Source organism: Crassostrea angulata, chromosome 8 (genome assembly GCF_025612915.1).
Source record: "Crassostrea angulata isolate pt1a10 chromosome 8, ASM2561291v2, whole genome shotgun sequence".
NCBI classification, from domain to species: Eukaryota; Metazoa; Mollusca; class Bivalvia; order Ostreida; family Ostreidae; genus Magallana; species Magallana angulata.
In genome coordinates this window covers 13,443,565-13,515,653 of record NC_069118.1, presented here as the reverse complement: position 1 = coordinate 13,515,653, position 72,089 = coordinate 13,443,565, and the positions used below count along the sequence as shown (strand labels likewise).

General features: G+C 32.8%; 4 protein-coding genes across 6 annotated transcripts; 1 reads left to right on the top strand and 3 right to left on the bottom strand.

Moving 5' to 3' along the window:
* Nucleotides 1–3,528: 3,528 nt before the first annotated feature.
* Nucleotides 3,529–7,133, top strand: LOC128159945 (transmembrane protein 115-like). The gene is made up of 3 exons (XM_052823182.1): nt 3,529–4,247; nt 4,740–4,919; nt 5,310–7,133. The coding sequence occupies exons 1-3, from the start codon at nt 3,556–3,558 to the stop codon at nt 5,524–5,526; spliced, it is 1,089 nt and encodes a 362-aa protein (XP_052679142.1). The 5' UTR covers nt 3,529–3,555; the 3' UTR covers nt 5,527–7,133.
* Nucleotides 7,134–8,972: 1,839 nt separating this feature from the next.
* LOC128159946 (NPC intracellular cholesterol transporter 2-like) lies at nt 8,973–13,008 on the bottom strand. Of its 2 annotated transcripts, none has more exons than XM_052823183.1 (4): nt 12,858–13,008; nt 10,085–10,198; nt 9,611–9,768; nt 8,973–9,150 (listed from the first exon to the last, which is right to left on the bottom strand). In XM_052823183.1, the coding sequence occupies exons 1-4, from the start codon at nt 12,931–12,933 to the stop codon at nt 9,064–9,066; spliced, it is 435 nt and encodes a 144-aa protein (XP_052679143.1). In that variant the 5' UTR covers nt 12,934–13,008; the 3' UTR covers nt 8,973–9,063. The 2 variants fall into 2 exon arrangements, with proteins under 2 accessions (XP_052679143.1, XP_052679144.1); XM_052823184.1 differs by lacking the exon at nt 12,858–13,008 and adding an exon at nt 10,449–10,605.
* A 7,831-nt stretch (nt 13,009–20,839) lies between these two features.
* LOC128161492 (probable G-protein coupled receptor 139) lies at nt 20,840–32,599 on the bottom strand. Of its 2 annotated transcripts, none has more exons than XM_052824778.1 (2): nt 32,265–32,599; nt 20,840–22,409 (listed from the first exon to the last, which is right to left on the bottom strand). In XM_052824778.1, the coding sequence occupies exon 2, from the start codon at nt 22,331–22,333 to the stop codon at nt 21,119–21,121; it is 1,215 nt and encodes a 404-aa protein (XP_052680738.1). In that variant the 5' UTR covers nt 22,334–22,409; nt 32,265–32,599; the 3' UTR covers nt 20,840–21,118. The 2 variants fall into 2 exon arrangements, with proteins under 2 accessions (XP_052680738.1, XP_052680739.1); XM_052824779.1 differs by lacking the exon at nt 32,265–32,599 and adding an exon at nt 28,937–29,028.
* Nucleotides 32,600–49,924: 17,325 nt separating this feature from the next.
* LOC128160308 (N-fatty-acyl-amino acid synthase/hydrolase PM20D1-like) lies at nt 49,925–67,124 on the bottom strand. Its single transcript, XM_052823606.1, has 11 exons — nt 66,769–67,124; nt 65,202–65,434; nt 57,563–57,649; nt 54,548–54,684; nt 54,047–54,166; nt 53,859–53,934; nt 53,685–53,746; nt 53,078–53,156; nt 52,878–52,949; nt 52,522–52,687; nt 49,925–51,332 (listed from the first exon to the last, which is right to left on the bottom strand). Exons 1-11 carry the CDS (start codon nt 67,022–67,024, stop codon nt 51,103–51,105), a joined length of 1,518 nt encoding a protein of 505 aa, XP_052679566.1. The 5' UTR covers nt 67,025–67,124; the 3' UTR covers nt 49,925–51,102.
* Nucleotides 67,125–72,089: the final 4,965 nt, after the last annotated feature.

Sequence of the window (72,089 nt, the reverse complement as noted above, 5' to 3'; positions counted from 1 at the left end):
ATATATATATATATATATATATATATATATATATATATATATATATATATATATATATATAACACTTTCCAAAATCATGAAAATCCTAATCATTGTGTATTGTGTGTGTGTGTGTGTGTGTGATGGGGGGGGGGGGGGTTGCAAGTACTATATCTGATATACCTATAAGTTCCATTCCACTGTTCATATCCTTATCTTCACGTCAATTTTTAAATGGTACAAAAGGGGGGGGGGCAACTCATCAAAAATTCACTTTTTTAATATCTAAATTAATTAAAACTTTTCGCCTCGCCGAAAAGCGGGGGGGGGGGGGGGCTCCCTTTCGATCCTTCGTGCCTGGTAATGAAGTTATTCGTCGTCTTAATTTAGTCTTCCGTGTGCTCCCGGTGTGGGTTGTTGAAAACGACACTATTTTTGAATTATTGATAGAGGTTTCATTAACAATTCATAAAACATTTTTTAGATAGTCAGTAACTATCTCAAGAATTAATTTATTATGCATATAAATGAGAGTTGTTTAAAGACAAAATTAATAACTTCCATAATATCTCTCTCTCTCTCTCTCTCTCTCTCTCTCTCTTTCTCTCTCTCTCTCTCTCTCTCTCTCTAGTTCTCTGAATAAATGAACCACTTCTTGGATTATGTATATATACTTTATTTGAATGGTGGTAAAATGGTGTGTGTCTACAGAACTTCAGCCACTTTTCACCACTGGCAGAAGCAGAAGTGACAAAATATTCGTGCAACCGAGAAAATAAGACATGGTTCGTAAATTGTTGCCAAAATGATCGCATATGAAAAAGTACTCGCACGAAACTCGCACCATTCAGAGCGACCGTAGTGCGATGCAAACGCATTATATCTTGCGATATATCTTGCGTCTTTATGCGACTGTTGTACAATATAAAGCGATAGGCCTAGGATTCCACGAAAGACCATGCAGGTGTTCGGACTATGGAACGTGCGCCAATGCAATAATTGGATGAGCGGTGCTCGTCTGATCATGCGTTTCATCATACGAATGTTCGTACGAGTCAGAGAGGATATATATATATATATATATATATATATATATATATATATATATATATATATATATATATATATATATATATATATATATATATACACCGCCCGTTTCCGACGCTCTTCAGAAGAAATACATGTAGTTGAATGAGAGAAAAGATACCGCCCAAGAAGATGACAAAAGCATCCTTATGCAGTGTATACTGTATAAGGGGCCTATTCGTCCCCGTTTTATTTTCGCTCATTTCGCTCTTTTTGGCAGCGGATTAAGACTTGACGAATTCCGGTGTCTCATATTATTTTTCTTTCATCACAACATTGTTAGTGCGAATCCAAGACGAGGCAAATAAGTAGAAGCGAAAATAACACCGGGCAAAAAAAACCATTATCTAGTATATTATACTAGTGGCAAAGCATGGAAACTGAAACCGATCAATTTTGCAATGATAGTAAAACGTTGCAAGATTACATGAGACACGGAGAGCAACAGTCGCATAACACACGCAAAATACTGCCGCGGTTTATGTTACGATCTTAAAATCCATGCATTGCTCTTGTGAGTACACAAAACTTTGTAAAACGTTGTTCGTACAAATGTTTGTGCGTTGCATTGCTATAATTTGGATTGCATCGGTATATATTCGGTCGCGTCTGAATCACGGGCGTGCATAATTTTGAGGAGACTTGATGCAACCAAAAAACGCATGTGCTTGCACAACAAATGCGAGAGCTCGTGCCAAGCCAAAAAAAAAAATCCGATCGCAAACTGTTGTAAGGCGCTTGTGCGCCAATTGTGAAAGGGGCGCTTTACCAATGTGTAAAAGATAGAAGACTATCAGAATGGTGAACTATGATTTGGATGAGACGCAGATAGCGCCGAACTCAATATAATGTCTGACACCAGACCACCTGAGTCTTACACATAATTATTTATATACATGTATATCATGTTCACAACATTTTTCAGTTTCTTGAACAATCAATGGATGTGGGTTTTAGCATCGGATTTATTGCTTGTGTGACTGAGACATTCTATCCTTTAAAAAAAAGAAAGCTAAATATATATTGGTTTTAACTGTACGTTGTTGGTGTTGTTCCTGTGGGTTTTTGGTTTTGGTTTTTTTTTTCGAGATTCGTCTCCGTGGTTATAATTAATGTTGACCAACTGATGATCAAGCCATGCCATTTCAATAAAATACATATTATATATTAAACATTCACATTTTCGTCGGTAAACACGTTTGAAAACTACATGTATGTTTCTTTTAAAACAAATCAGACGAATGTAAAGGGACCTAGACACAATTTACGCTCAACATTTTAAAAATTTATTCTTTTTGATGTCTAGAATGGCTAATATTGGTACAGTGTACGTATTATTAATGCTTCGTCAAATTTTGAAAAATCAAAAGAGTAATAAGCAATACATGGAGTTCGTAATTCTTTGTTTTGTAGACAAAGCTCTCAAGTCTTTAATCGTTTACATTTGTGTTGTATTGGTACATAAGTTTCAATCAAATGCTGCTTCCTCTGTTAAGGCATTTCACTACACCGAGAGTTATACTTTTTAAGACACTACGTTACAAGATGGCGATTTAAATGTTTTGTTAAACTGTTTGTATCAATCGATTCAGATGTTAATCGTAATAGCTCAGTGGTTAAAGTATCAGGCTTGTGAACTGCAGGTCATAAGTTCGAATCCGCCTGGAGTTTTTGTTCATGTTTACTGAATGAAATTTTTGAAAATATCATTTTTTATATAAAATTGCACATTTTTTCGCCTATTTGACACACATACTTCTTATCTATCATGCTATCTATCAAAATCAAGTAATTTTCTGCTGATTTGAGAAACCGTTTCAAGGTGTAGCGAGGCACCTTAATAACATGAACGAACACATTGAATCAGTTTATCTTGTTTACTACGAGTCATTTTGTCAAAAAAATCGCATTTACCTTACTTTATATATTAGGCTATTTGTTAATAAATATACGAGACTCGATCGACCTTTGTTTACATACATACATGTAACAAAAATAAAATTTTGATCCAAGTCTGTCTAGATTTATTTAAATTTTACTCAACACAATAAAAAAAATATCATTCATTCACTGAAATAATCAATATAACCCGCTTTATGTAGTTTTTTTTTTCTTTTTATCGCAGTTACGTCTTTATTTCTGCAATGTCGCACCTTCATCGGCGCCCACCTTATATATCACCGCTGAATCACCAAAGAAAGTATTTAAGGCAAACTTACCCTCCACCCCCCCCCCCCCCCGCGCAAACATTTCTGGATCCGCGCAGGTAGGAGGTTTTTTTTGGGGGGGGGTATTTTTGCGGTTTTTGTCTTAGCATGTAAAGGATGGAATATTTTTTATACAGGACATGTACGAAGTTATAAGTTTACTTTGTATACAGAAATAAGGCTCTAGACGGATTATTGACGTATTGCGCAGTAGACAGGTACAGTAGACGGGGGACAACTCTTGCATGCCACGACACGTGAATACGTCACTTCCGTCAACATGGCGATACCCATGATCAAGAATCTGCAGCAAGAAGTTTATTTATCATTTGGAAAAAGTTCTATTGTTGTAAAAGTAGTGGCAGTGGCTGTGACGATAGGATATTTTCTCTCGTATGCTAAATCGGTCGTACCGTTTCTAGCCGTCACACCGGGCTACGTGTTACCACCCAATTTCTGGGTCTGGACTTTCGTCACCCATAGCTTCATTGAGTTTCATTTCTGGGAAGTTCTGGCAGACATTGCTGTGTTGATTTTGTGTGGGAAACTCCTAGAACCGCTATGGGGAGCCCTGGACATGCTGATATTTTTAGCAGTGGTGAACACTGGCGTGGCACTAGCATCTTCCTTCCTGTACATTGGTATTTACCTAGTTACCAAAAATGAAGAGTATCTGTTTGAGACTTACATCCACGGACTGGTGGGATATGTAGCTGGGTTTTCAGTCGCTGTGAAGCAGGTTATGCCTGACCACAAGTTGCTGAGTTCACCATTTGGAACACTAAGAAACACTCACATTCCACTATTGCTGATGTTTGTTACCATCACATTGCGACTTATTAATGTTGTTGACGGGCCCTACCCCTTTATGTTTGGATTTGGTATTCTGATCAGTTGGACGTATTTACGATTCTATCAGAAGCACAGCAATGGTAATCGAGGAGACATGGCTGACCAATTTTCCTTTGCTAGGTATTTTCATATGTCAACACTTGAACATGTTGAAGTGTCTTGTTTTTTTTTTGTTGTTGTTTTTTTTAGATCCATACTCATCATGCATGTTGAAACAAATGCAATCAATCACATTGAAATAACTTAAATGTCCCTGCTACCATGATATGCTTGTGATGTCACATTTATTTATTATAACAATTAAAGGCAATAAATATCATGATAAAATTTTAATTCATATATAACATGTATGAAAACTGAATACAGTGATTGTGGTGATAATATATTTTAATTCTTATTAATATAACCTTTGTATTTTTGCTCTTGAATCTTTTGATAAACATATGAATATAGGGCAACTCTTATTTGAGAAGTTTATTCAAATAAAGAAGGGTTGACATATTATTGCTCTCTTACTTCAGTTTATGTGTTTTACATAGACTGAAGATAAAGCATGTTTGTTTTTGTTTTAACAGAAAGACTATGTTTAATATGGTTTAAATTTTATTTTAGCTTTTTCCCAAGCCGATTGCAGCCCATCGTAGCGATTCTATCCAACACAGTGTTCCTGGCCCTAGTTAAAATAAAAGTTTGTAAGAAGCCGCAGAGAAAGTATGATATTAGTTCCTCCGCGGGAAATACCATCACCATTACCCTGCCCGGCACTGACCCCACAGATGCTGAGAGAAGAAAGTAGGTCACATTTGGGTTTTATTGATTCAGTTTCATTAGCTTTGACTTTTTTTATCATTATAAAAGGACACAATTTTTTAAACCTGCATGGCTTCTTTTAATTTTCTTGTCATTGATAATATATCATTTTAAATAGGTGAGAGTTACAATTTAATTTTTTACAGTATTTTTTATGAAAATGAAAAAAATTATTAAAAATTGTGACGGTTAATAATGCTGAATTTTGTGGCATTGCCCCACCAAAAATGAACATCCTAAATAGTATGAACTACCAATACTTACATGTATAAACATCTGTTTTTATTTATAACTTGTAGGCATATAAAAAACATCTCAGTATATCAATTCCATAAAAAAAAAAGGAAACAATTTTTATTATGTTCATTTCAGAAATGTAGCACTGAAACTTTTGAATGAAAGATTAAGCAAGTCGGACCAGCCCTCCAAGTGGCCTTCTATGGATGATGATGACCAGACCTCCCCCGTGTCCCCAGACTCCGCAGATAGTGCCCCACCCCCAGACACCAAATCTCCCAGTGTCAGGCTTCCTATTCCAGACTTCAAGGAGAACCAAATGGAGACGGAAGCAAACTCACAGACTTCGTGATGAGTTAACTTGATATGAGAGAGAGAGAGAGAGAGAGAGAGAGAGAGAGAGAATTGTCATTAGCTGTACGGTCAGTTCTATCTTTAATTTATCTTCATATGTTTATGGAGCCAATGTGTATGCATTTTTCCGTTATGTCTTTTTTATGCGATTGATAATTATGTTAATATATGTATGGAATGTAGTGGTGATAGTCAAAAGATATGTTTACATACAATAATATATTTCTGTACCATAAGTTATGAATAGATTGTAAATTTGTACTGTTGATTTGATGCAATGTTAAGTTACAGTGTCATTCATTTGATTTTGTATCCCAATTTAGTTGTTATAAACTTATGTTTATGAATGTAAATTAATAATTAAAGATACTATGTATTTTGTTTCTTGTCTTTATTAACAAGCTTTTTCTAAGGGTTTAGTTGCATCATGAACACACTTGTAGATATATCACAGATAAGATCTAATTAGTAAGATAAAAAATTGTGAGTGAAATTGTTTTCGTTGCCATGTTTGATTTTTGTTTTAGTTTGAATTAATCCAAATGTATATATTCAATTTGACTATATGCATGTCATGTTTAGCTCTGAATTTTCTGTTTGTTTTCCTTGCAAATTGAATACAAGGTTGACTAATTGTTGTAAATGTTATTACTATGTTTTAGTATAGGATAACGTTTTCCACTTAAGAATAGAGAAGAGAAACATAAAATGAATCAATTTGTTTCGGATAAACAAATAAACTTAAAGTTATGTTGAAAAGAACATTATTCACCTGGACATTGATTTAAGACGGTGTTTTACTTTAAAATTAATCAGAGTTATCTCTCTTATTTTTGGTCATTGTGATTAAATTGATTTAAAAAATGTTGTTTGTCTTGGAAGAAAGTAAAGATTGACTTTCCGTGTGTTTAATTGATCTCAGTTTTATTCCTTTTAAGAAATAAGAAAAGTTTGTGTGTGGATTTTCCCCTGGAACATTTCTCCATATAGTTTGTCATAATATGAATTTCGGTATTAATGCTCATTGGTTTTTACTTAATTTAACTGACATACAGTTGAGAAAATTATTACTATATATTTATGTATGATCCATAAAAGACAAATTTTATGAATAATTAGAATATTTTTGTTTTTGAAGAAACTGATGCAGTTTAGCCATAGTATAAGAAAATGATACACATTTAAAGAATGATTATCTTGTATATGTGTACACACTAATGTTAAAAGGGCTTTTAAATTTTAAAGTGTGTTTTTAGTAAACAAGAAAACAATCAAGCAGGGACACATAACTTTGATAAGACTTTCGAATCAAATGTATTTATTTTATTTACTTGCAATACCAAGTATTTTTCTTACTATTAAATAGAACTATATCGGATGGGAAAAAATGACTGTACAACAATCCAAGCTAGGTATTTTTCATTAGTAATCATGTAAAAGTAGTATCCATAACTAATGATTGAATGAGTTCAATCTGGAGTATGGTTATAGAGACCATGTATAAACTGCATTTTATATTATAACGCTGTATTTTCTCTATGTTCTACTCTGAAGATTATTTGTACAAGGCATCTGCTTTAACAAGTAAAATTTTAAAATGGTTAAGGAGGCTTTTTTCTGTATACATGATTACGTGTAACTACATGCATCTGATTGCCTAACAATTTATTTATTACATACATTAAGAGGACAGAGTGGGTGTTGTTTCTTGTGCAAAATATGAAGAGTTTTGTTTGGATTTACCGCCAGCATTTGTAATCATTTTATTGGTACTTTTTAGGAAGTAGCCTAAAGAAGACAAGGAATGTAGATCTGTTACTGCTCTTTGATTATCATCTAAAAGATGGGTAGTTTTGAATTTAGGTATTGGAGCTTTACAACTCGTTTACGTACAACAAAGTCATTCGAACCCACAGCATTGGAACAGAGAGAAATATCCACCGGGCCAGCATGTTTTTGTTTTTTTTTTTCAAGCCGTGTATACACACCTTTTTCAGTTGAATTAGCTTTGTGATACATATATATTAATGACAAAAGTGAGATGTGTTTTCATATTACTTATGGAATATGAAATCATTCTTTGATTATTATGAGGTGATCAAATACGGTCCGGACTGATCAGATCCAATTATATTCGAAGGACTTTATGATTGATTTGATCACCCCGATCGTATTTGATCACCTCATGATATTCAAATAATGGTTCCTTATTACTTACATATGCATATAATATCCAGTATAGTTGTACGATTTATTATTAAAATAGTCAGTCACTGCTGAAATGTTTTGGACTATACATTACAAAATCGATTGTTAGTGTTAACAGAGACGATGGAAAATGTGTATACTGAAAATGTATATGTAACCGCCGAGATTGACACGTTCACGTTGCATTTAACCCTGTGAATGATTTATATTTTCGGCCAAAAAATAAGATACGGCTCTGTGCGCTCCTATTTCATGTTTAATCATTGATCATACACTGTGACAGTTATCACAGATGTGCAAATTTTTAAAGGAGACAAGAATACTAGTCATGTACTGATGGAATCTGAAGTCATACAGCCTTACGGTATATGTGGTATATCGGTCTGCAAAGTTCCCACAATAACGACGCAGAGCGTTTTTTTATGCCTTCAAATACTTCACAAATAACCATAACCATATAAAAAATTAATATTCCCTACTGACATATGATTTACAATGATAAGAGTCAATTTGTATGGACATATTTTCATAATTATGAATAATGACCATACATTACACTACACTTATCTACTCTTACTGCAATACAACAGTATTTTATTGAAACTTAGCTGATCTATGTACATTGTACAAAACATGCCTATGTAAACACATAAATTAATATGAATTTGATAGTTTATTACATGTACTCATAATAAAGTGTTAAAGCAAAAAATGATTGTAGAATTAGAAGACTTTGCCTCCTTATCTGTTAATCATACGAAACAATTTATTTCTATCACATGCCTAATATATCATATACATTTCACATAATAATGACCACGAGATTGCATGCTACATATTATAATGGACTTTGAACGGGAAAGTAAGTCACGTGTCCTAGAGTATGATAAGACAGTCAGTATGTCACGACCAAAACGAAGGCATGGGATACGTCAGATACATACCATAATTATTATCTAACGATCTAAGTTACACGTCTTTTGAATAATCCATCAAATTCTGAAACACTTTTTTTCTTAAAATTATAATTCATTTGGTTAGGAGATTCCAATTTAATGAATTTCTGGGTAAGGTACAATATTTTTTTTTTTTCATAATCTATGGTATTTTCATGGGGTTTAGATTTTATATTTTTAAACACGTGTTCATGTATTTGAGCAATATTTGACGTAAAGTGGTTTATAAAACATTCATTGTCTTCCGCAATATTTTAATAATAAAACAACCATGCACAGATTTAAGAGACTAGATGATTTATTACACAAAGAACAGTTTTAAACATGAAATACGATTTTACACATACATGTATTAATTACATAACCGGTCATTAACTTGTGATATGCACAGGGATGATAAAACAGAACAAGTCTCTATGGTGATCGTCCAATACCTCCCATTCTACATTAAGCCGAATCTGGAAGGTAAAAAACAATAGAATTAAAACTGTTTTCTATCAATTAAAAAACAAAAAATATTTGTCAGTCATCAAGTAAATAAATAAGAACCGATAAATCTACGGACAGTTTAAGTTGGTAAAACCCCACCCCACCTTTCCTAATAGTAGGGGTAACTTTTCCTGAGAAAATTAAACATTATTCTTTAGTTTAAAAGCAATATTCTGTCAGGTTTGGTTGAGTATGTAGAAATTATGTTCATTTCAATCATACGATTTTGACATACTTTTTATAATAACGATAACTTCACTTTAATTTTACCCATGTACTGATATTCTGAACAAGAGAATCAAACTAAATATTTTAAATTTTTAAAGATAAGATTTTGGGTTTCAAGACAAAAGTATAGTTAGATATAGATAGACAGAGAAACAACATGTATGTGTAATAAAACATGCAATAATACATGTAATATTTTACCTTGGGATAAGCAGGAGATACGTAGAGAGTGTTTGTGTAGGTTACTTCCTGTCCAGATACAATGGGTCCGGACAGTGATCCGTGAGGAACTCCATAGGGAACCGGAAGTCCAAGAATGATGCCATGAACAGAGGATTTGAATGTGTTAGAGTCAACAGCTAAAGCGAAATACTCGATATTATATATCACATAAGACCTTCGAAATTATATATGTATCATACATGGATGACAAAAAAAAAGACAAAGAGTCTGAAATCGTTATAAATAAAACCACAACTGGGATTATTTCTTAAAAAACTGAAAATCATTTAAATGTGTCCTTACAAGCTTAACTAAATTCTGTGGAATTTTTTTTTTGTTTTTTTTTTTAAATGAACAAACAAAACTTTACGTAAAGTACAGATCATATTTTGCACAAGAAATAACAATTTTGCATATTGAACATGTACGTGTTTATATAAAACATATACCTACATGGAGTGAAGGTTGCCCTCAGTGTTATGTTCTTGCCGTGGGGGAGAGCGCATGGCTCTGCGGGGCATGGCTCGACATCCACAGTTGTGAGAGTGCCATGGACGCCATGTGATCCTGCAAAATAACAGAAAATGAGAACTCTCACAGGTTCGCTCTAGTGTTTTTTGTTTTAGCTTTTTGTAATACATGTATCTTGATAAAAATGAAAAACAGTGTCTCGTATAAACCATAAACATCACAAATAGACACTGTTTATTGTAACAAACACGCACGCGCGATGCACGTCCAAAATGCTCTGTGTTTGAGTTTATTTTTCAATTGCTAGTCAGTAGAATATACTAGGATCAATGATTTGGTCACTTACTGCATGTGGAATATTTCACAGAAACAGCATTGACAGAAGCCAATGCGATCACAGATAAAATGGCAGTTCTGATCATTGTCCCCTACAGCTAACCGCGCGATGTATAAAGTGATCCTTCAATGCTAAGTCGGATAATTTATGCTTATCAGATATAGAATGACCAGTCCATTCCAAAAAGTGGACCAGTGTTTATCAATAATTGCCACAGCCCTTAGAACTACTAATGTAGGTTTATTGCAATATTAGGTTCATATGGTACATTGAGTTACAAAAAGGTTTTCATAGGAACCAAAGTTGTGTGGTTTGTGGTCTTTCTTTGCATAAATGGCAACCCTTAACTAGTATCACCTTGTTTTGTCTTAGAATGTTGGAATAAACTGCAATGTTTCACACCTAACACTAACCTAGACAATGGATCCATCACTAACGTTGTCTCAACATTCTTTGCAAAGAAACACAATTCAAAAACTTGGCAATCATAAGTGTGCATTGCATGTATTTTTCTGTATATCATTGACATGTTCTTACTTTATTGTCCAACTAAAGCCCCTTCACAACTAGCGCGAGAGCAGAAGCGACAAAATATTCGCGCGAAAAAAAATCAGATATGGTTCGTAAACTGTTGCCAAAATATTCGCATATGAAAAAGTACTCTTACGAAATTTGCACGATTCAGAGCGACCGTTATGCGATGTAAACGGTTTGAATTTTGCGAGCTTGCGTCTTTATGCCACTTTTGTACAATGAAACCGAGTGTTTTAAAATAATGCGATAGAAATGCACAAAGGACCAGATGATCGGAAAATTGAACGAGCGTCAATACAATTGAACGAGACAATCGTTCGATCATGCGTTTCACCGTACAAATGAAAATGGGTTTATATACCGCCCGTTTCCGACGCTCTTCCGTAGACATACATGTAGCTGAACGCAAGAGAAGATATCGCCCAAAAGATGATAAAATCAACAGCCAAAATTAAGGTCAAATGGGGCCTGAAACAAATATGCTTATACAGTGTACACTGTATGAAGGAACTATTCGCCCCGTTTTATTTTCGCTCAATTCGCGAATTCAAATGTCTCACATCATCTCCCTTTTACCACAACAATGCTGGGGCGGATTCAAGACGAGGAAAAACTGTATGTAGAAGCGAAAATATCACGGGGCGAAAATAACCCTGTATCCAGTATATACTAGGGGCAAAGCATGGAAACTGAAACCAATAAATCTTGCAATGATAGTAAAACGTTGTAAATGATACTAGTTAACACGTTGTAAGATTACATGAGACGCGTTGAGCAACCCTCTCATGGTCGCACAACACACGAAAAAACAGCTGAGATTTGTTCGATCTTCGTTGATGCATTGGTCCTGCAAGTACACAAAACGTTCTAAAACGGTTGTACTAATGTTCGTGCGTTGCTTTGCTACAATTTAGGTCGAATTCAGTCGCGTCTGAATAGTGTGCATGTTCACTATTTTGAGGAGATATGATGCGACCACAATAACGCATGCAACGGATGCAAATGCTCGTGCGAAGCCAAACAAATCAGATCACAAAGTCTTGTAAAGTGCTCGTGCGCCATTTGTGAAAGGGGCTTAAAGTAGCTTCCAAAATGTACAATCTTTGAGACTGTTGTATCAATGACCAATATAATTTAATATATTGTATTGGGGGTCTGAAAAGCAATTGTGCAAACTATTCAAATTAGTAATAGTATATACATGTATTTTAATCTTCATAGTTAACATATCCATATTTTCTTTATGTCTATGTCTAGAATGTCCAAGAATCTTTTGAGCATTACTTTATTTTTTTGTTTTGATTTTGAATATTGTCCATTGCATGGAACAAATTATACAAGTATATCATCAAACAGTTGCATTCATTTCAAGTAAGTGAGACGCCTTAAAAATCCTGAAATTGTCAACATTTTGAAAATGTTCATGGAATTAATTCAATATCTAAAAGCTGAATCTCTGTTGAAAGTAAGAATTCCATTTATTACAAAAAATTTCCACACCAATACAGGATCAATTCTTTAGCGATTTGTACTTTGTTAATATTATTTTATATCTTATTTAATACTGACATATAATTATTTTGTGCTTTAAAGTATCTATTCCTTTTCTAATAATTTCCGGGATGTATCTGTTTTTACACCGTGGATGATGCAAAGAACATTGACTGATGATAATCAAGAACTCTTTGACACCATGTTTGTCTGTATCCATTCTTTTTGTCCTTTTCTCTCGCTTACACTTAAATGTTGTGCAACACCCTCAGATAGCAAAAGTTTCAGTTCTAATATTAACTGCCCTATACCAGATTCAGAAAGGCATCGTCACATTTAAAGCAGTGAAAAGATGGTACAGAAAATAATAATAAGATTGTAAAATGAACTTACTGCATCCGGAGAATTTGACTGACACAGCAGAAATGCTAGAGACAGCAATCACCAAAATCGTCAGATACTTGATCATGGTTAATTATTAGATTCGTCACAAAATGTTCAGTGTCCACCTTCTGTTTTTCTTGACTATATATGTAAAACGGTAGAATTTCGGTCGATCCATGTCCAAGGGAGAGAATACAATTCTGTTTGGTTTAAAATCAAAATTTTCCATGATAACTTATTCAATTATTCAGAGAAGAGAACATGATTGACTCATATTTACTACATTTTTGAAATATTTGACAAAAAATCTTTAATAAGGATAAACTTTTTTAATTAAGTAGAGATTTATTACCCTTTTCCCCAAAAATGGAATCATCCAGACCGATCGGACCACTATTACTGAGATCAGTCGATGCCTTTGAGACTTTTTACCTTTGATCACCTGATTGTTCCTTAGAACCATGATAACTTTGAAAACGTTTGACCTTGTGCGTCCCAAATACCATAGTACCTTAGCATATGAATAACGAGGACAGATAGAGATAAATACAGGCACATTCAAAATGCTGATGAATAGATGATTACGTATTATATATTTAAATAATAATTTTTCGTTCAGTTTATAAATGGAGACCAATAGTTCAATTTATTGTTCATGTAGGGAAGTTTGCTCGGATTTAAAGTGATGACAAGAACACTTTTTAAATTTTTAAAAAAATTAAATAAACTCATTATGATTGAGATTTGTCGATTTTTCATATTTTATTGTTAAACTTTCCAAATCAGAAAAAGATGGTTCGTGTTAAATAAAACGGTTAATAGCATATCTTACTTTGAAATAAGCACCTTTTGTTTTTATTGAGGCAGTTGATTTTCATTGAATACAGAATAATCAAAATATTTCTGTCGCCCTACTCATTAATTTTTTCATACGGGTTACATCAATGACGGATTATTAATACTTTAAATGAAAATTTGGTTAAACTATATAAAATATCACTTGTTGATCAGTATTTCACATACATGTAAATGTAAGAGCAAGAAGACATATGACCATTGGTATTCTCCATGATTGGTCATGTCATAAAGTTGGTCATTCTTTAGTGATCCTTCACCTAATATACACCCTATATGTTGCCGTCAGGGTTCAAAAAGAAAGAAACAAGTATCTATCGGAATGTTGAAAATTCAAAGAACAAAAATTTATGATTTTAGTATTTGTAGCTTCTTAAAATGCAACTGTTTTATAAATCTGATTTTATGCGCGAAGTCAGCATGTGAAAAATAAGGATATACCACTGTTAAGTGATTCTAGATCGAAACCATCAATTTAGAATAGACAACAATCACATATTAAAACATTTTCTTAAACATGATTCATTATTTTAAAATGACATTCCTTTGTTTGAAATTGAGTCATACAGACAATATGGAACGAATATTTTAAATAAGGAATTATTTTAAAGTCATAAAGGAATTGCTGACATAAGAAAACCCAACGTGTTTTAATATACAACCAAAGAAATCACAAGATAAAAATTGCATTCATATTGTTTCAGCATATTTTTAACTGACTTTGTTGAATAACACAAAAGACAACACTCATATATACTTCTAAATATTTCATTTACACTTGTAAGAAAAATAACTAAAAATTCAGAAGCATCGCTTTTAATACAATGACCAAAGAAAAATGTATTAGAAAATGCCAACAAACAAATAAACCTACATATAACAACATACATCACGCCATAGCAATGTGTCATTTTCACAAATTTAAATTCCATTTCATATTAAATAGTTTGCCTTTATATTTTTCATCAAAACGCTACTTTCTTGTTGCTATAAAATCTTTAAAAAACATATAAACTTTTTGGTACAAGTTTCATCTATGACAACTGTCTGTTAAACGTGTCCTTTATGTTATAGGGCTACATATACAATTAAATGAAACTTGTTGTTTGCTGTTATACCTTTGTAGAAGACAGAGGAAATATGCTTGAATACATTTTAAAATGACTTGATGTCAACGAATATAAATTATACTGTTTGAAAACCAAGATAAGGAAAATTACAGTTTTTATTCCTTACGGGATGTGTCAATGGTACAAGTTTTGTACAGATATCGTATACAAAATAGAAGCAGATTCATATGTTAATCGTCGCATTTATGTTGTTTAAAAATGGGTTTCTTTGCTATATACTGTCGTAGTTCCTAAATATTCATCAACATGTGTTCATATGTAGATATGTTTTGTTTGAGCTTAACTCTCACATAAGTGTTGAGATTGATTATACAATACTCTCCATAAATTTGGAGGAAATAAAAAATATCTAAGTTTCGTTTCATATAAAAACAGTTTGCTTATATATCAATCAGCAATTTTCTTGTCGCTACATAATCTTTATTTCCATAACAAACTTTACCTATAGAGTAGTATTACCCCCGCCCACATCACCAGTGACTAAACATAGGGGATCATTTCAAAGCACTGTAAGTAAATGAAATGCATGTATAAGTTGCATTTTCAAGTTACTACTAAATAGTTTAAAGCTAAAAGGAATATTTTTAAAAATACATAAAAAGCTTTCACATTATCATTTGTTTGTCTGGATCTATAACAATTTATAAAAAAAAATGCATTGTAATTAGACACTTGGGCATCTTCTCTGGAACATGTAAATAAACGGACTATTACAGTTATCTCGCTTTTACCCACGTTTCATTTTCTACATTATTAGTATTTTTTAAGGTAAGACAAAGAGACAAATGTTGAATAACTTTTTATGTAACCAATTAATACACAACAATGCCAATTTCAAACGGATTGAATGTATCAAGACAATTTTATAAGCAAGTTGGATACATTGTGTTTGGACATTAAAAACTGTAGATAATTTATAATTTGTTTTCAAATAATATTGTGTTTTTCAATACTACTGCATTAGCACAGATTGTGTAATTTTTTCTGCAATGATTACATGTGAACTACCTTTTTAATCCGAATGTATCATCACAGAAATGATTTTATTGTTAAAATGTACACCTTTCTTTTAATACATTAATTTAATAAATTGGTTGTAAAATCGACTAAATTACAGTTAATGTAAATCAGTACGTTAGCAAAAAGAAACAGTCAAATCGTTTCCAATGGGAATATGAATCAGCATGATTATTTCGTGCAGTCCGTGATTTTCCCATGTTGCTAAAGGTTTCGACTAATCGATATACGGAGCGTGTAGATTTCAGTCCTGTCAGGTTTTACAGAGCTATATATGAATTGCAACTAATTTCCGAAAGAAATAAAGGTGATCATACTTGGTGATGATGTCAGACCCCAATTTCCGTAGGACCGTAGGATGAACTGATGTACATTAATAGTAATTAAGTTGATTTAACTTACTTTTTACATTGAATATATCAATTTGTTTAAAGAAATTGTAAATATCAACAATAAAATGCCATCTTTGATTATCCATGCGGGATGTGAAGGTGGTGACATTGCAGAGAAAAAATTATACATAAGCCTCTAACGCGGGTTATGTAAAGATTTTCTGCAATGACAGCTACTTTTAAAACCCGCTTATATAATTTCTGCACCTTTTCATAGTATATGGTTTAACTTTATTCTTTGTAAAAAGATTTTTAAAAAAACCAATTAGTCGTAGATAAAAACATTTTGGACCTCCCATAAGCGACGGTTAATAAATGACATGAAAAGTACTTAATTGTTTGTTGAAATTAGCATAGACTTGAAATTTAAGAGCTCTGTTGAAATTTGTGACTATATTAGTACGTGAAAAAAGTTTTAATGTGATATTAATAGAGAGCTACGCATATCATTCAAAGGAATAAAGTAATTGTAGCTATATTTGTCGTTTGAAAAGAACAAATGCAAAACCACCTACTTGCTTGTAATTAATTATCAGTTGTGACTTTCATTTGGTTTTAATTAGATTACGCTTATGCAGGTCTAGAAATTCGGTTCATTTTTACAATTCAGAAAAAAAAAGTTTCAAATTAAATTAATATGTACAAAGGATTGAAATAAAAATCACTTCTTCCTTGAAGCACGAAAATTACAGTATCATAGTCAGACAATTATTCAACGATTATTATCGCCTACAATCAAACAAAAACATATGATAAAAGATGATTGTTTACATCATAGATATCATGCTCCGATTTCACAAACAAAAAACTTAAGTTTTTACCTAAGTTTAATCTCAAATCCTGAGAATTTACTCAGCTGAGATTCTTCTCAAATTGCATTTCACAAATCAAACTTAGTCATTTCTCAGCTGGCTCCGATTTCACACACACAAAAAAAATTCTTGACTCAGCTCAGTAAAAAGTCAACTCAGCTGAGAAATGACTAAGTTTGATTTGTGAAATGCAATTAGAGAAAAATATCAGCTGAGTAAATTCTCAGGATTTGAGATTAAACTTAGGTAAAAACTTAAGTTTTTTTGTGAAATCGGAGCCTGAGTTGAATTTTTTACTTAGCTGAGTCAAGAATTTTTATATTGTCACAAGTGGCCCCTTATAACTTCTCCTGTTTTTTTTTATTTATTCTTAATAAAAACAATTGTCTGCTTATGTTTTCAACAGAGGAAAATCAGATTAAATTAACAAGAGTCAAAAAAATTTAATTATTTTTTTTATAGTCGTGAAATGTAAGTTACACTTTCTTATGCTAAGTATAGATGAAATATCTACATGATCTTATACATTATATAGCAAAACAAAAGACCACATTAAATGCATTATGGTTACCTTAAAATCATTAGAAAGTAGAATCACTGCACAGTTATTCCATTTACCACAAACAAATGGATTAGTTCCCTTTGTTAAAATTTTTGCCAAGGGAGATGACTCCGCCAAAATTATTATTTAAAAAAATATATTTACCAAACCTGCATGACATATTGCATATACGCTGATTATTGAGTTGAAAAGATCTAAGAAATGAACATTACAGACAATATAATACTGTATTAATGATGTTTCTGACATATTCATATAAGTCTGCTATGGAGGTAACTTAAGTTTTTTCTCAAATTGAGTTAAAAACACGACTAAAATTTTTTTGTGAAATGCAGAGATTTGAGTTTTCTCAAATTTGAGAAAAAAACTCAGACTCAAGTCTGAGATTTGACGTGAAATCGGAGCCAGAACTAAGAGGCATTCGATCTAATATTACAGAAGCAAATATTGGAAATTTCATTCCAATTTCTCAGTCAAATAAATGGTGGGCTCTCCTAAATATGACAAGTCTTGAAAAAGAAAAACTGAAAAACTTACTAATTTATTGATAACCCCTTATAATTATTGAAATATGATGTGTCAACGCAAAAGACAAGACCAGATAATAATGCAAGTGTCAAATCCGTTTTGAGTGAAGTAACAAAAACGACTTCCATTACGACAAGACATTGGTTTAGAAGTTGATTAACAGATTCTTTTATTGTTATATCGTACCTATGAGGTGAGATTCTATTTTAGAAGATACAAGTATTTCCAAAGTGAATGCAATAATTGCTGTAGAAAAATTAGTTCACATACACATTCAGAATAACGTATTCCTGCTGAAATGAAATAATATTATTTTATGGAACACTAGATTTAGGATTTGAACAGAATTACTTGAGTAGCTGAAAAAATCATCTTTAACATAAATCTCTTAGAGGTAATTTATGAGTCAGTATGTTTGTTTAACTTAAAATATGTTGACCATGCAACTATAACTTCAAAACAATGATGTGATGAATTGCTTACGATGACTCCTGGCTGTTTTCTTTTACATTTTGAGTTGGTCCTGCTTCTGGATAACGGCAATACATGTATCAGATAAATGTATTTCCTAAATTGTTTTTCACTGCAATCACTTCGATCATAAACAAATACCGTTGTTCAGGGCCAAATCTTTTGTCACGCCAAGTGTCATTTTAACATTTCCACAAGTGTTAGATTATTCCAATTATATGAAACTTGACGACTGTTTTACTCAGGGGGTGACAGGAAAATCAATTCTTGGAACAAACAGTTAAGTAATCAATCAGAAAGGTAATTATAGATAGTGTTTGATTAATAGGTTGTTTGATGTTTAAAGTCGGTTTGTCTTTTTAAAGCTCTAATATAATGACAGAATTAACGATATCGTTCTAAAACTTTGTGCGAGTTCATTATTACGATAACCATTTTATTTAGAAATCAAAAAGGTAGTAATCCCCACTTCTGGTATTCTTAAATTGAATTGTTTTTACTGTGAGCTCTTTAATGTATTTGACATCTCTTGCAAATACGGCATAATCAAGTCCATTTGACTAAAACCACGAGAAACATTGCAAACGCGGAGAAGGGGGGAGTTTTAGAAAGGCAAAGAAATTATTCATGGGCAAGCTGAATGACATTGTATCTACTGTAATTTTTTCATCAACATTTGTTGATTAGAATTTTTTTGTACATTTTGCCGTTGAGTTGATCCATGTTGATGTTCAATTAATGTGTATCACTATTAACGTTTGGTAATTAAAGAATCGCTGGCTAAGAATTTTGGATCTTTAAATGCAATTTTTACAAAATCCATGTAAAGTGCTGCCTTTGATTTTGATAAAGCCATTATATAAAGTGTCTTAATGGGACTGTTTATATGACGTGGTATATTTTGTAAATCCTGAATTAAAGGTTTCTATATACAGCTAGAATATTACCCAAATACATCCAATATCACCTGTTTGTCTGATAATGTCTGCCTTAATGAAAATTCAATGGGGACAATCGCAAACTCTTTTTAGTAAAAATTTGACGGGATAATTGTAAAAAGTAAAATGTTGTTAAAATAACCTAATAGTAAATATATGAAAGCTTTCCAGTTTTCACAGACTACATATTGATTTAACTCAAATATGGCTTTATCAAGATGGAACTACCCACATCCAAGGAACATTAAAGATTGGATTCAGGACACTTTAGGTGAGATATTGATTTTCTTTCCGACAATCTGCATCTTTTCATCGCATTCTTCTGGTATTTACAAGATTCACGATGGGTTTTTTTTGTTGCGAAAATACATAAAAGACAAAATGGTTTACATAAGGTTTACCAAGGGTTTTAAAGATAAGCAAACATGTAAAAAAAAAAATACAATAAATTAAAAGGTATTCCAAAGAGATTGATTTTCATAAATCATTTTATTTTATCGGGAGGAAATTTAGAATTTAATATGAGATAAGTATCATACAGGTTGAGACTTTTCTGTTATTCATATAAAATGTTATAAAGTTGATATTTGTGAATTTTTTTAATTGCATGATGGTGTGATGTAACACAACAGGTCTTAAAAACCCGTTCGTCAAGGTTCGTCAATATTTTTTTTGGATAGTGCGGAATAAAAATTCAAAGTAAGCAAAAACATAAAAACTTTCAATCGTATGCCAGATCAAACTGAATAAGGTCTTTGTGATTCATGTAAAAACTGTGTTCAAACTCTTGGAGATGCTCGAGACTTTTTGAGAAAATTTATGTTTCTTCAAGAGTTCGACATTGACATCAGAAAAAAGCGTTACTAACCATGTCTGAATTTGCTCTGTATATCGATATCACTTCACACGATATTGGAGATGATTTGAAATGTTCCCACACTATGATCTGTTTTACGTATAGTGTTTATCTCTTTTCAAAGGCAACAAAATAATAACACAAAAGGTCCTTAAAATCTTCTGAAAACAGATGGAAAACCTAAACTTTACAATCCTTTTTTACAATCATATTTTTTTCAACTGTTACATCTATACCAGTTATAAGTTATATAACCCCCGTAATACCAAAAGCAATTTTATTTTTAATTACTTGTTCCAACACCTGTTTTCTGATCCCCAAATCACGTTTCGAACAATATTATTATCTGCCGAATATCATAATTTCAGATGCAACATTCGAGTTTTAAAACCAAGTAATATTCAAAAGGTTACAATGGAAAAAAATGAAGACGAGATTGTTATTTATTTCAAATAAACAATACTAACTACAAGTACATCTATTCTTACATAAACAATAATACTAGGATATCAATGATACACATTTTGACAACAGGACAATTGATAAAAACAAATACAATGTAAATTCTTTGGTTTATATAATCATACATGGTCGGGAAAGGAATTTTTTCTATTTGAGACTTTGACCTGAACATGCAGAGGATGCTATGTTAAAGCTTTGGTGTAATGTATTAACATGATTGTAGCAATCTATTTGTAGAATTCTTTTATTATACAACATGTTCCGGCAAGTCATGACGTCGTTTGCTTCCATTTGACGTCATCACTATGCCACTGCAATTGGACGTCCTTGATGTACTAAAGTTTTTACGACCTTCATTACAAAGAGTTAGACACAGTTTCTGTTTCAACGTTTCCCAGAATCTTTCACTGAACCAACAGTACAATATGAAATTAAACGTCGATTTCAGAGCTACAAGGAATATAGCTATGTACCAGAAAATGTAAACCTCCTGTGTGTTAACACTCTGCTTTAAAAATGCATTCATAACTACATACGGGGCTTCACAAACAAAGAAAATGATTATCAAACAAACCAGCATTACCGATATTTTCAGTTGTTCGTTTGACAACACTCTTTGCATCGAATGGTCCAATCCAACATTGTTTCTGATATATTTTGTGGAGACTCTGATTTCGTAAATCAGCCTTGTGTTTAATACCAACAAACACAGAAATGGTACGATGGCAGAGAGAGTACAATCGACTACCCAACGATAAATCTCCTTGTCCTCCGGACTGACGAAAAGCCAGGGAACAGTGTGAGAGTACGTGACGGCAGGTGCACAGTATGTTTCATGTGTGACAGTGACGACTTTGTACTCAAAGAAATACGGTATCTGAATAATGAAGGAATAGACAAAAACAGAGACGATGACAAATCTCGCCCTCCGGATGGAGCAAATCATATTTGCTCTCAAAGGATGAACAATAGCAATGTATCGCTCCACCGCGAGAACCACATTTATCCACACCGATGCGCTGAGAAAGGTCGTCAGAAGAATCCTCGCATAGTTGAAAAAGATTCCGAAAAGAAAGCCCTGTTCGTCAGTCACAAATCGCTCGAAAAATCGTGGAAACAATACAACGAGGAAACCAAGGTCAGCCACAGATAAAGCGATTAAGTAACAGTTCGTTGATGTGCAGAGACTTTTGCGAGAGAGAACAATTATGGTTAAAATGATCCCAACAATTCCAATAGCTGAAATTATCGGTGCTAAAATGGAAAAGATGGTCAAATACCCAGGAATCTCCGCCGCCTCACTGTAAGTGTTAGTAAAATTTGAGTAGTCCAAACACAAGCACAGATCGAGATTTCTTAAAACTGCGGTTCCGTTAATATATTCCACACAGGCTGGGTATAGTTCCGCTAAATAATCATTCGAGAAGTTGTGAAAACTTCCATTGTGTTGATCTAGAGTCATCTTGGAGTCTTTGTATTGTCACTGCATTTTCTGCTAAATGGTGTCTTAATTGAGGAATCAATAAAAGACCCTTCTTCTGAAAAAGAAGCAGTGTAAGTATAGTTGAAATGAATTACAGAAATTCAAATAGATCACACATTTAATGCAGTGTTTTCTACTTCCTGCGCAGGAGAGTCTGGGAAAGATAATCTCAAATAATAAAAGATCTGCCGAGTAGAGGAGATATAAATCTTTACGTTATCTTAGCTTCATTGCCAATACAGTGGGAGTGGGGAGTTGTGTTGTTCATGTCTTATCCTATTCAATTTCAACAATGATGTAACAGCCTATGGTAATTATAGGGAAAATAAATGTAACAAAAATGAAAATTCTTCAGTGAATATTGCATATCTCGTTTTTTTAGAGGGGGGGGGGGGGGCAAATAATCCCATGCGTTGGAGAATAATACACTCTGAGACACAAGAACACCCTGTCCTTTATCAAATATGTTTCGAATGTTTTTCCACGGTGTATCTCCAGCCTATTAGCATATGTGCATCTTATTGCCAATGACAGCAGCATATAGTCGTTTCATGACTTTGCAAGGTTTTACGAAAGATATAAATTACAATCTGGATAGTTCAATACCTCTTATGATTCATTCTTTGTGCTGTTTTATACAATATCGTTCTATTTTAGTTTTAAGTTTTCCCCTCTCTTTATTTTTTTTAAATCTATATTTGAATGTTTATATTTCATTTTATTAGCTTTTATTAAACTTTGTATCTAAATTATAAACTTTTGTAACCATACGGCATTTTTTTTCTTTTTTGGATTAAGAAAAATTGTGCGGTTGTAGATTGATATTATGTAGTATATGTCTACGTCAGAATGTCATATCTATATCGTGCCAGCAGGCTTATCCAGGCCGTATATCTATGAAGACGCCTTAAATAGACATAATGTTTAATTATTTTCATTTTTCAGCCCTGACAACCCTTTAAAGAGCAATGGGTGGGGGCATAGCAAATAAAATGTTTAATGTCTTTCACCCACTTATGTTACTACTTTAACTTTTTAGCTTTTGACATAATAAAATTGTAAGATTTAACCTTTCTCCAGGAAAAACTACGCTTATATTGCATTTGTTCCTATATAATATTGTAATTTGCAATAAATGACCAAATAAACATGTTCTTTTCTAGTTATCTTAGTTTTTAAATTAATTATCCAATAAGGATTTAAATGGTCGTCAATAATAGCACAGATACAACCCTTGTTTAAAAAAAACTACTTTGGTACAATTAGACTTTGAAAACTATTTAAAAGAGGACTGCAATTATACACGATCAAAAGAAAGTTGGTCGATTACACGTTACAAAAATGGATCAACTGATTTTATACAATAACCTCGTGGTCCGTGAGTTAATTCTAAAATAAAACGATAAGTTGTATTGCAAGTCTTTCCTTCTTGACTGCAACTGACGCCGTTTATATTGATTACAACATTTTTTAATATCCATGTGCATTTACCATGAATCAAGATCATTTCCGAACACCAACTGAGTTATATGACGACTGGCAAAAACAAAATGCCTTCCATGAAATAATCCAAATTCAGCGTTCATTCATCGATTCCCATAAACACTAATCGTTTGATTTTTCATGTCACTCTGACGGAATGAACTACAGAATATTGTAGTATGATTGAGTTAAGGATCTGGAATATTGTTGTTATTTTATAACTGTGTCAATAGGATCGACACAAATGATGTACCGCTCAATTTGTCGGCGATTCCATTGAAATGAACAAGCAAATTATCGGTAAATATTTAATGGAAGATTCAGGGATTGTCACTGCCTCGGATATTGTTTGATTTATGGTGTCTAACATAGAATCCAGAGAGCAGGAAACGACAGATTGGACTTTTTCCGAGTCATTAATACTTTTATCATTTTGTTTTTATTGATGTGCGGCGATGCCATTTATTCCAACCGAAATGACACTTACTGTTATCTCTGGAACATATCAAAAGGTATTGCTGATATCAAGGAAATACTGCACGAATATATCATGTACACTTATATTTCTTGGTTTCGTTTTTGAATAGGGAAACTGTGTTGTTGTGTGCTTTGTTCTAAAACTCAAAAGTGAAAAGGTATTTTGGGATGCCATTTTTAAATTCATATTAATCACAAAATTACTTTATGCAAATTCTAAGGACTATAGAATGCCGGCGGTGATTTGCTGCAAACGAAATGAAAATACCCGGATACTAGTAATAATGTCGAAGAAATAGCACAGGGTGTTGCAAAAAGCTTATTATATATCTCAGATGTCAGATAAATCTCGGTGTGATTTGTATAAATTTGGTAAAATCTTTGAATAAAAACCGATGATATGTAAGGAATTTCGGGGTTTAAAAAATACATCAAATTCGGTTGTAAGTCTAATTAGTTATGGGTACATGTATGCGGATATTTTTTTAAAATTTCAAATTACTAACAAGAGATGCTGAAACGAACTTAGATTGAGTACTGACAGGTGAGCATTTACTCTTCGCATCACACATGTGATCTGACAAGGGAAATCATTTAAAATATCTGAATATTGGAACTCTCTTAATCATAGTTCATTGCGATTAATGAGTACATTATCAGAGTTTTAGGTACCTTGTAAATTAGATGGATTTATTGCTATTTTAAAAATAAACTGAAATAGAAACGATTTGAAAGAGATCACCAGCTTTGATAGTGGTTAAGAATTTCCTCCTTGGTTTTCCAGACGGGATCGGCAAAATATAGAACACAGTTGCAGGGACTGGGTTCATTTTACACCTGTGAAGCATGCACTGATAAAAAGGCAATCTCCGAATCTCTATAACTGAAATGATGGGGCTTCTTTATCACAGTTAAAGATAGTGTATTACTGGCTTGATTTTGGCTATGCAAGTGTTTTTATCATTTCTTGGGATTTCGGAGCGTACGGTAAATATAAAATCCGATATAACTTGAATTAAAATCTACTCTGATCACAAAAAATAGTTAAAATTACACCATGAAGGCTTTAAAAAAAGTCTAAATGTAGGATTTTCGACGCCATTAGGATATTTGATAATAAGAGGTGGATTTTCATTGATTTCTTAAGCTTAAAGTTTAATGATTAGATTGAAATACTAGAGTATATGATTCACCGAAAATGAATTTAATGGATATTGCATAATCGGCACTTTCAAATTTTTCCCATTTTTCACACCTTGCAAATGCCAACTGACTTTGCAAACTTTGAAACCTATCTTATACCCACGTTTTAGTAACTTATCACCTATCAATTATATACATGTAATAATATCTTAGAAAGAAATTTGTATATGAAGTTGCTGCAAAAATTCAATGATTTATTTGTTTCGCATATCCGATAAAATATTCTGTTTTATGGCGTATTTGTTATTGATAGTTACTCCATGTCAAGGATATTGACACTAACCGTTTATCCACTGCGAACCATTTTTTTTTTTACATAACGCCATCATTGACAGGAAAACTAAGCACAAGGCCTACTCAGCACGACATTTTTATACATCGTAGACAATGCTAGAGAATCTATTAGTATCTGGGGATTTCTTAATGTTTTAATTCAGGACTTTCTCACAGTCAACATGGCAATAAAATGACACATACAAACACATTTGTCAGTAATTTAATTTGTGAAAGTGCTCAGAGTAAAGGTGTTTAATTCTGCAAGATATATTTTTAGACTACATTTATATTGTCTAGGATCTGAATGTGTTAACGGTGGGCAAATTTTTCTTTCTTTCTTTTATTTTTCCGAACATCAGGAAAATGCCAAATCATAAATAAGGTAAAAAGTGTTGGTATGTGAAAACTGTATGAGCCTGGTGGATTTAACGGACAGTGAATACCTTGTTTGCCAATTAGGGGGTCATTCTCCGTCCAACAGTTTCGCCATTATTTACACCAACAATCTTTGTCAAGATATCATCGTCATGTTTTAATAACATCTTTTATCTTCTTGACATGTTTAAAATGAAAATTCTAAGAAATGTAAATAAAAAAGTAATGTTTAGAGATTAATAAAGATAATTTTTTTTAATTCATTGGCACGGGTTTTTTTTTTAATCATTTTCCTTTGTGTGGAGGCCATAGAAATTAGGTCGTATCCTCTGCCTTGAATATGAAAAAAATTAAAACGGTTTCACGCCGCATCATTGAAGCTATATACACTTGCTGTGTGCAATAAAGCGCATCCTCTTGTGCATTATATACAATATACGCATACAGTGTAAATCGAAAATACATAAAGTCATAAGATTGCATGTTGATAATCTCCGAGATCTGTTTATCTTTGTGTTTTACAATATTTGACACTGGATTAAATTAATTATATATATGATGGCTTTGGAAACCGTTCTTTCTACTGCGATTAAACAGAAGTGGAAAAAAATAATAAACCTATCTCATGAGATCTGAACGAAAATAAAACTTCACTTTTTTGGTTTTGATAACACATAGAGAGGCTTCAATTCACAGGGACATCGGCTCGAACGAAGGAGAAATAAATTAATGTCACGAAATGGTTTCATTTAAAGGTCATATGAAACGATATCCTGACCATATTGAGTTATATACGGGAATGAGTTCATAAGTGCCTATTTAATAAGACTGACATTGTTTTTTGGATATTTTATGCAAAATGTGAGCGCCACAGTCGATCAAAATTACTTAATCGGGAAAAGGAACATTGACTTACGCGGCTTACCTCCCTTGCTTATGACGTCAGTAAGACCCAATCGCCTTATAAAGCTATGTTGTGAATACAAATATCCATGTCATTTTGCAGCATTTTAAAAGGAAAAAAATACTATTTTATATAAAAACTTGTATAATTATACTATAATCAACCACGTCAGTATTTTTTCTCTCAAGAAATGAAATCGTGTGCGTTTTTATTTACATGTAATAGCGTGTACATAATGATATTCAGTTTCGAGACTGCAAGGATAATAAATGATTTTCTTCATAGATCCACATGCAAGTATAATATAATTTTAATATAAGCATATTTCTATGTTTTATTTTGATCTTTTTAATGAAATTGACAAATTCAAAAATAAGTCTCATCGTTTTTTCCCATTTGCATGTTCATGCAATTCATTAAGATTTTTTTTCTAAACAACTTGTAGGCCTTATTGTGCCTCATTCGCTTCACGATTATATTGTTTGTTTCACTTTCAAATTCACAAATATGTTACCATTTAATTATTTTTAGTCTAAGAGAAATTTCTTCAAATGTTTTGTTTTTGAAACGTGTACTTGAATGTGCGGTGTTTTGATTTTAAAATGTGTATGTGCGGTGTTTACCCACAGATCCCTTTTATCTCACTTTCTTCCGCAATGTTTTCTTTCGTGTTTTTTATCATTATTGATGCTTGTTCTTAATAAAATCTGTTGATTATCTTCACATTCGTTCACAACTATTTTTATCAAACAACCGATTTATTTTACCGATACATTTCTAAATCCTTAAATGCCATATTTCCGCGATCTAATTTAATAAAACGTTAATACACGTGTACGCAAAGTATTTTCTAAAGATATTTCTACATGTATATATCAATAAGTCAGAAATTTATATTATTTCGAAATAAAATTTAAGAATAATTTTGCGGCATTTTATAGCAGCTCTTAAATACAATCTATGTACACAATGCCACAAACATTTTCATTGGCCTGCCTTATATACTTTTTTATGTGACAAAATAAATCAAATCAATTTAAATGCTTTAATTCCCTTTAAATGTAGCTCAATCATTATACGTACCGAAGAAGAAAATGATGTTTCTATTTCAAAAGGATAAGGATAATTTTACTTTTGTGAGAAGCTGATATTAGATTTATTCATTAACGACCAATTAAAACTAAGTCATCTGTAGGCTACTTCGAAATCAAATGATCTCATTTGAAAAGAAAGACACGTTCATATATGCAAAAATAACTAAAATTTAATCGATAAACTACTGTAAAATTACACTAGTTTTAATGCATTGTTTACATCGGTGGGTCTTTGTGACGTCATAAATCCACAAAATCAAGAACGATAAGCGGGCAAGAATTTTTTCAGGTGCTCAGTTTGATCGGTTATTTCTCAGTACTGCAAAGGCAAAAAAATCTTACATCATGTATTTTAACATTTGTTTATACCAAGCTTTATATTCATGAAAGAAAATCATAGTGTTAAAAATCGTTTCATATGACCTTTAAGTTGAAAGAACTCAATGCAGTCGCGTTTTCAATGGTTTGCATTTTAAATATTATCTTTAATTTCAATTTACAAATTGGGTTGCTTTTATGTTTTCGAAGAAGTTTAATGAATTCAAGGCATAATCAGAATAATTAACCTATTTTTTTTTATATCCCTTTACTCCTTTTTAACTAATAAGTAACAATTTGTTACATTTATATAAAACTTACGGCGCCTGAAGACTGCGTGAAAAAATAATTCATTTGCAGGGTTACAAAATGACGTTTTTGATTTTAAACACCTGTTTCTATTAAGATCAGATTAGTACTTCAAGAAAATATAAACAAAACACGTTTACTTACATGCTATACACGGCTTGACCACTTGAGTAGTGCTAAGTGGTCTCTGACTGTTTGCCGATTTTTGTATCAGCTGTGTTTGTTGTTTACATTAATTAAGGTAAACAAACGAGGATTGTCATACAGAGCGACCCATTAAGTGCACCTTTGTTTCCCTGATTCGCTATATTAAGCCACTACCTGAGTACACCTGTGTATTATCTCCCTACAACTCATTCTGACATTTATTTCACAATTTTATTCTTTTCGAGGTTAACACTCACCACTGTTAAGTCTCTTTTAATCTAGGAGAAATTCATTTTGGCTAAGACATTAGCTTTTAACTTTTGACAAAAGAAAGCCCTCTCGTTAAGTTTATTTCTCTATGAAAGCGTATTTTTGTCTTTTAAGTATTTTGATTCTAAAACAAAAATGATTTTCCCATTAAACAGGGAAACTGTTAATTATAATGTTAAAAATAAAAGAAATATTATGAAAAAAAGAATTTCAGTGGCAACTTTAACTGCATTATTTTATTTATTTAAATCAATAAAAATCAATACAATATGTAAACAAAATTGTTTTCTTATTATGAATTAATTTGAGATTTTAACATTCGTGTGTGGTCGTGCTAATTTATCATATAGTCAATGGTCCATGCAAACGAAATCGAGGCTGGTTATGGTGAACTTAACTTTATCTTTTCGGGCGTAAAAGTTTGAAATCTTGTCTTGTGTTGCCCTAAGATAATCTCGAATAGGGGTCATACGGTTTCATTGTGTAGTTTTAACAATTCATTTTTTTTTGGGGGGGGGGGGGTTAAATATGGTGTCATATAAGTTCAAGAATGTTTATATGATATATTTTATTATCCATTTTAGTAAAACATTTATTCTATATATTTTATGTGAATATGATTTAATCCTATTTACATTTCATTTTCCTCTACATTAGCATAAAGTTACTGTTAAAAATGCAGCATGTACGTGCATATACATGTGTTACATTAAAAGTTTAGATTGTTATAGATAAGTTTAGAAATCTTCGATTTTAAACTTTTAATGTAACACATGTACAACATTATGCCAGTACATGAATGTACAGTAAATACGCCCATTTTAGTCGAGCATCTATTGGCTAAAAAAGGCTTCACGAATAGAGACATGTTCTATTTCAGACGTCGTTTCGACAGCTTCGGAAGTGATCTCCATAATGCAATACCCGGAAGTGACATGAACTTCCTTGCCACTGCGTATTCTCTAAAAATCAGCCAACGCCGAAAGACTCTTGGCATATTGGAGTTCGTTAAAACATTTTATGAATGGCACATGCAAAGCAAATTGTCTGATTCGCTGTGACAATTAGCAATGCACTGCAATAAACGGCCATTAAAGAAATAATTTACGTCCTAAAAATAGGGTTACTAAACAAGTTTACAAGCTTGTATATTGTCCATGCATCATATCGTGTTGATGAAACCCCCGCAAAGATGATAAATGTTTTTATTTCGTATTGTGTCAAGATAATCCAGGGTAAAGGTTATCAGGCTGCATGCATTTAACGACAGATAATGGTGTTTGTTACTGCAAAGACCTGCAGCTTGTTTTATGCAGAAGATGTATTTCAAAGATGGAAAATCAATACGCTGCACAATTCTTTTTTTTTTTTTTTTTAATTTTTCGTCCATAAGATTTTGGGGGCATAAAATCAGATAAGAACGTGCAATTTTCATTTTATTGATTTTCTTTCTTTATTATCACTGCTCTTTGCATATCCCAAGGGCAAACTAAATGTAAAACATGTATTCAAACAGATGTGTCCTGTGCTTAGCCTTAAGACTTCCTGTGGAATAAAACAATCGGATTTATTGTATTGTTATCTGTATCAGTAGGTTTTCCATTTTCGCCGTAAAGTATATAATGTCTGAGGCATTTTTCGTAGACATATTTCTAATTCTGATAAATGTTTAAGATCTAGAGTAAATTGTAATTTGAACGTTATGCCTTTAACCTTGCTCTTCAGAACAGTAAAATATTGTGCAACATTCAAGTTAAATTTTCAAAGTCAGTTCTTTCGAATAGTCTTAATAGCTGTGAATATTGGAATAGCTAACCTAAACGACTGTGCAACATCCGCCCAAAATTAGCTTTTTTTAAAGAATTAAAACATATGGATATATAACGTCAAGGTAGAATGCATATTATATTTATATTGTTTTGTTAATGAACTTAAGATGTACAAGACAAAATTACTGCAGCAAAGATCTTCAATTCAATTCAAATGATGAAATTCTTTAAGGTGAATCTTAAAGCTCGAAGCTCACTACTGGTCATTTTGATCAAAAATAATATGGAAACTTTTTCTATAAAAAAAAAAACATTAGTAATCAAAGACTTCATGCCTTGACAGATTTTTAGCTTTGGACCTTCTTAAGTTAATGTGTTATTTTCTGAATCCAGCGTTCCTGTTTTATTCTTTTCTACTGCTTTCTAATGTGTTTTACTTACACAGGGGTAACATAAAAGAAACTTATAGTGTTCGAAGAGTAAATAATTCATTTACTCGTACCGCAGTTTTTCAGAAACTTTTAAAAACAAAAACGCATCCACACTTAAAATCTAAACAAAGAAAAACGTTGTTGGTATGATATAGTGTAAAGTATTTTTGCCTTCGCACAGAAATCGCCAATGCAAAGAAGTCTGCAGTTAATGATTTGGGGTCATAATATATCCTGCACGTTCCAGATGTGTAGAATTTTTATCGCTTTGAACACACATATTTTTCCTCATAGGAAATGACGTGACATGTGTATTTAATTTTAAAGTCATACATTTCCCGGACGAATATTTGATAAACGTTGTTTAGAATTCAGTAGCACGGAACATGGTCTCACAAAAGCCACTATTTATTTCATTCCCCCTCATGAGAGAGGGGCATTAATTTTGCATTCATTTCCAAGCATTGACGTGGATTTCGAGATTTGATTACGAATTCCCGTAGGGGTGCTATGCTTTCTAAGCTTCTGAAAATTATGAAAAATTAGTAACCTCGGTTTACAAATTAAAAACGTTTTCAGAAAAACAACATCGGAAATAGCTCGCATTCTTGCTAATAAACCACGCTTAATAATGACCTCCTTACGTTTTCAATTGTTTTTACATGTAATCGCTAGATTCTGATACAGAAATTTCCTTTCTTAAAAAAAAATTCATAACCAACCTTATCAGTGCAAATACAGAAATAATTCTTAAGTAATATAAAAAGTAAATATTGAGAAAAAAGTGCATATTTTCCTTTTTTTTTAAATTAGTGAAACTTTTCTTCAAGATAAAAAATATTTAGGGATACGTACCTCCGATTGAGAAAAAAATTATTGTTCCCTCCAATCCAAGAGCTATGCCAACAATCGTCGAAGCTCTGAGAAGTGTGTTGAAAGAACGAAGTATCAGGTGGGATCTGCACCAAGCAAGCTCTTGGTACGGCGTATAAACAGGCTATTCTCTGCCACCACAACACCGAAGTCTCCCCCGACGCTGCAACGCAGCAACACCAGCGCTGGAGCAGCTATTTGATTCGACCCTTGACACTGAATTTACTTCTGCATATAAATATCAAACATAGTCAAACACGTTTGTACTTTCTTGCTTCATTTGAAGTCAAAGATTCCCGACATGGGCTTTAGCGTTTGATGGCACAGGGACGGCTAAATGAAGTAAATTAAAAATCTCATTTGAACTACACGTGTTCGTACATAGGGATATTTTTAGACATCTAATGAGCTTAAAAATAGTTAAAAAGTGAAAGAACCAGCACATGCACAGCCTTGTTACGCTAAGTTTACAAACAATACTCGTTCTAGCTGTATAATGAAGATGCCACTTACTTTTTAAAGATTAAAAACATACTGCTAAGGCAGTGCAGTAACATGTAAATCGTACCTTAGCCTGAATGAACCTGCAAATATTAAGTTAAAACCTTTTTGTTTCTTTTTTCTTCCATTTTTTTTTTATTAAAATTACAAATGCATGCATTGTGTGCCTAAAAATACAGAGCACTCTAGAACGACACATTTCTTACTCGCTTAATATTTTACACCATTGTTGACACATCAAATTAATTTTGTACGAAACCTGAATCTACAATAATTCACCACGCATTGTACCAAAAATACACGGTTTTTGACTCTTATGAGTGGATTTTTTCTTTTTATAGTTTCGTGTTTTGTCTTAAGGGTGTTGTTTACTCAGGGTTTGAGTTCTCAAATTCGGATTGTTATAAAGTTTAGTGTCATGAGTAAAATTTGTTCTAAACACAAAAAGTAATTATGAAATGAATTATTACTGACATAACATTCGATATTTCTACTCTATTATGGAAATAAGCTCAAAAATAGACTTTTAGCCAAACAGAGGCAATTTTGACTTAATTTGCAGATTTTATTTTCCGCTCAAACATTTTTGACAGTACTCTAATATTAAAAGTTTAAATTTCATATTTTGGTCTATATAATTTTACATATTTTCTGTTGGTTTTACCTCACTTATTCATTAAAATAATCGTATGGCACAAATTGCAAAAATATTGAAAAACGCTTAAAAACGATGAAAGACACCATATCTCAAAATTCTAATCATTGACAATATATAAATTTTATGCTAACAGAATAAGGTCTTTATAAGTAGTTTAATACTATAAGTGTTTTGTATTATCATCATTTAATTTTTTGTAAAAAATAATCAAAAATGGGTAGACTTTGAAAACTGATAGAGGAAATTCGGACTTGAATATTTTAAAAAATGATTGCTGAAAATTTAATACTTTGTACCTATTTAGGGCCACTACTATTCAAATACTGTATTTCATTTTTTTAAAGTGTTAAATTATTCGTAAAATTTTCACAATTAAGAAAATCTCAATTGTAGTGTAAAATTTTATGGGATTTTTCTTGATTTTTCAAAATATATTTAATGGCCATTGACTCAAAAAGTAGGTAACTGACCTACTTTTTTGAAAGAGAAAAATAAAAATATAGTCAAAGATTAATTATATTCCATACAATAGATGGCTTTTCATTATCATCAGTGGATTTTTTTTTTCATTCTGAGTAAACGTCATCCTTAAGCTGTAAGAGACTAACAGAGAGAAAAAGAAATGGTAGTGAATGCCTTTAATACAGTGCATCTAAAGATTAACAGCTAATTGCTCTTGCGAATCAACATGCACTGGCAGATTGTGTCTTCGTGTAAAGGCAGTGATACAACATAGCAACCGAATAATGAGCTCTAAGGGAGAAATGGTAGATTATTTCGGATCTTATTTAACCGACATATTTCTTTTATCATTGTACTTGCTACTTTATAATTTAAGATGATAAACTGTATCAAATATCCCGGCCGACAGGTTTAGATAAGAAAGTAGCGAGTTACGGAACTTTTTCACGTTCGAGCCATTTTCATGGATTTTTGTGATCGAACTATTGCAATCGACCTAGTTTACAACTTTTTTTTTCTCTCTCCAAATACATCTAGTGTTATATCTTATAAGAATACCATAGAAGCATTATAACACGAAATTCTTAATATTTAATTGCTTAAAAAAATTGGAGTCCCCCCCCCCTCCCCAAACCGCCTTCTGTTGCACAAAACAGTTGACAAACTAAACATGCGATGTGACAATATGTATTCCGAAAATGATCAAAAGATGTCAGGAAAATAATTATTTGTTGGCAACAGACATAAAAATTAGTCACATTATCATGATAATTACAATGATTACGCAGAAAATCTGAGGGCCGTATTAGCTTTCACTTGGAAAATATCGGAAATCCGCCAAGATGACACCCAAGCAAATACGAGACAAGACAAATTGGAAGCTAATTAAAGCTTACATTTTTTAGTATATCGAGACATTCGAATCATGTCGAATGGGATTTTTACCTCATTACACGAATTATTTCGTTGTAAAATTACCTTTTCTTTAATTTTCTCTGTGATTACCTGGTTAGTGTGTTTTTTTCAGCCTCAGGGTATGACATTTTACACACAGAATTCAATAACCCGTGTATGTTAGACTTAATTTTCTTTAATGTACGTTGAAATTTCAAGCAGTACAAAGAATTGAAATCTATTTTAGGAGGTATGAGGTCCTTTCAATACGTATGTTATGGAATGTGACGATACGTTTTTTTTTACTTTACCTTTTACCTGTAGGTTGTGTTCAGTGAAGCATTCTTAATTGTCATGAAAAGCTTTTAGAGATTCTTAAACTATACCGGTATACTGTATACCAGCCTCTGTCCCCCCCCCCCCCCCCCCATCTGACTGTATTTGTTTGAGAGATTCTGAAAAATTTGTCTCATAACATGTCAGTCCACTATATGCTTATGCTGCATATCGAACATTTAGTAAGACTTTTTGTAAATGAATGAGCAGTAACTAAGTTGGAATTCATATCAATCTACTCAACTTGCGTGAATCCATAATTAGCGGTTGTAATTCCTTTTGCTGAGGAGATGAAAGATTTAGTATATTTTAGAACAAACATTAGAGCCAACTGCACGGCACTTGTTTGAGATTCAATAATTATATGTCAAAACCAATCGATACACAAATATTGTATTGTCTTGTCTTTCTTGTCATAATTTCCCCCTGTACATCATTTATGTATTGTTTGCGTAATATGTACTTTTTATCAGCAATTATACTAATGCTCACAGAATTATACAAAGTTTTTCAGTTTGTCTGATACATGTATTTTTAAATCATATGAATCATATGCATACAATTATGTTTCAGTTTCTGTTATTTGTATCTGTTCAACTCACTTTATATACGATCAATTTTATTTGATAATCTAAATTGCATGTCCATGGACATCATGTTGAAATTTTATTGGAGTCCTTTTTCTTCTATTGTATTGAGACATGAAAGCATATGGCATCTACATGCTCGATTGTGTGCGACACTTTTTAGATTGAAACTTGACGTATTTTCTAAGATATATATATATATATATATATATATATATATATATATATATATATATATATATATATATATATATATATATATAAATATATATATATATATATATATATATATATATATATATATATATATATATATATATATATATATATATATATAAAGTCTTGATTTGATTAATGCACTTACTAAAATCATATGATTTTTGCATACATAATTCTAAATTGATAGTCATTTAATAAAACATACGTCATCATACAAGTACACAGTAATTTCTCCGGAAATGACTTTGTCCCCAAACTTTTCTAAAGGTTGTTTGTCCGGGTTCTTTCTAAATTTACATTTTTTCTTCATAATTGCATAGAAAGAATTTCCACAATAACGAAGAACATCATCCTCAGCCCCCGGAAACAATAGAATGGTTTCATTTTATTCCTGTTTATGTTCTCTGCAGGGGAACATCTACATTTCTGGTAATTATGTTAAACATGAAAGAGAAAACTTAACAGTGGTTCTTGTGATTTTGCCTATAAAAAAGTCTTGAGAGTATTGTGTGTCGAAAAGAAAAGATTTTCTTATCTCAAAATCATATCATATTTTATAGCGAAACCAATGCGGTTATTTTGAAGAGGAGATAATCACCATAAAGGGAAATATAAGAAAGACATGGTATTCCCAGTGTGAGCAATTACCCTTTTGGGATGATCATCACTCAATCCATACTGTGTAACATAAAGTTCGTGTTGCTATAATTTAGTTGTTTAATTTGCGTCTTTATCATCGATGATAATTTTATATATATATATATATATATATATATATATATATATATATATATATATATATATATATATATATATATATATACATATATATATATATATATATATATATATATATGTATATATATATTTATATATTTATAATACAAGCTGAATGCAACACTGAATGAAATTAATACCAGGTATATCAAATCCTTGATATATTCCGATGAAATGAATTTCGCACAACTTAGTCAATTTAGTCGATAAAAATCCAAGTTCATGTAAATTAGTATAAAAAAAACAAAATGTATGAATCTTAGTTGATTAATTGCTTAACAATGTTTTGCGTCATGATATTTATTTGAAAAGTCACTTTTGCACAAACATAGTTTTATGTACAATGTATATTCAATGGCATACTTAATCCTAGATAACTTCGAAATTATCAAAAGATGATGAAGGTCTACCATAATAAACAGAAACGAATAGCAGCTAAAGGCTAAACAAAACCGTCATAAGGTTTTCATTTACCGCTTCATTATGAATAGCAAAAATGCCCAAAAGTGTTCTATTTTTGTCCGAACAATGCTTAAATGACTAACAGCATAACTAATGGCTAAATATCAACCAGTTATTCTTACGAAAAATTAACTATTCAAGTCTTTGGCCTATGGTAAAGTTTATTCAGTAAGACTCACTCCTGGGCTTGAGGAAGATATCCGGTGTAAGAATTGACATGGCGATCATCACTCTTACCGAGAGGAATCTCTGTTCGATGAGGACTGTATTTGTTTAAAGTTTGACACCGCCTTCCTCCAAACCATCGATAAATTTATCATTTCTTTCACACAATGCCAGTTTTGATTAATTTCGAGTATTTATTAGTAGAATTGGGCTTTAACGCCACATGTTATAAATCCTAATGTGACATGCCTATATTACTTTGTACTTTAATGGGAAGTGGTTAAGATTTTTCAAGGACAAGTAAATAAACTCAATTACAGACAGTATTTTTGTGATTGGATGTAGGATTGATGCACTGTTGCAAACTGTACTGTATATAATTATCACAATATCAATGCTCTTGGCACTTTTGCATAATACTGTAGTTTGGTGATGACATTTTGTGTCATCACCAATTTTGATCATTTATATATTATATGAATAGATACTACATATCATTACAGATAACTATTTCAGTCATTCATGCATGAACATCCGATGCCTAGTAGAAGGAATTTTATATAGGATGGCGGGTTCGAATCTCTTCGTTAAAGATGCACAGCACAAATCTCTTTTTTTTTTTGCAGATATATTATACTTTTATCTTTTTATCATCATATGTTTATTTTGAAAAGAGAACAAACTGAGAACAAACTGAGCAGCACTTGAGACTAAAATTCTGAAAACTATTTAAAGAATACAAAACTCGGTATGGCTAGAAAAACAGTAACATATATAGAGCCACGTAATACACAACAGAAGAACCAATATGTAATCAAACTTAATGAAAACAACATAGAACATACAGCAAATATCAAAATAAATTATGAAATTATAAATCAAACTGGTCAATTAATTTAACATTATAACAAAGTGGAAACACAAATAGCGTTTTTTTAGTACAATAGCATTTTAAAACCACAAAATGTTTTAAACACTGAAAGTTTCAAACTTTAAATACAATCTAAAGCTGGATATGCAATATTCAACGCATCATAGCTTAAGCTAAAACAAAGAGATTCATACTCATGGATTCATAAAATTTACGTAAAAATTTAACAATACATGTTATTTTTTCATATGTCAAGGTATTTAAATACATTTAATTTTTCTAAAATATAACATTCCTTAAAGCCATTTAAATAACTGTAATAATTTTGTTGAAACAATGCAGTTCAAATATTTAAACACAATAGTAATATACCTGTATTATTATTATTGATAAACATCGATATTATAAACCACCATATCGACCAGTTCGAATGAAAAGTCCTGAAATCAAAAAAGGGTTTAAACGAGGGTTGGATGGTCCTAAATTAACTTCTATTAGACGAAGAGCTCTGTATAACGACATTTTGGAAAATTTTAATTTAAAAACAAAATAATTCGAATCTTATTTCACTTAAAAATAGTTTATGGCCCAAAATATCATATTTTAAAGTTAAACGCTGATCTGATGATCATTTAGCTGACCAGCCAGCCTATTTAAGCTGGTGAATTTCCAGAACATTCATGTTCTTAAAGAGGTCCTTCAAGACTAATGAATTGGAATTAAAGCAGAACATATAAATTCTATAAGCATATATATATATATATATATATATATATATATATATATATATATATATATATATATATATATATATATATATATATATATATATAAAATTAAATAAGAAAACACGAAAAACGTTCAATATAGCTTAAGCGCTTTCATTTTAAAATCTTCAGAAGCTATATGGCCCAATATATATATATATATAAACCTAGTTGCTATGACGTATTCTTAGAACAAATACGAAACTCTTAACAATCTGAGAGAACGACATAAACAAAACATTTAAGAAAAACGAAATCTGATTCCATCACAACAGTCTCTGTTTCTATTGCACTGTTTGTGTAACGTTGCGTTTCCCGTTGGAAAATAACAAACGTCGGTAAACAACCTTCGGTTTTTCATTCAATCGAATGATCTTTTATAAAAGTGTATCTAATGTAATGAAAAATACTTCCTGAATTTGAATTATAACACAACGATTGTTTTATAAAAAAAATAAAGATAGTACTAGATACATAATTATATGTTTGTGCGAAACGTATCAAGTGATGGAACTGCAGTTTGCCAACCCCACAAACAAAGTACTCTCTCTAGAGTGTCAGTAAACTCAATAAAAACCTATCTATTACACCTCTTCCAGTGAATCCTTCAGCCCTCATTATCTGCTGACTGACGTATCGACTATACTCAAAACCATAAACTTCGCCTTCGGGAGTGGTGATTTATTCTTTAACGTTTCTCTGTCTGCTCTTCCTGTGGATTTATTTTTTAAACCGTCTCATATTACAGTGCTTGCTGGTTCACAGAAAAAATAATATAAAGCTTAGCAAAACGTTAAGTACCGAGCCACCCGTGAAACGGAGTTCGAAAATACGAAACTAGTAAGCGTTATTTGTCTTTGTCTGTAAATGTAGCTAAGATCTAGTTTTGGTTGTTAACCTCGGTCACTTGTGTTGGAAAAGGGGTCATGAAAAATTAAACTATCAATTAATTCTCCCTTAATTAGAAGCATTTGGGGGGGGGGGTATTTAGGCTGAAAACGTAGATGTACTAATATATAACGGATATATAACAAATTCCAGTAAAAACGACATTGGAATTCAAGTGATAGGTTAAAGCTATTTCCTTCGTGACAAGTTTCGGGATATGTGGTTCTTTTCTCGTATGCTCAAAAACGTCGATTCAGGGGTCATTCATTTTTCAATTTTGGAAGACCTCTTGCTTATAATCACTTTGTTTCAATCGGATTGTTACTTAATGTCAGAAGTGGATAATGAGAGCTGAAGGATTGACAGGAAGAGGTGTAATAGATAGGTTTTTAATGATAGATATATAGGTTTTACTGACACTCTAGAGAGAGTACTAATAAGAGTATTTGAAAATTGAAGACATGTCGGAGGGAGTCCTCTTACTATAAAGACTATGTGTGTGTATCATCATTCACAGATATAAGAGATATAAGTAATGAATACTCTTCATTATACTATATGATGGCTTACATGATCAGTCAACACTTTTAGGGTGGGTGATAATGATAGCTTGTGGAGGTTATCAATTAAGGATTTTCATTCCAGTTTAAAATAAATAACGGGATTCAAATCGCATTCAACGCTTTAACAGCTTTACTGAAACCATCGAATTGAGAATTCAGACTTGGCATCGAAACAAAACCAAGTTTTTTGGGGGAGATTGATAACTTATTCCGTAAGATGTAGCATATAATCTTTCATTTTTGTTTTGGCAGTGACATACATACGTGTAATAAAATTGTTTATGTATGCAATCTTGTCTCTACGATAATATAAGCTTTTTTCCTCTCATTTGTAATTTGATTTCCATTAACAGATATACGAATGAAAATCCGTTATTTGCTGCAATGCAACAACTAACTTTATGAATATTTCACAAGCCCTGTGTGTTTTTCCTAGTAATCTATTTATTTCGCTTAAAAAACGCAAACGATGTTTTGCGAAGACCGAACAAGCATCAATTTGAAGAACAAATGTTAACAAAAGATCTTTTTTATATGAGGTATCAGAAATAAGAAAGAAGCAAGCATAATTGTGTAAAAAGTAAAATGCTTTAAAAACTAACGAACAATTTGGGATTTCAGTGATCCTATCATCAGAATATATGTATATGGTCACTTTTCTTGAATGATCTCACGCTTATTTGTTAAAAAAGTTAAAAAAGGAATATTTCGCACGTACCATTCACTCATATCAGAAATGAATATTACTTCTGCTTTTTAGAAAGTGTAAGTGATAAGAAAATGAGACGCAATTTTAAGAGACGTAAACAAATCACTATAAACAGACAAGTTCTGACGAAATCTAACGTTACGCCCAGGCTTTATACATGTATCATCTCTACCAGAAACCGTTGATTTGAAGTCCACCTAACCGATGGTTGCTAAGATTACATTTGTGTATTTGTTGCATGTCGTTTCCTGCAGAACAAAAAACCTTCTCTGTTTTATTTCAAAGACGTTTTTAACTCTTTTGTAAACGAACGAATGTAGCCTAGCTTTCATCTGTACGCAGTATTCTAATTCAAAAGCTGTCTTTTCAATAAGAGTAATATATCATTCAAATTTGGAAAACAGCACCTGGTATCATTTATATGCTCTATATGCAGCTAAGGCTTTAAGGAATCGGGGTATCTGTTATAGTTAAAACGCAAAATATCGAAGGTGTGGTGCTTAATTAATCTTCTTTTATGGCTGTTCATCTATGCAATTGCCGGATTGGAATAGCATCCTGAACTCAAGAACACCTGCACTATAATCCTTATTAAAATTCAAAATTATTTAATGCAGTTTTTAATTATCTAAATAAGGAAAGAAGGTGTTTCTTTTACTCCCTATATTATCGTTTATTATGTGCAGTTTCTTATTTGTAATATTACTACTACTGTATAGCTAGTATGGGGTTCAGACTTAATCCCTAGGGGTGTTCTTCAAACATTGAAATCCACTAACATTATTTAGTGTATCAGAATTCAATGACAATTAAATAAATGTCTAAATCTTTTAACATCATTGGGCTTTTTAATCTATTTAGATAGAATCGAGCTACTTTTCTTGATAGCCATGTAAAATACGTTCATAGTATTGGGTTAATTCAAAGAGTGCAAAAGAAACAGTCTGGGGGAGAAAATAAAACAAAAAAATTCTCACTAACTGTGGCTAGATTAGAGGAGTTCCAGAAGAAATAAAACTGCACTTTAATGATAATGATAAAAGTATAGCCGTAAAACCCACCACAGATAAGGCTTAAATGTCGAGCAAAAGCTTGATAGAGTCTTGTAAGAAAGGCAGACATGTGAAATCGAACGCGATAAGAGTTTATTTCACCGCATATAAAACGGATCAGAAGATACAGTTTTTTTTTAACATGATGCTTTTCCATTTGTAAGATTCCACGAGAACTTTCTTCCGACATTAGAAAAATGGGTTAGAAGAGAAGAAATCAAATTAGCACGTCTAGATCTTCTAATGCGTTCAATTCAATAAGTTGGCTCTAAGACCACAAGGTCAAACAACTGTAACCAAATATTGGGGAATAGCTACTCGATATACTCACAAATAAATGGGAATTCATGAGTTCGCGGCGATGTTTGCCATTTAGTTATGGTCAATAACTCAATATACCCCCAAATATAACATAATTATATCAAAATTTAAAATGTAAACAAGCGTATGAAATATTGTGAAGTATCTATTAAACTAGCACCTAAATGATAACAAAAAAATAGAGCAAACTATATTTTTGAAATTCTGAACAAGTTGTAACAACCTGAAATATGTGCATTTTTTAACAAATTCAACTGCAGGTTTTCAGAACTTCATGTAACTTGATGAAGTTTTGAAGTCCGAATATATGTAGCTACTGAATTCTCCCGTTTTATAATGTGATGAAGTCTGGATTTGAGAAGAGAGAGTTGAAAAGTTCTACAGTCTTTGCAATATGCACTTTTTTGTTGCTGTGACTGATAGAACATGTTTGATGTGAAGGTTTTAATTATTTCATTGCCTGAAATTAAGGTAAGGGAGAAAATGCGTTAGTGTTAAACGTGTCAGTGTGAAGTGTCAATCTTGAAAAAAGGTAAGAAAATTAATGCCATTGATTTTAATAATGTGGAATTTTATTTTATAATAATCCATGTCAATGTTTAATGGCTTACAAATTTTGAATTATTATTGCAATACTATCACAAAACTGGTAAAGGTTGTTTCTAAAGCCGACAAAGCTTTTTTTAAAACGCTTCACTTGTTTACCAAAACTTCCTCACATGTCCTAGTGTAATGATAAACTTTATTTATATAATTAGATCGAGCAGTTGCATCATCAGCGGCCATTTTATTGCTGCGCGGGTTCCAGTTGATTAGTTATCCATGCAGATAACACTTTAGGAGTTAATGGGCCAGAAAATACTGTCCCTCCTTAATGCAAGTTTACAAGATAAATCTAAATATAGAATAAGAGTTTTTTACATTTCATTTTCAATGCAATTTCAAAAATGCTTGAGGTTTTCTTTGCATTCTCAAGTTTCAAAAAATACCATGGAGGCATGATATTGCAGAAAACACCCATTATGTAGTTTTCTCTGCCACCATTACTTCGTTTATTACACAAGAAAAGCAAACGAAAGTTTTATGAAACGTAGTCTTTTTCGTAACATTAAAGTATTAAATAAATTAAATATTTCACTCATGCTAAATGGGATGTAGTTATCAAATTGAGTTTTTTCGAGAAAAAAAAAATACTACATCTCAATGAAATATCAAGAGACATAAGTTTTAATTTTCTTTGATTAATGCAACACTTGCCCTTAAGTTTATTTTGTACGTTTACAAATTTTGAATAGTTAACAGAGAAGTTTTCGGGTCTCTTTTTCATTTAATTTTTTGTTTTAAACACATGAGGGTTGTAGATTGCGTTTGAATTTTAACAATATCCAGAAATAAATTCCTCTCAAGTATTAAGATAATAACTCTTTTAGTGTTCATGCTGAAAATTTGTAACACAAGAACCTTTGAAACTAAATTCGACGGTCTATTCATGGCCTTAGTCTGATTGCACCCTACAGATGTTTTGGGCTGTACATTTTAATCCAAGCATGTGTTTCCATCTTATCCTCCTCTTTATCAGAATCATGCAGCTACATGCCCTTTATCATCCAAATCAAATGTTTAGAAGATGTGTTGAGGTAAGTCTAAGGATAAGCCCTCTGATAAAACAGGATCGCATTGCCAACATAGATACGTTTTTATTGATTATCAAAAATGACTGAATTTAAAGATTAAAGTAAAAATATTACTCATTGATAGTGCAAATTATCGTGTCAAATATCCGTCATTAGACCGATACCAGTAATCAATACACAAAAAAAATCTATATATAAGTTCTTTCTGCAAAAATTGTTGCATGACGTCGACAATTTTGCAAAATATGTTTTTTTAGATGTCCTTGAAACACATATCACAGTTTTATCTCCAACAAAGATTATATTTTGATCTAATCAAATCTTTTTATTAGCAATTTTGTAATATTAAGAAAATGCTTCACCCTTATAATTTTTACATGCCACAATTTTTTCTCAATAACTTTGCCATAGCTCTCTGTTTGTATTCCTAAGACTTTATGTAATACCAATATATTTAAAAAAATCATAAGATGTATAATTTGATAGAATTAAAGAAAATATATAAACATAATATTGCCGAGTCCTACAGAGATGAAAATAGTTTAGGAAGATATGAATGTTCATATTAAAACATTTCATTGGTCTGTGAGAAGCTCAAGTCATACAAAGAACTTTTCAACCGCTGCAAGTATTTTCAGGAGCAGCTGCCTTTTTACCACAACAACTTTGTTGGTTATCTCTCTCTCTCTCTCTCTCTCTCTCTCTCTCTCTCTCTCTCTCTCTCTCTCTGCATGATACCATTTTTAAATCTTAAATTATATATCATATAATATCAGCCGGCATAAGTAGTCATTGATGATCGTAAACCGATGGCTGATGTCGACAATGTACGCGTTCGAAAAGAATTAACAAGTAGATTAATCTGTAACGCACAGAATCGATAATATGATATTTTTGAGGTCTGGGGTCTAGTCATTGAAACCGTGATATATTAACAAATATCTCTCTCTCTCTCTTTCTCTCTCTCTCTCTTTCTCTCTCTCTCTCTCTCTCTCTCTCTCTCTCTCTCTCTCTCTCTCTCTCTCTCTCTCTCTCTCTCTCTGCACAGCACCAGAGTACTTTAAATAAATGCAAAATAAGCAAGGTAATCTTGCATTCAGACAATATGAAACCCCTTAAATTATGTATATTAGTTAGGAAATATAGAGAAAACAAAGTCAGATACATGCATTTTGTGCAATGATAATTTCCAATTATTGCCAATGTCATGCAATCAAAAACTTAACCGTAAATTACCTAATGAACACATTCGTATTTTTTTTTAGTCTGCATAATGTTGGAAAAGCAGGCCAACTTAACTAAAAATACGAGGTTAATGCTTGCTTGAGATAACATCATTTTGATATCCATAATTAACAAGTTGAAAATTCTGTTAAAAACATTCAGCAAATCATGTAACAGATCTAAAGTCGAGCAATCTGAAACATCTAAGTCTTCGCCAACACGTGTTTCCCATTACTTAAATTATTAAAGAAAACACAAACACCGCCATCTTTGTTATGATGTTGTTCATTCATTATCTCCTTAGCCATGTCTTAATTCAATTTGGTTGATATCAGATTTTATTTATCTCCTTTCTCTATTGCTACTTTCTCTTTCTTGTTATTGACTGCATGGGTTTTAAAAGTATTTATTATAAAATGAAGCTTATAAAAAAGGGCAATAAATGAAAACATACATGATTGATCAAATCAAGGTATTGATTCAGATTCAAGGTTATAGTAAGCTTGCATGTAAGCAATGGACAAAATAATATTGACTTTTGTTTCCGAATTTTTCGGTAAATATGCATATAATGCACATAACGGCAATAAATTTACATTTTCTGTTGTCTTCGCATGCAACAGTGTTATGTTTTGTTTCTTTCAAGACAGAACGTTATTTGGCACGTTGCGTGAAATGGTGTAAAATGGCAAAGGTTACAATCGATTTATTAACACTATAAACCCCAAAACACAAAACGGTTATTTCTTTATTGTAACGCAATATTTGATTGGCTAAGAGGTTATATTATTTCCGCTCATAGTAAAAAAAATTATAAAAGGAACATTTTATACTCTCTCTCTCTTTCTCTCTCTCTCTCTCTCTCTCTCTCTCTCTCTCTCTCTCTCTCTCTCTGGTATTGTTATTGTCAAAGTATGTTGCAATGAAGGAATGAAGAAACAGCCAATTCTTCTATAATTTTTAATCATATACTGCAAAGCAGTTTTGACTTTTGAGATCTTATCGATCCCAAAACTGTCGTTCAGAATTGGTTAAAAATACGTTTAAACTTTAAACAAACCTCCAGATCTGCGCCGGTTTTAAAAATAAGTGATTCTGTTAGCCTCGATCTGAGAGCATGAAATTTGTTAGTAATTCAAACGGGCCAATGTCAAGCTGATGTATGGGTTGTCCACAAGCAACACTTAAGTAAGGCTTCATGTCGCTTGTTGTTCGTAAAACGACCTCAACTTGAACGTTCCGAAACTGTATATCGTGCACTAAATTTATAAATTATTTTCTCTTTGATCTCAGTTATAGTTTTGTATCGATCAAGATGACTGCAAAATGCGCGTGTGTTATGATTATAAAGTAAAAAGGAACGGTGTCAGTTTATACAAAGGACTGAATGTCACAAAACGTTGCAATTTGTTGCATACGCTAGTGTACCATGATCTAAAATATAAAGTTATTGTAATTCAAATTAAAAGAATAATCATCATTTGAAAACTTTCATTTCGATAAACATTCTAAACAGGCAAAATCCATTGAAAAATGTTCTTGATAATTAGTACCATTTATATGTAGGCTACACAATTATCATTCTCTTAATAAGCATACTTGTATCTTATTAATGAATACTGAATGCAGTACATATCGTACGAGTTGTCCACTACCATAGATATCTATTTCCGTTATTGATCAAAGATTTGGCTCGCTAACAACAATGTCGGGAACCGACGGCCAGTCTCACACTGAGTAAGCGGATCCGAGACTGGCCGTGGGTTTCAAACGGTGGCTTAACAGTAGTGATAATGAAACCTGAATACCAGCAGACTGGGGTTTCATTACTCATTGCTTATCATTGAAATAAATATCGCCGACTTGATATTGGTCTCATAATAGCGAGCACAGGGGAAAAGGCGGAAAATGTCCCTTTTCATCACTGAGAGTAGTTTAGAGGGGTTCAGGGCCTCAACATTTTAGCACTACATGCATAAGTAATATTTTACTTACGCTAACTTTTCAAGCTGATTAAATATAATATCTTGTTTTGCCTTTTTCCTCGGATTGATTCATCGGAACCACATCCTTCAAATTCTGGCAAACGTTTATTAAGGTTGGCTTTTAAATCAACTTTGAACTTAAAGATTGCTGGAATTATACCTCCTTCTCTGTTACATGTTTTGCAAAAAAATTAAAAAAGTCTTACATAAAGATGGATAGAATTAAACATTCTTTATCTGTTATCATTTGAGATAACATGTCCCTACTGACACAAAGCATTACAAACAAACAAAATGAAAATGAAAGAAAAGCTAATATCTCCTTTTTTACAAATCCTTAGGAGCGAACATTAATCAGAATATATAATATCACTGCTAATTTCAAAACACAAATAAAGGCGAAAAAAGCAATTTCATGTTACCTAAGGATAAAATTATGAAAGAAATCAAAAACCGTCTATCTAATTATCAAATTATTGTGTTAATTGTACGAGATTCGGTAAGATAAGGAAGTTTTGCAATAATTGAAATAACAACTCCATTTTTCAAAACACGCCGTTAAATGTAACACGTCAACTTTGATCTAAAAATAGGACGCCGCTTTATACTTTTTCATACATTAGTTATTCCTTTATACATAAATGCTGTTTTCCTTGATGAAATAACGATATTATAAACCTTTGATGATAAGCTTAACATGGTAGCAGGTCATTTTTTCGTGGTATTCATAAAGAGCCTGTGAAGTATTCTAGATGTATCTCGTATAACGAAACAAATGATGTCTTTCATTTTAGATCTAATTAACTTCTTCTAGGTATTTTCTGACATGTACAATGAGACTAATAAATTAAAGCATCAAATCCTATCAAAATTACGTTATATTATACACAAAATCAAAAGCCTGTAGTAATTAATTTTACATGAGGGATAAAATAGCAGGTTTCAATGGTCTGTCCCTGCAACATTTTTTCATGGATACCATTTCAAACGAAAACGCCCCAGCCATTGAACATCGCATTCATCATAGTTCGTTTGTTTAGCATTACTCAGCTGTACTAGGATACCGAGTACCATTCACGTAAGGTTACGAAAGTATTCATATCATGTTTATTGATTATTGTATTACGAAGACCCTGCTAAAATAAACCCTTTGATGACACGATCAACTGCTCTTTGAAACCAAAATTCTTTTCATAGGCTATGTCTGACTGACGACAAAAACTGCCAATGCGCAGACGTTTAATCTACAGAATAATATAAAGATTCAGTTTGCCTTACGTATCTCAGCTTCTGTGATATTCATATATAAATCAGAAAAATATTGCGTGCAAAATATCAGAGCCTGAGGTTTATGAGTGCGAACTCCGATGAACCGGGGGTAAAAATTAAACCTTATTCATACATGCTTGATTTGTATATTTTCGTCTTAGCATGCATCATTTCTGTTAACAAAAATAAAATAAGTAGAGTTCTTTTGCTTTGTTGTTTTCAAGGTACACATGCCATTGCAATGTCTATCTATGATAACTCTCTCCTCCCTCCCCATCTCTCTCTCTCTCTCTCTCTCTCTCTCTCTCTCTCTCTCTCTCTTGGTGGAAATTTGGGATTTTTATTTTCTCTCCCTCTCTCTATTTTTTTATTACACAAACCCTATCTCTCTCTCTCACACACACAAAACCCTTATCTCTCTCTCTCTCTCTCTCTCTCTCTCTCTCTCTCTCTCTCTCTCTCTCTCTCTCTCTCTCTCTCTCTCTCTCTCTCTCTCTGTTACACACACCCTCCATATCTCACTCCCTCTCTCTTTAACTGTAACAATGCACAAGCGTCATGTTTTTCTTAACAAAAGTGCATTCAATCAAATGCATTCAACAGTGGCAAAAAAAAGAAAGCGTGTCTATTCTATATTACAATTTTTTTTTCATACTCAATACATAATATGAAGTCATTGTTTCAACGGAAAACGATAAACGAAAGCCGTGTTAGATCGGACCTAGATATAATTCACAGTTGCTCATATCTGTCAAATCCACTTTCGATGAATGTTTCCACTTGAAGCAACACTTCGTTAAAACAAAGAGGTCTTTTTCTTGTCTCAGCTCCAGAAAAAAGTCGTTGATAAGAAAAATCAAGACGAGCTCCTCCTAATTTTTTTTAAAGACAATCAGCGTGATCCGTTAAGAACGGATATAAACTGCACACAAGGTTAACAGTTATTGGCAGACTTCACGTGTGAAGGCTAAAGCGCCGGGGATCAAACGAAGACACAGTCATTTATTTCCCAGAGATGCGCAACAAAAAAGGTTTTGTTTTGCATATGAATCACTTGTTTGTTTTAAACTATCGATCCCAGAACAGATGAAACTAAAAGAGGTCATAACATTTTTGTTCTGTTTTTTTTTTTTTTAAATTTCATTTATCCACAATTAGAAAAAATTAAGATATACTTTGTCATAACGCGTTTTAACTTCTTTTTTCATAAATCTACAATTTTAAGAAATTAAAGAAAAAGTTTGTATTCTTCGTAAAATGAACTAACGTTCTAATCAAATATTAATACATAAACAATATGAGAGTTAAGATGATTTTATATTTTAAAAATTTATTCATTATACAAACATGTTTTTCACAAAATTGCAATACAAAATTCTGTACATTTATCACATTCTTCTATTCATTCTTTACAATACTTTTGGCAATACCATATTTTTTGGGGGGGAGGGGGGGTGTATGTTTGTTCGAGGCATTAATCTAAAAAAAAATATAGGCTCCTAAAATAATAAGAAATTAATACAATATCGATGGACTTGAGTGTGTGTTTTTTTCTTCGAGGTACAATGTAACAATCTAACATACACTAGTATTTCAAACTTCAACAAGTATGGAAAGAACGACGAGCAGATTTTTTTTAGCTCGATGATTGTATTAATAGCTGTTGTCAAAGACTGTATATAGTATGAAAAGGCTTAACAAAGGAATCATGAACACATGTACATGAATGTCAACAGCAGGACACAAAATATACTTAGATTGAAGTTTGAGCCATCAAATGTCACCTGTTCTATATTCTAGGGACAAAACTATTCAATGGATGTGTGAAACATTTCATATATTGATATGACAAAGTACAAAAATGACTTTCATATTTCAATAAAAAATGGTCAAAACCCGTCATACTTGACTGTACAGAGGAGATGAACAAAAGCAGAATCAACACTTAATGAATACGTACATACTTCACCAATAGTTAACCTTTGTTGGTTCAATCGGGTACTTGTATGAAAGTAGCAAGCATCGCAGTTAAGTCGGGATTGCTAATAGCATAGCCCGTGTGTGTGTGTGTGTGTGTGTGTGTGTGTGTGTGTGTGTGTGTGTGTATATATATATATATATATATATATATATATATATATATATATATATATATATATATATATATATATATAAAAGATTACATATATATCTCTGAATCACTCTTTGATAATCCATATAAACTGAGCTAAATACTTAGCTCTTTGATCACAATAACAATTGAGGGATAGGAGAGACCAGTTTATATGCATGTATACATCATATGCATGTATGTGAAATTCTATTTAAATAAATTAGCTGCATTGATGTGAGAAGTTATTGTAAATTTCCATTTTTTTACGAGCAACCTTAAAATATTTGAAAATACATTAATCACATAAGCATTGTCAAAATCACAAAATAAACCAAATGAAAATGTGCATGTCCTGAAAATCTATCACAGCTCATCGTTGTGTTTATGGAAAGGAGGTAGAGTTCCTTCATCCGCATTGACCAACAAATGATAGTAGAAGTTTATAACTTGCTCATAGTTCTGCACAGAAATCCGTTCGTTATTTCCGTGGAAACGTTTTAAATCCTCTGGAAACATGAATGTCGGACTAAACCTGTAGATGTTCTTAGTGAACCGAATGTAATGGACGGTGTCTGTGTTTCCGATCATAACACCTGAAACATGGCGAACACAGGTATCAGGACAATGGTATTTGTGGTTTGATAAGTTTGATGTTTTTTTTTATTATTTATAAACTACAAATGCACAAGTCAGAGAGAGGACAAAGCAGAAAGAATAGTCTATATGAAAGTCTTTTTCATGTAATTGCAAGGTCACAAACCGGCGTATATTTTTCCGTTTTACCCAGTATATATGATGGATACAAGAAGATGCGTGCCTTTTAAATTTTGAGAGCATCGCATGATAAAAGTTAAAAGGTAGGGAAATTGTTAAATGGTATGACAGATGACATCGAAAACTGTACCAAGTATAAGTACCAGTAACATAAAAGAAAGATTGTTTCCTTGCTGTAAAAACACGCTATTCATATGCAAAAATGATGAAAGTGGCTTGCATTATATAGGCCTAACCTCGTTTTAAGCCTTTCTATTCATCGACCACGCTTTTCATTCTCTGTTTCGACCCATTTTGGATACAAACTTAAACTAAGCTACATCATTTTGATTCATAGACACTTTATGGTCATAATTTTCGTGGTTCTATCATACAGTTTTGGCAAAAGTATACATGAGGCTGTCAAAGCCATGTAATTTATCCGAATAGAAAAGAGGTTAACAACGTCCATTGTCTGTATAGCTGTTACATTAAAAGTTTAAAATCGAAGATTTCTAAACTTATCTATAAGATTGTTATAGATAAGTTTAGAAATCTTCGATTTTAAACTTTTAATGTAACATAGCTACCAGTATGTCTCATGTAACTTTCTTATGGCTATTTTCATATCGTAATGTTCCATATCTAATTATGTACTTCTAACAGCGATTGCTTCAAATAATTCTTGAACCGTTTGTATTTTATAGTTCAATATCTGATATTGCATTGGAGCTATGACAATGAATTATAATTCAAATTGTTGATAATTATTGGCTTTCCATCCATCGGTTTTATTTTTTACCCGTTGAACAGTTTCCATTAGAGATTGATTAATGTATATAATAATATTTTATTGAAAAAAGACTTAAAAATGACGTTTTTGCCCCCCCCCCCCAAAAAAAAAAACTCAAGACTTATATATACGTACATAAAAGTCCAAAATAATTCAAGACATGATATCAACAATACATGGTATATGGTGTAATCACAATGATGAAAATAAGCTTAGAGTATATATTATATACATACCCGGTACAACAGTCGCATTGCCCCAGATTTGTCTGATGCTGTTTTTGATCGTCTGATAACCGAAGTCCTCGTCACCGTACGGCGACATTGGGTGCGGCTCCATTGAGGACACCACTCGTATCTTGACTCTTTCATCATTGATCAGTTTTCTATCATACTCCATTACCTTGTAAAAATGTATATAGAATGAAGATAAATGAATGCTTTTTGTTTAATTATAATATGATTTAACGTTCTTAGAGTTGAGTGGGAAAAATTAAAAACTCTTTTGGAGACAAGGAAAGTCCGATAACTCTAAAATCACGTAGAGAAATTGACATACAATACATAGTTAGTCGTCTTGGAGAATCGCTTACCTCTTTGACAGTTTGTGCGGGATGAATGCGGTGGTTGACCATTGCAGTGGCCGAGGGAGGTAAAACATTAACCTTCATTTTTAAAAAAATAAAATAAAACATAAGCTTGAAATATCTTCAAAGTTAGAAATTAAAAAAGGCTATTGCGACATCAAAAATAGATTGATGTATTGATGTTGTCTACAACATCTGATTGTTACCTTGACTCCTCCATTCACCATGGTAACAGAAGTGACAGTTCTGACGATAGCATTAAGTGATGGAATTCTAGAAAATAGCCTTGATGGCATAGACAAGATAACTGATAAAACACTATCTACATAGTATTAGAAGAAACATTAATAGATTTACGAACGATATATTCTGATATAAATCAGATTACAAAACAACCCTCGCGTCAGCTATTGTTAGCACTATATTTTCGTTTGGTTCATTTCTTTAATAGATCAAAAGCTGCGACAATTGAAATAAGATGTTAAAGATGTTAGGCTATCTGATATTGTTCTCAAATTATTAAAGTACGGAATTTCTCTCTTCACATCGTATAGTGATATATTATCAAGGTCCACAATATATATATACTTAGTCTTATAATTCAGTTGAAATGAGTTTTTTTTATACTCATAAACATTGGGGCCAGCCAAACTTGACCACAGCATTCATTGCCTTAAACACAATCAAAGTACTGAAAGTACTCACAGGTTTGACATTTGGAACTCATTTTTTTTATACAACATATAAAAAATAATTTAGTTGTTACTTTTATCTTTATTTTAGTTACAATTATAGATATATTTGATTGATTACCTCGACACAACTGGTCCAAAAAGCCATAGGTTTGAGACCACAGCCCGAAATGGTAATGACAGCTGAAAGTGGAAATGCAGTTTATTATGAAAGTTTGAGACATTAAATCATTTTTACTCTCTCTGTTAATGTCATTGATCATTGTATCATAGATCGTGGAGATGTAATACTTACATCTGATGCTAGGTGTGTGAATAAATCCTTTTCTGGGCCGGTGCCAAACATATTGGGATGTGGATTTTCCTCCAATCTGAAATCATTACACGTTCATTCATTAAATAACAGATTTAGTACGTAAAACTTGCCTGTTTGATGATCAACTTAATATAAGGTATAGTGCAACACTGTCTTTAGTATACAACCTAGTTATCGCTCTTGCTAACGTTGCTATCGTTGTCTCCCCTTCCGGCATAGAAGAATGGCCTGGTACTCCATTGACTGAGAGTTCCAGACTCAAAGACCCCTTCTCTGACGTCCCGACACTGCAGATAATCAGAATATGTAATGTGAAAAAATCTCTAAAGAAAAATTATAGTTTTTTTTGATTTCAGTTTTCAATACTTTCATGTAAACTAAAATGGATCGAATAGCACACTTTTATTAAGTCCAAACATATTTGTACAAACATTTTAATTCGTAAAAAAGAAGAATTATTCGATCTCACTAAAAGTCTCTTGGTAGAAATCGAAATAATTGACCAATAATGAACCAATTATAAACCGAGAAAATTAGGGACAATTCTGGAGTAGAAGGAATCATAACCTTTACTGATATACTATGAGGACACACAATGTGCAAAAAACATAAGGGGACCAACTACCTGTGAAATAATGATTAGAATGTATTTATAAAGTGGTGCTTACACAGCAATTGGAATGTTCACTCCTGGGAAGAGTTTGTTCACTATGGTTGTTCCTTCGTCAATCAGAAACTCCAGGTCTCGGACACCTCTGCTATACAACAACTCGCTGATTTTAGCCGCGCCGTCTAGTCCAGTTACCTAGCAACGTCTAAAGAGCTGCAGCTTATAAAAGGTCTTCGCAGAGTTTGAATACACACTGTTGTAGTGCTGACCCCGAGAACATGAAGTTGTTTTTGTGTTAAGTCAGAACTGCTCATAGTAAACGTTTTATTGTAACATTCCAACACCTCTCTGATTACGATTGTTCATCTATGTTGTTGCTACATTCACATTTAGTTAAAATATATTTTAAATAGTAGTTAAACTTGTTTTCAATATCCGGAGCCCTAATGCATGTACAGAAACAAACTGTCTCGGTTGTTTCAACAAATATGAAAACAAAACAAAAATGAAGAAAAAGAACAGTTTTATACCCGAGTAGATATTTTTCATACGTTATTGCATTCAGCATATATTCAATACGGATGCGATCTTTAGCATTTGACTATCACAAGTTACATACAAATCGACGAATAAAGAGTCCAAAATATACACGGATTTTTTAATTACTTAGGTAAAAGCCTGGCAGCAGAAAAAGCCATACATAATTGCTTAAGTTTGGTCGATTATTGCAAAGTGATTTCGAGAAAAAGTACATATCACTATTTTCAAAGCGACAATTGTTTCTTTGGATCGGAAGTGTAGCTTATAAAGTAACAGAAAAATTGTACACGTATAAGAATTGAAAAAAAAAACAAGGATATTAAAAATACATCCTAAATTAAATAATAATATACATGTATGTGTACAAATTCAAAATAATTAAATATTTTTATAACGGATTTCTTTTCAAAAATTGTGCATCTTGACGGTGGAAAAAATGAGAGATTCCGAGACGAATCCCAAAGTATCTATGTTACATCATCAGATATATTTCTGGTCAGACTGACAAATTAAGAGTTTTACAATCGTATTTTCGTAAGCTTACAAGACTGACTTTTCGTACTGGAATAAACCCAGTTAGTGATATGACTGTCTCTTTATACTGATTAAAGGTTTCAATAATAGGATAAGTGGGTTGAGATTTACTGATACATTACTGTAAGAGGATATTGAAATTCCGACGAAAGTCAGACTGAATCCTTGACTGCGTAGAAAATTTTGCCTGTCAAGGGAGTGATATATTTGTTTATCTCATACGTGTGGTGTATATTACCCGTGTAATAAACCATTGCTATATCAAACGGGTGATGCTTTATCAAATACTTCCGGTCCGAAATATGTTTGACACAACCCCTCGCTTCAACGCTTCAGTGACCTATTTTCGAAGATTTGCTAGTACTTTCAATATAACTATATCTACTACAAAAATTAATATAAAATTGATTTTGTCAAAGATTTAGATTACAAATATGAAGGGAAACACATAATTGCGTAGCACAGGCGTCGGAACCGGGAGGCTATTGTGGGGGGGGGGGGGTTGCCCCCCCCCCCCCCCCCCCCCACACACACACACCTTTTTTGCAAAGTTATTCATAACCGTAACCCAAGACCCTTTTTTCTTGTTTGTCAAGATTTTTGATAAGTTTAGCCCACTTCCAACCTTCAATTTGCTTTGTGAAGTTAATAAAACTGCAAATTACGTTAACTATCAAGGAGTTCATCCTGACGACGCGATGAAAACAGAGCGCTCTGGTTGTGTTTATATACAATAACTTACCGAAATAATGTTTCATAAGACTTTTATTCCACCACCAGTAAGCATCCTTATTCAATATTTTTAATTTCGAATCATAAGGCTAGCCTAGTATTTGTTTTATTAAACATCAACAACTGTTCCTCGTTCGAGTCAATTCAAACTAACGAGCATTCGCAGCTTTGTGTATGTCAACAAACTTGATTATTCAAGTCTTCTAATCGGAATTTCCATTTAATCAAGTGAATAAGCTCTAAGAAAAATTATTTAGAGCTAAAAAATTATTCTAAGGTTTATTTCAGTGAAATATTTCTGGTGAGACTAACAAACTAAAAGTTTTACATTTGTATTTTCGTAAGCTAACAAGACTGGGTTTTCGTACTGGAATATACCCAATAAGTGATATGACTGTCTCATTATGCTGATTAAAGGTTTCAATAATAGGATAAGTGGGTTGGGATTTACTGATACATTACTGTAAGAGGATATTGAAATTCCGACGAAAGTCAGACTGAATCCTTGACTGCGTAGAAAATGTTGCCTGTCGAGGGAGTGATATATATATATATATTAGTTATATGGATACATAAATTTGGTTTCATAAGCATCAAAAGTACAGCTCCAAACAAATGACTTTCATTCGTAGGTTTAACTTAGGATTAATTTTTGTAATATATTTTCGGGAGTGCGGAGGCCGAGTCAAAAACCCCCGTCTCACCATCGACTAAAACGAAGTACGGTAAGCATATTCAACTACAAAGCATTGCCTTTTCTGTATATTTCATAAGAAAGATACACGTGATGATCGATACAAATTATTTGAACAATTTAACTAAACACGTAAAATGTAACATCATTAAAAATTTCGTCTGAAAGTTGAAGACATATTCACCAATTTTCTTTCTTTATGTATAAATAGATCCAGGGACAAATAACTATCGAAAACAAATCGAGGCGGTGTATTGAATTCGAAAATTATAAATAGATTATGCATATTTTAGCTACTTTATTCAATGAAATTGAGGAATGTTTATTCGCTGCCACTGTCTAGAGGTAGGAATCATCTAAATTGTGGGGGTTGGGGGTGGAGAGGCATGATTTGTGTTGTCGGGTTGTTTTTACTCGCACGTTTGCGTGTTGCAATTCCCGGTTGACAATCTCTTTTACTGTGACAAAATACCATTTTCAGATACGTTCACAATGTGAAAGAATATCACTTTTTTATTCAATTGATAAATAACAGTATTTCACTGTTGAAAATGTAATTGTTATTTTACTTACCTCCTCGTCGTGTCCAAATGCAATATAAAAGGTTCGTTTCGGGACGTGACCAGATTTAAGAAGGAACTCTGTGGCTTCCATTACGCCCTGGGGAATTAAAATTAATGGTAAAACATCGCTGACACCGCTTGTATTTGTTCTATACAGCAATTCTAACTACATTCATACCAACACGACAAGCACCAAAAAGAGAATTTTACTGTTTTATTTACATCTAACTTTGCAAAAGTTAAATTTCGTAAACAATCATTTAGTGTTCAAGGAGATTGATGTCTTGAGCATCATTTAAAAAATGACAATGCAATAAAGGCCATGACATTTAAATTTGTCCTCTTTATTAAATAATAGTTTTATAGTTACAAAAATATCATATTCAAGACATCTGATAGTATGTTGACCACATATCTGACTTTTTGATCCGTAAAATATCTTTTACAGTGGATATTTAATTTCCTTCTGAGATGCGCAAGTGTACAGAAACAGCGTGAAGCTTAGTATTTTGAAACTGATTGTCTTTCATCAATATAATGCAATTCATACTTTGACATTCAGTTAAACTGGAATCTGCAATCAGTGTAGTATTTGCATACAAAAGAGTGTAACATAAAGATTACCAAGATATATATTTACCAAGTCTGAAATAGATTACCTTCGTAACAATCAATAAAACATATCTTAGATTTTAGAGGAGATATACGAGAGTTGTTCGGAAATTATTGAGACTTTTACTTTTACTCCCTTGAGACAAAAAAAAACTTGATATTGACCGAGTACCAAAGTCTTAATACTGGGAGAGTAGTAGCAATTAGTTTCCATAACCATGCATATTTCATGATCAAGAATACCAAATTAAAAAAAACGTCGACGCTGAAATGAAGAAGCTGACAACCGGCTTCCCACTTGCAATTTTCTTTTAATTATAAAATCTGTATTCCATGTATTTTCAAATGGTAATTCAAAATCCTATAAATCTTCTTCAGTGGGCTCAATGATGATGACCATTTTTAGACTATTTTAGTAAAAAGGGAAATCTACATAGGAATATAAAAAAAAATCTAAAAAGTAAAATATACGGATTTTTTTCTTTTTCTCAATAAAAGTTTTTAGCTATAGCCATATCTAAAAAAAAAAGTTAAGGAAGATCTGATGGCAAATATGTTGACCACCCAGTCTCTGTAGATAATCAGATAATATTTTGTCCATTAAACATTTATTGGTTTATCACCGAACGTTTTATTTCCTAAGGGATATGTCACAGGATTAATTATTTTAATTAATAAGTAACCATATTTGCGTTCATGTTGTTTTCATTTCCCATTGTTCATTTGTTTACGTTCACACTGCTTCATTCATTCATAGTATGATAGTAGTACGAGAGGTCACGTGGTTACGTTTGGCGGGTGGATCAGTGAATGAATGGGTGTGTTAGACTGGTTTTTCGGGTTTGAGTGAGTGAGTGCGCATGTCCGTTTGCTTAATCTAACTTTGAGCACGAACTTTAATTGAGAATCACGACGCCATCCAAGACAGACGGTTGAAATTTTAAACTTCATAGTTTTTCAACCCGACTATATATTAGTTCATTTTCCTGTTATACTTGGTGAGTCATTTTAATCAAATATATGTAATTTAAATATTATTTAACTAAAGATAAATTTAATGAGTGAATGTAGAGAAAGAGAGTATTTTAGTAATATTATAATTGTATATGATTATAGATCACCTAGATGTTCATGTGGAAAGATTTATTTGATTCACAAATACGACAATAAATATCTAAAGCGTCGTTTCCACAAAAGGCCTTGGAGTTCTTCTTAATTGTTCCCAAATGTAGCCCAGAATATAAAATATATCAGCTACCCCTTGACAATGGCGCCCACGTTGGGACTCCAGAGCGCCGTTTAGGAAAAATTTTCGGTGATGAATGTATGCCTGTTGTGATTTCCTATACCGCCAAAATTTTCCATATATTATTTATATATTTGTGCACATCGTATTATCCTGTGTGTGAGGGTTTATTTGAAGCCTATGTAAAATATTCAGTTAGTGATTTGTGAGAAGAATTCAGCTAGCGACCTGTGAAAAGAATTCTCATAGCGACCTGTGAAAAGTATTCACCTAGCGAGGAGAATTTTCGACAGGAGCGGATCCAATATATATCCGGAAACTCGTCACGACACCGTGGAAATTCCTTATTTAGCGACTTCCGATTCGATGACGTCACAATCAAAATGGCTGCGCCCAGGGTATAATGTTTACGAAGTTCCAGTGAGCTCCAACGTTATCGCGATTCGTTATAGAGTGCATGCAATTAACTTGACATTTCTAGGATCCGAGGAATACTTAAACAGATACCTCCAGTGTGTTCATTTGTGACTCATAATTGATGTGTTCAATTTCATTTGTATTGTTTTATATGTTTGTTGTATGTATAGTTGCATGGTGTGAAAGTGATACACTGGTAAGTGTGTTAAACCCGCGTAACATTCCAAAGTTTATTTGTAAAATCTCAAGACCTTAAGACATCATTTGTCCTTGCTAACCGCTACACTGCATGTTGTTCAGTTGATTATACTAACCTTTGGCATAGCAGATTGACAGCGAGGAAATTCGAGCGGGAGTAAGAAAGCAGATCATTGTTTTTCTATCATTCCATTTTTTGTCATTTTATGAATTCATATCATCATTTACCATGCGCTGCGTAATGCTCATGACATACGATTAGATGGATATAATTCAGCAGAAATAATAATTCATTTTTTTCAGACTTGTTACAGATTATTTCTTGTGATACAAGAGAGACTGTTGAAGTGGTTATAATTTCATATGTTTGTATTTCAGTGAAATTTATCTCATAGCTTAGAAAATATTGACATTTATTTATTTTGTTTATTTTCTTACAAGGTTTCAAAGTATCCAGTGTTAATCAGTGTATGATTTATTATTTCATCTGGTACAGAAAAAGTCGAACTGTGTTGTGTATTGTCGTGCGGTGTTTTCAACTCGAGCTACCGTAATCTTATTTCAAAAGATTATCCATCAGTTATCTTCAGCACATGGTGAGTATTGCATTGGTGTATATATCAATTATTTTTACTCTGTATTTTAACAACCCAATCATGGCCTCAGGTGGTGAGGAAGAAGGAAAGAAAGAGTTAGAAAAGAAGGTGTTAGATAAGAAAGAGTTAGAAAAGAAAGAGACAGATATCTCTAAGTACATTGACAAGGTCAATAAACATCCTGGTTACATGGTGTTAACAGTAGAGGAGTATAATAAGTTACTTCAAGTGTCCAGTACTCCTAAGAAAGTAGAACCCCCTAAACAAAAACTTGCTTTAGGTTCTCCAGTTAAAAACATAGGACCTAGAGTGCAAACTCTGTTAAACACATTGTCGGGTACAACACCAAAGGTTGAACACTCAAGACCAATCCTGAGTACTCCCAGTCCTAATTTAAATACTTCTACGAGTACCTGCGTAAACCCAATCAACCCCCCTAAATTACCTTTATTGAGTGGAACCGTATGGCATTTGGCTTAACCAATGCCCCTGCCACGTTTCAGCGGTTAATGGAGACTTGTATGGGTGATTTACATCTCAGAGAGTGTCTCATATTTTTAGATGACATTTTGGTCTTTTCTCAGTCTTTTGATGATCATTTGAAGAGATTGGAAGGTGTGTTTGAAAAACTGGAAAAACATAATTTAAAACTTAAACCATCCAAGTGTGAATTCTTTATGAGTGAAGTGAAATACTTAGGTCATATTGTGTCTGAAGAAGGTGTAAAAACCGACCCCGATAAAATTGAAGCACTCAAGTCATGGCCAGTACCAAGGAATATTAAAGAATTACGTTCTTTTTTAGGTTTCACTGGTTATTACAGGCGTTTTATTAAAGACTACGCAAGAGTTGTTCACCCTCTGACAGAGTTGTTGGCAGGACACTCCACAGCAAAAGGAAAGAAGCAGAGAAACAGTAGGAAGATACCCTGGGTATGGGATAAGAAGCAACAAAGTGCATTTGAGACACTTATCAGTAAGTTGACCAATCCACCTATTCTCAGCTATGCAGATTTTTCTAAACCATTCATCTTGAATATTGATGCCTCCACGGAAGGTTTAGGTGCTGTTCTCTATCAGAACCAGAATGGTTTAGAGCATGTAATTGCATATGGCAGTCGTAGTTTGAAACCTAGTGAAAAGTTGTACCCAGCACATAAACTAGAGTTTTTGTGTTTAAAGTGGGCAGTGGTAGATAAGTTTAAAGACTATCTGTACAACAATTCTTTTGAAGTTAGAACGGACAATAATCCGTTGACTTATGTCACAACTTCTGCAAAACTTGATGCCACAGGTCACCGCTGGCTTGCTGCTTTAAGCAATTACAATTTTAAGATATATTACAGATCTGGAAAATCAAATCAAGACGCAGATGGATTGTCCAGGCGTCCATACAATCTACAGATATTTCCAGAGGCTGTTAAAGCAGTATGTCAAGCAGCTCAGATTGACCGGGAAATTCTGCCACTTGCTGAGAGTTTGGTCATTACAGATACTGGACAATTAGGTGAAGAGTTACCTGAACTAGAATCACAAGAGTTGTCCACAGTCAACTGGCAACAAGAGCAAGATGATGATCCAGTTATTGGTAGGCTCAAGATTTTACTTGAATCAGATTACAAGATAGATTTTGATAGTTTACAGCAAGAAAGTATAGCGATTCAAAAGTTTTGGAGAGAAAAGAAAAATTTTGAATTGATGAAAGGTATACTAGTCAGAAATACTGTGATTGATGGAATCGAGGTACAACAAATAGTACTACCTGAGAGTATGAAAGCTTTAGCTTTAAAAGGATTACATGATGATGTAGGTCATCAAGGTCGTGAGAAAACCAGTTGGCTTGTGAAACAAAGATTCTACTGGGTAGGTATGGATGCAGATATCAAGGACAAGGTAGGGCAATGTGGTCGTTGTATAAGGAGCAAGACCAGAGAACATCCTAAATCAGAACTTGTCAACATTGTAACATCCAGACCAATGGAGTTGATTTGTATTGATTTCCTATCACTTGAAAAGTCCAAAGGTAACATTGAAGACATACTAGTAATTACAGATCATTTTACTAAGTATGCAATAGCTATCCCTACTCGGAACCAGAAAGCATTAACAACAGCGAGAGCATTGTACGAAAAGTTTATTTGCTACTATGGTTTTCCCGAGAGAATTCACTCAGATCAGGGACGGAATTTTGAGAGTCGACTGATCAAAGAGCTATGTAACGTCGCTGGGGTAAGTAAGAGTAGAACGACACCCTACCACCCCATGGGAAATGGCGTAGTGGAGCGATTCAACCAAACACTAATAAAGATGTTGGGAACTTTGGAGTATCACCAAAAAGAGGACTGGAAGTCCTATGTGCCACCTCTTGTTCAAGCATATAATGCTACCAAGCAAGATACCACAGGGTATTCCCCTCATTACCTTATGTTTGGTTGGCACCCTAAGCTTGCCATTGATGCTTATCTCGGAATAGATACAGTTAAGGAGAAGTCAAAGAACAAAGAGAATTATGTTGATAAACTGAAAAAGAGACTAGACTATGCTTACAAAGTAGCAAGATCAAATACAGAAAGGAATTCTGAAAGATCAAAAAGACATTATGATTTTAGAGTGAGAAATTCAAAATTAGAAATTGGTGACAGAGTTTTGATAAGGCTCTTGCACAAAACCGGTAGAAGTAAATTATCAGACAAATGGGAAAGAGATCCATATGTTATTGTGGACATGCCCAATCCAGACATTCCGGTATACAAGGTGCAGAAAGAGTCCAGAAAAGGTGCAATAAGAACTTTACATAGAAATTTAATTTTACCTTTCATGTCCATTTCAGATACTGTCGATACAGAATTTCCCAAAGAATCAGACAGACAACATAAGAGGAGAGACAGACGTCAAAAGGTGTTAGCAGAATCAGAGTCGACATCATCTGATTCAAGTGAGGATGATGATGATGATTCAGAGTTTACCTATATGGTAAAGAAAAGGTCAGGTAAGGAAAATATACCCAAGGGTACGCCTAATACTTCACGTATTTACCATGGGAATGATTCCAGTGAATCTTTCGGTGCAACGGGCAATCATAATTTCGATATATCAGGCGCAGATAATATCGACGTTGGTCGTGGAAACTCGATAACAACACAGTTCGATTCTTCGACTGTAGAATCAGATCATGGATTTCCTATCCATTCTGTTGATTTATCCAGATCTGGTTTATCACATAATTCTAATTTGTCTTTACCAAATATAGATGATGATGTGTTGCCAGATACTAATGTTTTCATTCCACGCAGGTCTATTAGAGAGAGAAGTAAACCTGACAGATACGGAGAATGGGTAATGGGGTCCCAGCCAGTTGAAGTTTGGTATGTCTGACATAGGGAGAATGTCACAGAAAATGTATAGTTTTATGTTTATTATTTTCAGTCGCTATATTGTTTTCAGAATTGGTGTCCACATTGATCTGAAGCAAAATGTCAGGAGACATTTTTTCTCCAGACAGGGGAGAATGTCACAGGATTAATTATTTTAATTAATAAGTAACCATATTTGCGTTCATGTTGTTTTCATTTCCCATTGTTCATTTGTTTACGTTCACACTGCTTCATTCATTCATAGTATGATAGTAGTACGAGAGGTCACGTGGTTACGTTTGGCGGGTGGATCAGTGAATGAATGGGTGTGTTAGACTGGTTTTTCGGGTTTGAGTGAGTGAGTGCGCATGTCCGTTTGCTTAATCTAACTTTGAGCACGAACTTTAATTGAGAATCACGACGCCATCCAAGACAGACGGTTGAAATTTTAAACTTCATAGTTTTTCAACCCGACTATATATTAGTTCATTTTCCTGTTATACTTGGTGAGTCATTTTAATCAAATATATGTAATTTAAATATTATTTAACTAAAGATAAATTTAATGAGTGAATGTAGAGAAAGAGAGTATTTTAGTAATATTATAATTGTATATGATTATAGATCACCTAGATGTTCATGTGGAAAGATTTATTGATTCACAAATACGACAATAAATATCTAAAGCGTCGTTTCCACAAAAGGCCTTGGAGTTCTTCTTAATTGTTCCCAAATGTAGCCCAGAATATAAAATATATCAGCTACCCCTTGACAGATACCTTTCAGATATTTGCGTGTAGTTTGTAACAGAATTTGCTTGCAAAAACTTTTCAATAGGTCACTCAATCGATGAACAACAGACTTGCAATACAGATTAAGGATCTTTTAGTTCTTTGGTTTGTATTCTTAATTGCGCAATTAAACCGTCTTCATTCTGAGGAGCAGCGGTGTGTGTACCGAGTTTGCGTTTGATGTAGATGTTGAAATGGAGCAAAGCAAATCGTGCTGATTTGAAGACTGAGCCGGGAAGGGGATCCCTTTTACACTGCATACAACAGAGAAAGTTCTATCTCTCATTTGCAATTAGGCGGCCTCTCAATAAAACTACGCTAGTAAACCCGATACATCAACATGCAATGAAATAATCGGCAATCTTGTCTATAATAGTGAATTTACAAATACTAGCCAACTTTGAAGCATCGCATATTTTAACGTTGTATAGACATACCATTACAATTTGCTTGACATCTATTGTTCCTCGAGCATATATAAACCCGTCCTTAATATTAGCCCCAAACGGGTCCTCTTCCCATGCGTCTCTGTTCACCGGAACTACGTCTAGATGCGCACACAGCATGTAGGGCCGTAACGCTGGGTTCGAACCTTGAACCTTGTACAGCAAGCTGTAGTTGTTAACCACATCATGGGTCACCAACGTTGACGAATGAATGACGGGAAACGCTGAAAAAAAAACACATGCAAAATCAATATACCGCTTAATTCAAACTGCCATTAATTGGCAACACAAATACCATATATATACATGTATACTGAAGGTCTGAAAAGTAACGCACCCTTATGTCTTTTATGTAACTTAATTGCCATGATGACAGATATCACGAAGACGAAATAATGCTTTTCAGCCAATGGAGATTTCAAATATATAGGTAGGAATTTTTGATGATTTTTTTCAGGAACACAAATTTTCATGATAATAGCACTTATAAATGTTTGCTAATATTGCTTTAGGTCGTCAAAGACAGCGAACTACTTCTAATATAGATTTGAATGAATAGTTACTAACTCTGTAAAGGTAAAAAAAAAATTTTCAAAATCAATAATGACCAATTGTATAAACAACCATAATGTAATATATTTCTTCAATATCCCCACAGTACCAATCAGACTCAACCTAACAGAAAGTGAACCCCAACTAAACCCTGAGTTTACTTTCTGGATTTACTCTGGGTTTACTAGAGTGGTCAAGACCTGGAGTAAACCCAGAGTGGATACAGAAAGTAAACCCGGTCAGAAGTATACCCCTGACAGCAGACGCTAACTGTGTATTCGGAATATACAAGGGACAGGAATTACAGACAGTAGGATGGTAAGATAAAAGACGGGTCTACTCCACACTTCAGTGCGTATACAGTTGACGTCAAAAGCAATTTCCAAATACACCCAAAGTAAAGTTAACCCCGAGTAATTCCAAAGTAAACTCCGAGTGGACCCAACTTTTCAAAAAGTAAACCCCAAAAGTAAACCCGAGGTTTAGTTGGAGTTGACTCTGGTGTTAGGTTGGGTCTGATCGGTATTGTACCTTTATACATGTACATGAACCATAGCAACGGGTTATCATTTTACTATATGGAATATTTACATATTTCTTTTGTATATTATAAACATAAGGGTATTTTTTAATTAGAAAACTATTCGGGCTTCTAAAAAAGACTTAAACTAACAATACGTGTACCAGACATTTCAATATTTCATTACATGCTTTTGATAGTTTATATCTGCTGCTCAACCATTCCATGCATTCCATTGGACTTAGAAGTAGCTTAATTAATACAAATTGAATGTAAGTTATTTCTATATTTGCCATTTTGACATCTCTCATTCGTTTCCATAGCAGTGGATATCATTAGCAACCAAATGGTATTAAACATGCATGCCGGGACACCATTCATAAAAAAGTATTTTACAAAGTTTTTCTCAAGCTTCTAAAACCATATGATTTTAACTGTCATGGCACGCCGTATTTGTAAACCCCTCCAAACAACAAATGGTGTCACCTGATTGCACAAAGTCCACCATCTTCTGTAACTCAGCCCTGTCATACTGGTGCAGGTTTGTTGAAATGGTCTTAAATCGTAAAGCGGACTGAAACTTGCCGATGACCCCATCTGTAGCCCGGATGAAATCGCTGTCGGTCAGACGACAGCTTCTTACCGAGTCTGACCTCACGGAGAACGTGGCGGTCCGTACAAGAATGATGAGCACCAACACTAATATAACAAAGCCAACACAGGCACAGACATTCCGTAACATGGTTTTAACTTTCTCAATACATGTGGGCCACAATGACTGTCAGAAATGGTGTTTGTATTTAATATCCTGTATCTCGTCGTTGGTCGCGTCCTAATTTTCTACGGTGAGCCATTAGTTTTATAATAAAATATTTAATGATAATTCTGGAAGATCTCGAAACGAAAACAGGTCTTTAATTAAAGAACGTGGCGAATATTTTTAATACTATTTCGATAAAATATAGGCCTATCGCTTCCAATGGCAGCTAAATTTCTGTTTCAAATTGGTTCGCGATGAACAAAGAGTTTAATGCAAAAAGTAACCGTTTTTATGATATATAAATGGCTGGTAAAATTTCTTAATTATAAAGTCTAAATTAGTCTAGATTATTACTCTGATAACTTTGTAATTTTCGCTTTATAAGAGTATATCAATTTATTTTAACAGACCGATTCACTGGAAAACAAAATTCCTGCAAAAAGGTGCCTCAGTTTAATGAACTGTGATTTCTGTCAATGAGTTTGCTTTATTTTCAAAACTTGTCACACTGTGCTATACAGGCACTTAAAACATTTGGAAATACGAGAAGCTTGCTGAGAAGCTACAAAATGTTTGTTCTAATCATACAATCATGCTATTTACTTAAGATTATAACATTTTCCAGTGTTTTGGTTGTGACAGCACTACAAATCGATTTCTGTAATGCATAACCCAATACAATCAATACGTAACTTTAATTTAAGAATTGTTGAAAATAATCTACATATAAGAAATAGAGAATCATTCTTGGAATATCTTAAGGTGATCAAATAAGGCCGGGCGTGATAAAATCTATCATAAAGCCCTTCGGACTTTGGATTTGATCATCCCCGACTATATTTGATCACTTCATAATTCTACATGTAAAAGAATATTAATTCCTTCTTACTAAATTATGCCATTTGACAAATACACATTGTCAAGACTGATTATTCTGGACATATTATTGTAAATATATATAATCCATTAATTCTTAAAATTAATGCATTGGTTGTGCTAAGTAGTATTTGGCAATTTCCTTAGTACATGTATATGCACTATATCAAGACTTAAAGGCATTAACACCTATAAAGTTATCTAGACATCAAATCGAGTGTGATAATCATACACGATTCATGCATTTTAATATCTATATGTTCAAATGGGAACACAAAAATAAAACAGTTTTCTCCCATGAAAAAAAAAACCCATAAAAGACCAAGGTATTAAGGAATCGGACAACCTTGTATATTTTACTTTACTGCTATCATTTATAAGGATTGAAACAAAATCATCAATTAAACTTTTTTCCCAACAAATCATTCTTCATGCTTCAATGGTAAAGCTTAAGGGACAGATTATTATTGTAATCAATTATTAAATTATCACAAAATTACAGCGATATTACATTTCTAGGTAAATATGCTCATACTTGTTTGAGTAATGCATTAAATCTTTATTTTTAGTTTGGTACTTCACTGGTATGGCAGATTACCAAGCTAGAAAGGAGACTAGATATTTCGTAGATAGGAGCCGTTATAATTAAGTCATCAAACTACCAATGAGATCCACCTTAAACCTTTTAAACTATTTTGAAGAAAGCTTAAACGATTTTTATGCATAGAAAAAGTCCACAAATATTAGCTTTACAACGTTAATATTTCTTAAATATTTATAGATATTTTTCTTAAGACGATAAAGAGATAGTACGGCGCATCTTATCAAAAAACCGGCTTGAAAAAAAATCCGGTCGGGTTCGATATTGTACTACTCATGAATGTATAAACGTTCAGAAGTTTACAAAGTTCTCCATGAAATGAATCTAATTATTTCATTAAAGTTAATAACCCATTCATATTTACATCGCAACCTGTTACGGGGTTCAGCCTTCTATACTATTGCGCATGCGTATTTACTGTAAGCAAAACACATGCAGGACTCGCGAAGATTCTCCTGGACATGTTTGTTGATAAACATATGCCTTTTCTACTTCTCCCATGTAATCATTGTTCAAAGGTTTTAAAATAAGCACAATTATTTTGTACGCATGTATTTTGCGTGTTTATCATAGAAGTTGCTACAACCTAATTTAAAATTCATTTTAAATATCTAAATGAGTCCCCTTGAGGAGTTATTTGGCATATTTATGTATGTTCATTTTAAAATGAACCGAAATTGGTAAACAATGAATTAATTATCGAGAAAGTGATGATGTGTTCCGTTTAGAGAGTCTCTTTAACCTCGTATACCATTATGACCGTAGTCGGACGAAGATCTTCTAGTTTTTAGCACGTGCCAAGTACTGTCAATCAAAGTCCACGTGGTTCATATAAGATTATTCCGGTTTGTACGACACTTAAATTTCCGGAAGCTTATAATTACATTAATTAGGTATGTGAAAGGGATTTTATGTATTTCAACTACAATCAACGTTATTTCTTATTTCCTTACGATACAATAGGTAAATCTGAAGTTATTCACACATGTGTTTTCAGCTGTACCGTCTCTATAATTAAAGTCAAAAAAGTTAATCCTTACCGTGTTATGTTTGGATTGAAGAAATAGAAAGAAACTCAGTAACAAATCTTTTAATTTTTGTGTTCAATATCGGATTAATGAAGTATATGCATAGCGCCTACAGTTATTCAAAGAACAAAACAGGAGGTATCTAATGTGTGTTTGCCTCTTCCTCTAAATGATATCAGAAGTCTAATATTAAACTTTGAAGTGATTTGAAATAGAATGTCAAGAAATTGTTGTTTTTTCATAATCTTCTTAACGTGATATAATATAAGGGGAAAATGTCAAATTCATTATCATGCCATAATGGATCTGGTACCAAATGGACTGCCTAAATTCTTTTGCTGACCTTAACCTTAATAAGAAATTTCGGGAGTTCAATTGATTAAATTTCCTTTTTTTTTAATGAAACCTATTCAGTTCTGAATAAAATACACCTGAATAGCAAATTACTTTATCTGTATCAATAAATCATGGTAAATTTGTCGGTACAAATTTTATGACACATAAATTTGTCGAATAATATCAAACATATATAGGGTAATGTGATCACGATGCTAAACAAATCCATTAAAAAAGAATTCGTGATATGACTAATCCCATAGAATACTGGTAACACTTGTCTTGATTAATGACTGGCGATCAATACAAAAATTTAACTTGATACTAACCTTCGTGTGAAGGTTAGTAGGGCTTTAATACAGTATACAATTTATCCTTTCTAACGCTCAGAGCTAGTCTACCTTACTGTGAATTTGCTTCTGGAAACAATAATTGGAATTTCATCATTAATGTTCAGAACGCGTTTAATCGATTAAAGAGCAAAATCTTGTTTGAGGAGTAGGAAATAAATTGCATTCATATTTAAAATGGGATCTCTGCCTGCAGATATAGTTCCTTCCAACCTGAAATTAAGGATGCTCAGCTTCAATACCAACAGGCATCCGTGTCAAATACAATTGCTATCAGATTTACTGATTGCATGGAATCTTTAATGAGAAACTCACAGAATGGTTCTTATGTTTTGCCATATGTTGTTCTTTTCTGAGACCTTGCTGCTTCGTTTAGGAATTACTTCACATACATGCATAATATTTTAAATGAAACTTTTTGGCACTTTTTAATCATTCGATTAGGTTTTTTTCTCTATTTTGCTGGCATTTTCTTGTGTTACAAAGGATTGTGCCGTTGATTTTGTTTTATTCCGAAGGTTCTATATCAGCAGCTTTTTTTGATTGATTTCCTGTTCATGGTAAGCTACAGACCATTCAATGATAGGTTGCTTTAATATTATGTAACCTGCTGTAATATCTTGCTTCAGTTTATGGCCAACTTCCCATGCCATTAATCTACTGATGGTCCTATGGATTTGTTGGCAATGTGAACATTGCATTTATTAGATATTTCCATAAAGATGAGTACATCTTTTTATCGTTTCATGTCGATACGACAAAGAATAACAATGTTCCTATATTAACGTATTTGTTTTCTTGCTTTTTATCTGCTTTTTGACAGTAGTAATGTATACACCACACGCTGCTATTCAATACATTTTCATACAGTTCACCTATTACATTGTTAGCATTATCCAATCGACTGTTATAAAAAGAGAAATCTAGCCATTTTACTATGATTGGTTTTTTCACAACATCATTTTTCATGAAATCAACTTCTATAGTTTCTCGAAACTACATTTATATATTCTATTCATGTACGGTCTGTAATGTCGCTCTTTCGAAACCACATGCTTCATTGTCACAAAAACAATTTTACTTCAGAATCTATATTATATGGGGAGGTGAAATTTATAAAATTGCACGAAACCGAGCCTTTCGAATGGCCTCACTTGTACACAATAACTTTCACGGTCACTCATAGCCTGTGCTATGAGAATTATTGTCACCTGCGAAGTTAAACAGTCAATAGATAGAAATAACAGTGAAACACTCGTATTTAGGTTACATGATTACACACATTTACCTACATTAAAAGATTTTCGCAAACAAAAATTCGCTAATCTCATGTTACAGAAGGTAACAAAAACGATAAACAACAAACTCCAGTCTTTTGTCAACAAATGTCTCCGCCATATTCTTAACATCAGATGGCCAGACACCATATCAAACACAAGCCTATGGGAAAAGACCAAACAAGATCCCATCCACATTGAAATAAAGAGGAGAAAATGGGGATGGATAGGCCACACTCTACGTAAATCCCCAGAAAACATCACAAGACAGGCACTGGATTGGAACCCACAGGGAAAGAGGAAGGTGGGGAGACCTAGGCAAACCTGGAGAAGATCAGTAGAGTCAGAGGCAAAAGAGGCAGGCTTCACCTGGGCCCAGTTAAAGAAAGTCGCCCAAAACAGAGTCCGCTGGCGAGGAGTGGTTGCGGCCCTATGCTCCCCAAGGAGCGAACAGGAATAAGTCATGTTACAGAATATAAAATATTTTCAATTCTAAACTGTTGTTGTTGATGCTTTTGTTGCAGTTTTAAGTCGTTCCTGATTTGATGATAATTTTCTACAGTTATGATTTAAAATTTT

What these genes read in the sequence shown, in the direction of transcription:
- LOC128159945 (XM_052823182.1), top strand. Translation starts at nt 3,556, where the DNA reads ATGGCGATACCCATGATCAAGAATCTGCAGCAAGAAGTTTATTTATCA. An exon ending in GACCAATTTTCCTTTGCTAG is followed by an intron (nt 4,248 to 4,739) that starts GTATTTTCATAT and finishes ATTTTATTTTAG; the next exon opens with CTTTTTCCCAAGCCGATTGC. An exon ending in ACAGATGCTGAGAGAAGAAA is followed by an intron (nt 4,920 to 5,309) that starts GTAGGTCACATT and finishes TGTTCATTTCAG; the next exon opens with AAATGTAGCACTGAAACTTT.
- LOC128159946 (XM_052823183.1), bottom strand. Translation starts at nt 12,933, where the DNA reads ATGATCAAGTATCTGACGATTTTGGTGATTGCTGTCTCTAGCATTTCT. An exon ending in AGTCAAATTCTCCGGATGCA is followed by an intron (nt 10,199 to 12,857) that starts GTAAGTTCATTT and finishes GTTATTTTGCAG; the next exon opens with GATCACATGGCGTCCATGGC. An exon ending in GAGGGCAACCTTCACTCCAT is followed by an intron (nt 9,769 to 10,084) that starts GTAGGTATATGT and finishes ATTTCGCTTTAG; the next exon opens with CTGTTGACTCTAACACATTC.
- LOC128161492 (XM_052824778.1), bottom strand. Translation starts at nt 22,333, where the DNA reads ATGACTCTAGATCAACACAATGGAAGTTTTCACAACTTCTCGAATGAT.
- LOC128160308 (XM_052823606.1), bottom strand. Translation starts at nt 67,024, where the DNA reads ATGTTACGGAATGTCTGTGCCTGTGTTGGCTTTGTTATATTAGTGTTG. An exon ending in TGGTGAATGGAGGAGTCAAG is followed by an intron (nt 52,950 to 53,077) that starts GTAACAATCAGA and finishes TTAAAAATGAAG; the next exon opens with GTTAATGTTTTACCTCCCTC. An exon ending in CAATGCGACTGTTGTACCGG is followed by an intron (nt 51,333 to 52,521) that starts GTATGTATATAA and finishes GCCATGTTTCAG; the next exon opens with GTGTTATGATCGGAAACACA.